The sequence below is a fragment of the Conger conger genome, chromosome 3, assembly GCF_963514075.1.
Source record: "Conger conger chromosome 3, fConCon1.1, whole genome shotgun sequence".
Classification (NCBI taxonomy): Eukaryota; Metazoa; Chordata; class Actinopteri; order Anguilliformes; family Congridae; genus Conger; species Conger conger.
In genome coordinates, this window is record NC_083762.1 from 81,432,388 (window position 1) to 81,502,839 (window position 70,452).

A 70,452-nucleotide genomic window follows, 5' to 3' on the forward strand; every position below is an offset into this window, starting at 1 on the left:
TTGTGGCTGGAAGTGGCATCAGTTGGCCAGCAGAGGGCACTATTCCCTCCCGGCCCACAGCACTGAGGGAATCCCAGCTGTAGGAGACGCCCGCTGAGTTATGTTAAACAGAATCTCTCTCACTGTGACGTAATGCTGAGACCAGGCCTGATGCCACACAGTTCAAACTAGTTCTATCACTCAGGAAGTCTAAGCATCCCGTCTAACCGGTTCACAAATCCCTGCTGCTCCACGTTAAATAAACGTTCTAAAGAGTTCTTCAAAGGGCCACACACTGTTTGGTGTGTTGAAGTCATTAGCATGCCCTCAGGATAAAGATTATCGGAGAGACGTGTTGTTATTGTACAAAAAGACACCGGCAACACCCGTCAAAGTGCTCTTATCTTGATAAACCAAATGTGACCATGCATTAGACCAGGGGCGTTAATCTGAATTCCCAGGGGGCCGCAGTGTCTGCAGGTTTCCTTCCAATCAGCTGTCAATGAAGGCCGTGAGAACAAGGTGTGTGGATTCTTTAGCCAATCAATGACTTGAGTGAACCACAGGTGCCGAGAACACCCCAAAAACCAGCAGACACTGCGGCCCTCCAGGACTGGAGTTTGACACCAGTGCACTACACCGCCAATGGCTGCGACAACTCATATGACCCTCTGACACCCCTAGTGGAGAAAAGGAGAATTACACACTTTAAGGTAACTATCTATCCATCCATCCATCCATCATCTTAACCTGCTTATCCTGAACAGGGTCACAGGGGGGCTGGAGCCTATCCCAGCATACATTGAGCAAAAGGCAGGAATACACCCTGGACAGGTCACCAGTCCATAACTCATACCTACGGGCAATTTAGACTCTCCAATCAGCCTAACCTGCATGTTTTTGGACTGTGGGGGGAAACCGGAGTAAAGGTAACTAACCAAATGTTTTTTTTACTTCAAAAATCTGGGATTGAACACACCCCTATTGGACAGTATTTGTCCCACAGGGACACTTCTAAATACTATAATTAACACCATGGGCTTCTTAGAGTGGTCAAGGGAAGTACGTCACCGTTCATGTCAAACTGAATTTACGCACGTACGGTCATTAAGGGCTCAAAGGCTGAAGGCTAAACTGTGAAAGGCTGCCAATTAAATGAAATAAAACTTCTGAACCGATCCGTTCAGAGGAAACGTAATGTTCTCCGGTTTAAGAAAGAAGTGCCACAACTTTCCACCCAACGTGGAGAGGGAGGGGTGTTCCTGAGTTCCAGCAAAGCAGTATTCTGCATTCTTGGGTTAGGAGTGATGCACATGCATTTAAAAAGGCAAAAGTCACTAGATTACAGCAGTATGTTTTAGTATGCAACTATACATGTTGTGGACTAAAACGACATGTAAAGTTGAGAAAGATACCGAGGGTATGAGCAATGCATGTTCAAAATCAATGCATTATTTCTTCCTATTCCTTCCTCATTGTACATTTTCTTGGTGTATTTCTTAAAGATAAAAAATCTGTAAAAAGAAGAACGCTGCAGTTATCCTCCTGTCCACTAGAGTGCGGTGTCTCTACAGACTTCTCATCCCTCCCCGTCAGGGGGTTTCTGCTAACAAATCCATTTTAGTAAATGTTAGCCTTTATCCAAAGCGCTATACAATTAATGCTTCTCATTCACCCATACATACTCACACTCACACACCAACGGCAATTGGCTGCCATGCAAGGCACCAACCACAAGCATTTGGGGGTTAGGTGTCTTGCTCAGGGACACTTCGACACACCCAGGGCGGGATTGAACCAGCGACCCTCTGACTGCCAGACGACTGCTCTTACCACCTGAGCCAATGTCGCCATTTTGACCAAAATCTATACAATTTGGTTAACAAAAAAAAAAAAAAAAAAAAAAAAAAAAAAAACATGGAACCTTACAGCAGGGTTCATTAAATCTTGATCTCAAATACAAATCCAGCCCTGGTTTTACCAGGTAATCAGCTGAACCATTAGTGCCACTGATCGGCCAGACTGTCTTCACACCTGACTCCCAGGTAAAGGGAGGGTGAACACACCTGACTCCCAGGTAAAGGGAGGGTGAACACACCTGACTCCCAGGTAAAGGGAGGGTGGGACACACCTGACTCCCAGGTAAAGGGAGGGTGAACACACCTGACTCCCAGGTAAAGGGAGGGTGAACACACCTGACTCCCAGGTAAAGGGAGGGTGAGCACACCTGACTCCCAGGTAAAGGGAGGGTGAACACACCTGACTCCCAGGTAAAGGGAGGGAGATCACACCTGACTCCCAGGTAAAGGGAGGGAGATCACACCTGACTCCCAGGTAAAGGGAGGGTGGAACACACCTGACTCCCAGGTAAAGGGAGGGTGGAACACACCTGACTCCCAGGTAAAGGGAGGGAGATCACACCTGACTCCCAGGTATGCCCCTAGAGGACCGTGAGCTGCTGATCTCTGCCTTATGGTAAGGCCCGTGTTGCACTGTCACTCTATAAAAGGTTTCAGATGTCAGATTACTGCTGCTTCACATGGGTCTTGGTTGATGTAGGGGTGCATCCCACCAGCAGGGACACACAAACAGAGTAACAGATACTTGAGCTTTCTGCCATTTTTATTATTTGCTTATTATTTATTGTTTTAGCCAGGGTGAATTAAAAGAAGTCGTATACAAAATATAATCTTTGGATTCACTAAACAAAAGTACTACATTACATTACAGGCATTTATCAGACGCTCTTATCCAGAGCATGTACACACACTCATTGTACAAACACTTAATGAGTTAAAGTCAGGTAGACTCAATAATCGTGTGTGCCACCGCAGGCCGTAACTCTTCATTTCTGAGGGCATATAAGTGTGCAATACAAGTGCCACACTGAAGTGCGTATGCTATGACAAGGTATGACACATAAGTGCGTATCAGTGACTAGCTACATTAAAAAAAGGAAGTGAAATATATTATTCCATATATAAGCATATTTACATACGCTTGCTTATAATTAGTAAGCTATCACTGTTGCTAATTATAAATATCAAATTATATCAAAATACTACTATGATCTGTCGTTTCATATTACATTCTAGTTTACATATTATATTTAACATTACAATTATATTACAAATGTATGATCCATTGTACAGTGCAAACCACAACAGTCTGAAGGCTTTGAGCCTCGCAGCAAAATTACAATTCAACTCAAAATATCACTCTTGACCGTTCAGAAAATTCCCTTGAACAATAAACCGCACAAAGCAGTTACTAACGGTTAAAGAAAGAACACTGCGCTGAAATCTGGTCCCCTGAGCCTCGCACAGCTCCTCTAGTGCGTCGTGAGAAAGTAAACTACACGGAGTCAAACAGACAGAAAAGGCGGCTGGGTTTAGACGGTGTCCTCCTGGTTCTCCCGGGGCAGGAACTGCAGGTGGATGGGCGTGGCTGGGACCAGCAGGGTTCTGGTGATGGGCGTGACGGTGGTTCCGGCCGGGTCGGGCCGAACCTCAAAGTGCTTAATCAGCTGCAGCGGAAAGGAGGAGGGAGTCACATGACCCACATCGCAAGGCACCAGAACCAGAACCAGAACCAGAACCAGGCACTCACACACACACACACACACACACACACACACACACACACACACATTACCCGCAAACACAACCACCAGTCCACATGAACAAACTACACATTACCAAAACCACCATAAACTCACTCAGACACCACACATACACAATACACTCACTCGCACAACACACACCAGTCACTCACCCACTCATACCTATGGCCAATTTACTCTCTAATTAACCCAACCTGCGTGTGTTTGGAAACCAGAGTACCTGGAGGAAACCCTCTCACTCTCACTCTCACTCTCACTCTCACTCTCACTCTCACTCTCACTCTCACTCTCACTCTCACTCTCACTCTCACTCTCACTCTCACTCTCACTCACACTCTCACTCTCACTCTCACTCTCACTCTCACTCTCACTCTCACTCTCACTCTCACTCACACTCACACTCACACTCACACTCACACTCACACTCACACTCTCACTCTCACTCTCACTCTCACTCACACTCACACTCACACTCACACTCACACTCACACTCACACTCACACTCTCTCACTCTCACTCTCACTCTCACTCTCACTCTCACTCTCACACACAGACACAGACACAGACACAGACACATAGACACACACACAGACACACACACTCACACACAGTCGGGATTCGAACCCAGGACCTTTCCCCACTGTGCCCTGTTACATGTTTACGCTGCACTATTTTACACTTATTGTGATATTATTATGATATTACAACATATCCTAATTAGGGTTGCATGATAATATCAGGGTTCTGCCCTTCAGCTTAAAGCACATTTATTGGTATAGTATCCCCTGCCCGGGCTGTGTCGAAGTCTCCCTGAGCAAGACACCTAACCCCTAAATGCTCCTGACGAGCTGGTCGGTGCCTTGCATGTTTGAGTGTGTGTATGAATGGGTGAATGAGAAGCATCAATGATGCAATGCAATGTTAATGAGAAGCATCAATTGTACAGCGCTTTGGATAAAGGCGCTATATAAATGCCAACCATTTACCATTATAAATGCCATCCATAAGCTAATTATGGCAGCACAGATGGTGCAGTGGGTAGCACTGCAGCCTCAAAGCAAGGAGGTCCTGGGTTTGAATCCCGGTCGGCCGGGGCCTCTCTGTGTGGAGTTTGCATGTTCTCCCCGTGTCTGCGTGGGTTTCCTCCGGGTACTCCGGTTTCCTCCCACAGTCCAAAGACATGCAGGTTAGGCTGATTGGAGAGTCTAAATTGCCCATAGGTGTGAGTGAATGGTGTGTGCCCTGTGATGGACTGGCGACCTGTCCAGGGTGTATTCCTGCCTTTTGCCCAATGTATGCTGGGATAGGCTTCAGCCCCCTGTGACCCTGTTCAGGATAAGCAGGTTAAGATAATGAATGGATGGATAAGCTAATTATGTTCAATATGATGAAGGGATATGACTGAACATACATATGGCAGAATGGTGATGCAGTTAATGCACAGCTCATGTTGTGTTAAAGAAAAATCCCAATCCTAGAAATATAATTTCCATATTATTCACTGCTAATCATTTTTTAAATCACAATTGGATCGAATGCTGAACGTGTTTCTTCAGAGTTTGACTCAACGGTCTGTTTAACATGTTCTTCAGAGGAGCCGGTCGAAGACTGAACGTGCTTTTTAAACAGACTGTTGAGGTGAACTCTAAAGCTCATTTTTTTAAACACACCTTCAGACCGTCTGCTCCAGTTAATGATCAGCAGTTCCCCGAGTGTAAACATTCTAATCACGATCATAACCCAATAACCCGTGCACAATCAAAGTTGAAAGTCTAACTTGACTAAGCAAACAAATGCTTAAAAGGCCAGGAACAAATAACAACACTCCTGCTGCCTGTGTGAATAAGCAGAGGGGGCAAGGGATAAAAGCAGCCATGTTTACCTGCCGTTTGAAACAGTCTGGAGATTCATGACCACACGCACTAAACACAGGGACACCGGCCAAATGCTAAAGCACACGGTGGTATGGCTGCTCGGTGTTTCAGGGTGTGTGATGTATGGACATTTCAGGGTGCGTGGTGGTTTGGGTGTTTCAGGGTGTGTGGATGTGTCAGGCTGTGTGAGGTACGGGCGGGTGAGGTGCGGGGGGTTCCGGGGCGGGTGAGGTACGGGCGGGTGGGGTACGGGTGGTTCCGGGCGGGTGAGGTACGGACGGGTGAGGTACGGGTGGTTCCGGGCGGGTGAGGTACGGGCGGGTGATGTGCGGGGGGTTCCGGGCGGGTGGGGTGCGGGTGGTTCAGGCTGTGTGATGTATGGGTGGTTCCGGGCGGGGGCGGGTGGGGTGCGGGGGGTTCCGGGCGGGGGCGGGTGGGGTGCGGGTGGTTCCGGGCGGGCCTACCCGGGACAGCACCAGGTACATCTCCAGCTCGGCGACCCTCTTGCCCAGGCAGGCGCGGATGCCGAAGCCGAAGGGCACGGAGCCGAAGGGGTGCTGCCGCTGGGTCTCCTCCCCGCCCCGCAGCCAGCGCTCCGGCCGGAACCGCAGCGGGTCCGAGAAGGTCCGCGCGTCGCGCGACACAGCGTAGTGGCACAGGTGGAACAGCGTCTGACGGACAGGAAGAGCATCGCCATCACACACGCATCACTTCCTGCCCGGACTGAGTGACGGGGGTGAAGCGCCACCTGGGCCACTCTGGGCCGGTTTCATAGACACTAATTCAAGCTCAGTCCTTACTGACTTAATCTGTCTCTGAAACCAACCCCTTATTTCTCTAAAGGATTACAGTTAGACAATAGTCAGGGCTAGGATTACAGTTAGATTATAGTCAGGGTTAGGGTTAGGATTACAGTTAGACAATAGTCAGGGCTAGGGTTAGGATTACAGTTAGATTATAGTCAGGGTTAGGATTACAGTTAGATTATAGTCAGGGTTAGGGTTAGGGTTACAGTTAGATTATGGTCAGAAGAGTTATCCACCATTTCATCACTCACATTTTTGGGGAAAATGTAATCACCGACCACGATCTCATTTTCTACAGTGACGCGAGCATTTCCTGGCACCACAGGATACAATCTGTGGAGAGAAAACAAACCCGGAATGAAGAGTGATGGTGAAACAGTACGGTAAGACACTCACTAACTAACATGCGAATGTCCATTTTGAAAATAAATAATTACTCCTTGCACTTTATTAATTTCACCAGCCAGGCTGAGGAATGGATCACAGAGCCAGGCAAGGCTGAGCAGTGGACCACAGAGCCAGCCAGGCTGAGCAGTGGATCACAGAGCCAGCCAGGCTGAGCAGTGGATCACAGAGCCAGCCAGGCTGAAGAGACGATGGCAGAGCTGGGCTCACCGCAGGGTTTCCCTGACGACGGCCTTCAGCCAGGGCATGCGGGCGAGGTCGTCGCTGCCGGGGATCCTGTCGCCGGGGCAGACGCTGCTCACCTCCCGGTACAGCCGGTCCTGAATGCCGTGGTTCCGGGCCAGGTGGTACAGAGCCCAGGAGATGGTGTTGGACGTCTGCGGGCGACACGCGCGTTCACACAGCTGCGACTGGTGTAAACAGGCGGCCATTTCGTGCCGCAGTTGCGTCTGTACGGAAGCTACATCGGCAATCTGTGTGACGTGGTCTTTCGGATGAGGTCCTGACTCACTGTGGTCTTTAAAGATGCCATGTCACTCATCGTAAAATCCTGACTGAACTGTATCCACCCCCCACCCATTCCCATGCCCCCTCCCCATTACCCCCCCCCCCGTACCCCCCCCACTGTATCCACCCCCTCCCCGTAACCCCCCCTCACCGTATCCACCCCCTCCTCACCATACCCCCACCCCCAATACCCCCCCACACCCCTCACCATACCCCCCCTCACCATACCCCCTCCCCCATTACCCCCCTCACCGTATCCACCCCCGCCAGCAGCAGCTCGGTGATGCTGCCCAGCACCTCGGTGATGGACATCTGCTCGCTGACCAGCAGGTGTGTGAGATACTCCCCCTCCACCGCCTCGCCCCGGTCCACCTTCTCCTGGACCTGCGCCATCTTCTCCTCCACCAGCGTTTGGGCTGGGGTCAGGGGTCAGGGGTCATGGGTCAGCGGGCACAACACAGACAGCCATTTCATCATCATCTCCATAATTATTGGTTACCATTAGCAGAATAATTGTTGCCGTATTATAGCCATCTCAGGGCTGCTTGTTGTTCTACGTTTCTGTTTTGCACTTCTGGGCGACGAGGTTTTATATGTAGTATTTGCACGCCAGAACTGAAAGAGCCACCATACAAAACACTTCATTACAGCTGCTGGAGATTAAGAGCTCTAAAACCCCTTTAAGAAATCACAGGGTATGGATGAGGAGAGAGGACAGAAGCAGGGGTGATGATGTGGTTAATCAGCACTGTGCAGAAACACGCTCACAGACTCACAGACGTTAAAGAGGTGATGTGGTTAATCAGCACTGTGCAGAAACACGCTCACAGACTCACAGACGTTAAAGAGGTGATGTGGTTAATCAGCACTGTGTGTAAACACGCTCACATTCTCACAGACGTTAAAGAGGCGATGTGGTTAATCAGCACTGTGCAGAAACACGCTCACAGACTCACAGACTCACCCACTTTAAAGAGGTGGTCCCACACGGCCACAAAGTGCTTCCAGGAGGGCAGGTAAGGCCAGAAGGACTTGGGGAAGAGCACGAGGATGGGGGAGAGGCGGAACATCTCCCCCACGGAGTTGATGAACTTCTGCGTGTCCTCCGGGACCTCCTCGTTCAGGCAGCCCATGCGCTTCTCGAACAGAACCATGGAGATTCCTGCAACCCAACCGCAGGGTCAAAGTCTCACACCCCAGAGCACAACAACCCAGCAACAACCCAACGCAGGGCTATAGGAACACCCCCCCGCCCACTGTACCTCACGGTAATATATTAGCCATGTATGCTATATGTATCCTGCATGTGATGATCGTACCTGCTGATATTTGCTCTCCCTGACCTAACCGATGATTATGTATCATGACGAGCCTGCCACATTTCACCTCATCTGCAGCATCGTAATAACACCTTCCCTCTCTTTACAAAGTCAGATGAATTTGGTTTTCCTCCCTGCAACAATAATGCAATTGTAATCCTTTTAGAGTTTGAGGATCCTCACAGTTTGCTGACCCTGAAAATGAAAATCCTCCTTAAAAGGTGGTAACCCCATGTCGTTTGGGAGCGTATGCTGTACGCTATAAGAAAACCCAGGGAGCGTGTTTGATTGGACACGTGGGAAGCGGGAAGCGGCAGAACACGGCGCAGGATTACTGAGCGTTTCTGGCTCTGGTTCATCTGAGGCTGTGAAAGGGGCCTTTGTGCGCTCCAACAATGGCACTGAAAGAGCAGGGAGACACGGCCCAGCCAGAACACACACTCACTGAGCACCTCACCGTGAAACGCCCAGCCAGAACACACACACTGTGCACTTTATAACTTTTTATTATGTCTTTATTAGACTTATGGATCTTCTGCTGCTGTAGCCTATCTACTTGGAGGTTTGACACATTGTGTGCTCAGAGATGCTCTTCTGCATACCACTGTTGTAATGTGTGGTTATTTGCGTTACTGTCACCTTCCTGTCAGCTTTGACCAGTCTGGCCATTCTCCTCTGACCTCTCTCATTAACAAGGCGTTTCTGTCTGCAGAACTGCTGCTCACTGGATTTTTGTTTCTTGCACCTTCCTCTGCAAACTGATTAAATATTTGCATTCACAAATTGGTGTACAGGTGTACCTAATAAAGTGCCCAGTCCACATATCAGTCTTCATTCAAAACTTTGCTTTGTTTGAAGCACATCTTTCATTTCTATGTGATTTATTTTTAACTTCACTTATTTTTTGTTTTTGTATTTGAGGATGTGTGTGTCATAATCAATGTATTTTTACTGACCCCTTCCTTGAAAACAAATGATCAATTCAAAGTTCAAGGACAACAGTCTGACAGTATTACAGAGAATGACCCAGAGTGAACTAAAAAATGGCACCACAAACTGTCAATGTAGCCAGTTGTGGCCCACACTACACCTGCCATTGCCATAACTGACCCTGAAGTTCCTAAACTCAACCATATTTGGTCCGGAATCGACAGTTATCTGGGTATGGACAACGATTCCAGGTTTTCAACTGGATTCTCTCAGAGAAGGTGATGAGCCTGTTGACAACATCCATCATCACACAATCCAAAAAACCATCTTTAAGCCAACAGAGCCCTTAATCTAGACATTCGACCGCCTCCATCATTCACTGGTAATTACCTACAAAATGGAGGACAAGGGATCAGACGCCCAGGGAAAGATAGTGTATCTAATCACTGTCAGGTTCAAGGCCTGGGCTGTTTCTTCAGGCACAGATACCTGAAGGCCGTTTCAATGTTTTACAACCTCCTATCTAGTGCGGCGTCATTTCCTGTGCAGGTTCCAGTTCTCTCTGCCACATTGAGGTGTTGGAGACATATAATTTAATAACAACATTGTGTTATTCAGCTGACACTTTTATCCGAAGCAATTCAGTTTATCAGACCGGGGCTAATGCCATCCCTGGAGCAATGTGGGGTTAAGGCTCACGGATCTTATCATGGACTGTCTGGAGTTGAAGGATATATATTATATAAGTTGGCACCAATGTGACCAGGGAACTGGTCTTTATAAAGTTTCAAACTTGGAACCAGCGAGACGTGCTTCTGTTGTACCTTTGCACCCTGAATTGGTTCCATGAACCATTGTCGGTATGAAGAAGCCAGAGCATCAGGTATTTGCTGCGTTTGACCGTCACCCTTGATAAGGCAGCACTCCTCAGGGTGCCGTTGGTCTCTGAGACTTCAAACTTGCACAACTTTGAGTCAATAAAAACTCCTAAACCAGACCTTGGGCTGTGTTCAGGAGGACAGTTCCAAGGTCACGCAGATCACGGTGTCATAGGCCTGGAAACACACCCATACACTGGAGAACAGCTATGGGCCAAGTGCCTTTGACGTCACCCACTGACTATCTATGGGTTGTGGAAAGCGTAGTGGAACCGCCGTGGAAGCATTGTGGAAACGATGTGGATAGCGTTGTGGAAAGCGTTGTGGAAAGCGTTGTGGAAACGATGTGAAAAGCGCTGTGGAAACGTTGTGGACACGTTGTGGATAGCGTTGTGGAAAGCATAGCGAGATCACACCAGCGGGCCAGGGATCAACAACCCCAGTGGTGAGCAGAGGTATTGCAGCCCTGGTGCCAAAAAGGACATTTCCCCATTGAAGTCCATGCAAAACTAGGACTCTGCCCTGCGGTTCCACGCACCAATGAGCAGCTCCCACAGGAACCCATGGAAACGGCACGGAGAAGCGGCCTCCAGTGCTGATACCCCACAAACCCAGCCAGTGCCCACAGCAGTGGACCCCATCCCCGTTCCTGGAGCTCTGCCGTCCTGTAGGTTTTCACTGCAACCCAAGTTTGGCACGCCTGATTCCACCGACTCGCAGCTCAGAAGGATCTCTAGCTGTTGAATGAGGTGTGGCTTTGTCAGGGTTGGAGTGAAAACCTGCAGGACGGTAGATCTCCAGGAACAGGGTTGGGCAGCCCTGCTCTAGCTGTTGAATGAGGTGTGGCTTTGTTAGGGTTGGAGTGAAAACCTACAGGATGGTAGATGTCCAGGAACAGGGTTGGGCAGCCCTGCTCTAGCTGTTGAGTGAAGTGTGCTTTGTGAGGGTCGGAGTGAAAACCTGGGTTTGTTACCAGAATATCACGTTTCAAAACCTTAAAAAAGATTTACTGTAAAAACGTATACCTTTACTAGTCACCTTGCAGGCATCCATACATTGACATTGAATTGCCTACTTACCTTCAAAGGCGAATTTGTAGAGTTCTCCCGCCAAGTCGTGAACCATGACCCCGCCCCCCTTCGTCTTCCTCAGCCAATCCAGTCTGTGGATGAAGTCGGTCACCACCAGATTGAGCGAGCCGGTGTAGGTGGACACGTGCTTTGGTTTCAGCATCCGGGGGTTCAGGATGCTCCTGATTCGCTGCCACTCCGCGCCCATCCTGGAGAGATCGACCAATCAGCAATCAGCACATGCAACCAACGTGCGTGTCTACAACCACGGACATGCAAGTGAATAAAATGCGTAGATAAACTACGGTCTGCACGTCACATACGGTCTGCTCGCAAGACATGTGTCTATTAACACCCCAAACTTGAAGTTTCTTGATCGGGTTTTGAAATAAACAAAAAACAATAAATAATTATCTTGGGAAGAGTATGCATTGCGTGGACTCAGTCTTTTGCCAACATCCAGATGCCACATTCCTATTCAAAGAAACATAAACATAAAGTATTTTCATTTCTCTCCACTGATACATATTCCTATCCAATGTGCAGTTCAGACTCTCTCTGTAAGGTGTCTGGGGATCCCCCAAACCTGCTGAAGAATGCCCATGCCTGGACTAATTAGCTAATTAGACTACGTTTGTTTTACTCACTCCGTGAGCGGCCCATAGGCTTGTTTGCGGAGCTCCCGGTAGCCCCTCCAGTGGGGCATGTCGGTGCGGATGGGGTGACGTCCTTCTTGCCGCAGGACCTGCTCGATTAGCTCCGCGGAGGCCACGTTCACGATCACCATTGGGCCGTATTTTGACATCCACAACGGCCCGTAGATGTTGCTGTGTTCAATCTGGGACACACGGAGAGTCCGGGAAACGGTTTACGAACACAGATACGGGCGGCTCGAACCGTCACACGCAGGGGGTCCATCAGCAACGGAATATATTGACAATGTATTGAAAAAAAAAAAAAAAAAGACAGATACACAAACTGCAGATACTGCAGTAACGTTAGTTTATTACATTGCTGCAACCAATCGCCTACATTTTGCAGAACAATAATGAAATGTAAACGGGGAACGCTAATTGCCCATCTGATAAATAATAATGATTTGGACAGTGTGCTGTAGGCTACTGTATTAAACGGGACCATAGTTGTTCTGTTGAACAAACGATGTATTTATAGCCTGCAAAAAAAATTAAAAATAAAAGCACAGTACGTTATTTACCATGACATGTGATTAGAATGTGGACGTATGACTGTAAATCATAGCCAGGACATAAAAACCATCACTGCGTGCTCACATTCATCAAACTGTATAATATAGTCCTCATAGTTGCCAATGGACTAAGCAATAGTTAAAATAACCGGAGACCCTCTTGAGTTTCTGACTCAACTTCACGCTTTAACTGCGCAGTAGGTCAGATAACAAGCCGCTAAGACGTACAACAGTAGCTAAATGAAGCAAAAGCCCAAAGGAAGAAAGACACACCTGCATTTGGTGGGTTATTTGGAAGTATCCTTTGCCGAAAAGCCAGTACAAAGACGTCAAAAAAGTAGGTCCATGTAGCTCGTCCATTGTTTTTAGTTTGCTAGCACCATTTAACATCGTCGTCGAAGAGGAATGCCGCCGGATATCCACACTGGGGAACGACGATATCCCTCTCTTTGCTCCCCTGTGCATTTCCAGTCGACCGCTTCCAACGACCAGTGTGGTCCTCAAAAGAGATTTGCTGAACATTTTTGAAAACCGTTAATTATTTCTGCGCGGGTTTGACTGTGGGCCGTCTGCCCGTTTTAATATGGCTGTTGTGCCTTGTAATACACTCGCCACTACGTGTTAAGCACGAATGTGGGACAGCACGGTGAGGTGAACCTGCTCTTATTGGTGCGATTGCTGTCCCTTGAACTCTAATGCCCTGTAGAAGCGGACGCGGTAGAGCTATAGCAGACAATTACCGCATTTGTTCGATAATTTAGCCCTCTGTATGATGTACGATCAATCATTCTAAAAACAGCAACAAAAAAAATTCAGAATATTTTTCACAATAGTGAAATGGTACTTAGCTGATTTGGATCAATTCTTATCCATGTGGCTTGTGTAGTGCCATAAGAAGTTCTCTAATATTGTGTAGGCTATTTGTTGCACTATGGTTTGAGATCTTTAGACAAAATTAATATTACACAGAGATCCAGAGTAAACACAAAATGTCTTTTTAATTATTTAATTGTAATAAAGAAGTTATGAAACTCCCAAGTCATCCCTGTGAATAATGAATTGCCTTGCGGGCAGACCTCCTGGTTCCACCCCATTTAGCAGCAATAACTGCGTCTAAGCATTTCTTATCATTTAATATCAGTTTTTCACATCGTCGTGGAGGAAATTTCCTCAATATCCCTCTTGTTCACCCTAATAAAAAAACATGCACTTATGACTATTGTTTTTGGTCATTACTGCTCTATATGTGTGGTTTGCGGTTTATGGATTTGATGCTTTTCAGTTGTTGGGGAACTTATGCACTAAAGCGGCCCAGGCACGTGACGGCGGACTGCCCGCAGGCAGGGCGTTTACGTGCTACCTATCAGACCGACAGAGAGGGCCTGGAGCTGGCCTCCCCGTTCAGTAAAAAATAAAAAAAATAAAAGAGAAAATAATGTGGGCTTTGAGACGGTTAAGATGGTATCAAGCATGGTCTTGAAAACGCCCAGTGTTTCTGCCTCCACTACATGTCCTGGCAGGCTATTCCACACAGCGATCACACTCTGTACTTTGAATCAAACACAAATCAGTAACCATGAACACAAAAAAACAGAAAAAAAAGAAAGAATTTGGAGCCAGATTGCTGGCAATCCCAGAATGCAGTGCTCCGTTGTGTTTACAAAGACTTCAGGATTTTAAAATGCAAACAGAATTGTCTGCCATTTTCCTTCTAAAACCAATCATGTCATGCAATCCTGTGAATCTCTGCTGCAAAAAAAAACGAGAAGACACTTGGTTGACAAATCTTTTAAAATCTTTATTACTCCATATACGTTCATTCACCAACAAGTCACTAAGGGTCAGGACCAGTGATTCCGCTGATCGAGCAGAGCCAACACCGCTGTGCGGCCCAGTGTTCAGGGACCCAGTGTTCAGGGACCTGTCCTCTGGGCTCCTGCAGTCATCCGTACATACACGTGGTCTCAATGCTGCCGGGACGGCCACAGACTAAACTACCACCTGATCAAACCCATACAGGAGCACTTCCTATTTTAAACTGAGAAAGCATGTTACTAGTACCACAGCGCACGGGGCAATGCAGCTGCAGCCCTCTGCATTGCGCAAGGAAATGCAATTAAAATGAGATCTCTGCAAAAGCCTTCAGTTCAGCACTAACACAAACCTGTGTGCGTGATCATTTTAACCAGGCCTGCATGGAGTTCATATTCCCATTCCCACGGCCATACACCACAAACACCAGGCCTGCCGCGTTCCCACGTTTAAATAAGAAGTGCGTTGGTCTTATCTGCAAATATAAGAAAAATAAATTATTATACCTAGACAGATTCAAGTATTGCAGGTTTCAAGCGCAAAAAAAGCTAAGAAGCATGATATTAAAGGTACATAATGTCTTCCTATAGGCTTGTGACCTTAATTTAATTATTTTAAGTTTAAGTAGTGCAGCAATTTATGGAGACAAAGATCCTTCATATGCCATGAGAAGAAGGATCTGTTAAAGCAGAATACAAGTGAAAATAACAAAAGCAGTTGTTCTCCTCTTCTTTTGAACTGAAAGCCACGGGTACTTTCTTGTACAACATAATTACTGTAAGGCAAAAGGCTTAATGCTCAATCCGTTTGCTACTGAACACTGAGGACTGAAATGATCTGTTTTGTCCAAGTCCAGCACAGAAAAGTCTACTGGTCGTGATTGGTCAAAGTAAATTGAATGACCTTGATGGCATAATGGCACTTAAAAAGTACACAACCCAAATTTCCAGTTCTGAACTGAGACTCTGAACATCTCCATAAGTACACACCAAAAAAATAAAAAAATAAACACTGAAAAGATTTGAGTCACTCTTAAAGGAATCGCATCTTTCACTCCTGGTCTCTCCCGAGGCAGAACTGAGATGATAAACTGATGTAGTGATTGAAATAAAATATAATCGAGATGCTTCAAGGACTCCAGCTAATACAGTGGCCTTCATGTCAGCAGAAATGTTTAACTATTCCACCATTTTGGTACATTTTTGCCTGAAAAGCCACTTTCCTGATGGTGATCAGGGCAGCAGACACCTCTCCTCTCCTCTCTCCTCTCCTCTCCCCTCTCTCTCGCTCTCCTTCGCTCACGCTCTCTCTCTTTCCATCTCTTTCTCTCTCACTCCTCCGGTGTCTCAAGTCAGTCATCATCACTTTCGCTTCCAGACTCACTCAGCTGGAGGTCATTTTCTGCATTAAAACACAGAGGAAGAGAGAGACATCCATCAATCACTCCAACGGGTTGCACCAAAAACGTTACATTTACGTACAAAATTTAAGCCAAGCAGTCCAGATTTAATGTGTGTTTTAGGCCCAGTTTAGAAATGAACAGAGGTTTAAGATGGCTGCTATTGGGCATTTGTGGGACGGTCTCAGTCAAGACAATCAGGCTACGACAGAGTCTGATTCTGAACTAATTCTGGGCTGTGCGAGATGCCTTAATGTAACATTTGAAGCGAACCTGGGTCAAATGTGCAATTGTTTTTTCATTCAAATACTTTCTACGCTTTACTTGTCTGGTGTAATGGAACCAATGAAATACTCAAAGTGCAAACCCCGCCTTCTCCTCTTGGTTGGCTCAATTGCACCAGGCAAGATCAGTCGAGCACAGAAAATTATTTGTAGGCAAAAAAAAAAAAGAAAGAAAGAAGTACTTACTGAGCGTGCTCATGAAGTGCCCGGCCGCCTCCTCGCCGCGGCTGTGGGAGGCGGTGACCACGGGCATGCTGTGGGCGGGGCCGGGGAAGGAGGGCGGGGGGCGGGGCTTAGCCTCGTCCTCCGATTCGCTGCTGGAGCTGTCGCTGGACGAGGAGGAGCTGCGGGATCCAGAGGAGCTGTCGCCGCTGCTCATCTGATCCATCTCCCGCGCCTCCGCCATCAGCTCTGCAGGGGGGACGCCACCGTTACCACGGCGACGCCGCGGGAGCCCGGCTACCACGGCGACGCCGCGGGTGCCCGGTTACCACGCCGACACTGCGTGACCCCAGTTACCACATCCTGGGCTCGGCCCCAAAGGAGGCACATATCAATGGAACTTTGCTTTATGTTTTTCTCTACTCCATTAAATCTGTTTTTGAATACCGTTTTGTGTTTTTCGCAAGTGAAGGATGATGACGTTTCAACAGGTAATGCGGTCATGGCGGTACCTCTTTCGATGTCGTCCATGGGGGAGGCGGGGGACGTCCTGTCTTTGGGGGGGGAGCTCCTGGAGCCGGAGGCGGCCTTGGCCCCGCCCCCGTTCCCACCCTTCATCTGCTGGCTGAGCCGGCTGGTCTGCTGCTCCAGACGGGACTGCACCTTACTGCTGCCCTCCGCCCTGAGAGAGGCCAATCACAGACAAAACCACACCATCTAAACCAATCACAGCAGCTCCGAGACAAAACCACACCCTCTAAACCAATCACGGCAGCCCGGAGACACAACCACACCATCTAAACCAATCACAGCAGCCCGGAGACACAACCACACCATCTAAACCAATCACAGCAGCCCGGAGACACAACCACACCATCTAAACCAATCACGGCAGCCCGGAGACACAACCACACCATCTAAACCAATCACAGCAGCCCGGAGACACAACCACACCATCTAAACCAATCACAGCAGCCCGGAGACACAACCACACCATCTAAACCAATCACAGCAGCCCGGAGACACAACCACACCATCTAAACCAATCACAGCAGCTATGCTGCAATGCTTCTGATGTCTGCTCATTTTGTCAATGAGGTCGTACACTCACTGAACATTTTTAGGTACACCTGTACACCAGCTTGCTAATGCAAATATTTAATCAGCCAATCATGTGGCAGCAACTAAATTCATTGAGGCATGCAGACGTGGTCAAGAGGTTCAGCTGTTTTTCAGACCAAATGTCAGAATGGGGAAGAAATGCGATCTAAGTGACTTTGACCATGGAATGATCGTTGGTGCCAGACAGGGTGGTTTTAAACTGCTAATCTCCTGGGATTTTCACACACAACAGTCTCTAGAGTTTACAGAGAATGGTGCGAAAAACTAAAAACATCCAGTGAGCAGCAGTTCTGTGGACAGAAATGCGTTGTTAATGAGAGAGGTCAGAGGAGAAGGGCCAGACTGGTCAAAGCTGACAGGAAGGTGACAGTAATGCAAATAACCACACATTACAACAGTGATATGCAGAAGGGCATCTCTGATCATACATCGTGTCAAACCTCTAAGTGGATAGGCTACAGCAGCAGAAGACTTAAGTATAAAAAATAAGTCTAATAAATACCTAATAAAGTCCTCACTAAGTGTATCTGGCCCCACTAAAATAAACCATAATAATAATAGCGTGTGGCCGTCAATGTCCAGAGTTATGGAACCCTGGTGGAAGCTAATGCTTCTCAACTCTAAATAAAAAGTCCTGAGCACAAGGGAAGGAAGGTCAAATTGGCGCAACCAAAATATGTACCTGATGCAGGATGGCAAGCAGAGGCCACAGACCCCACAGCAGCCCAGCGTGAGAGCACCACAGGCACTCACAGGCACTCACAGGCACTCACAGGCACTCACAGGCACTCACAGGCACTCACAGGCACTCACAGGCACTCACAGCAGTGAGAGCAGACAAGCCCCAGCTTAGTGTCCGGAAAGGAGGAGGCCGGCTCACTCACCTGGTCTTCTTCACCGCGATGTTGCTGTTCAGTTTCTCCAGGCGGTATTCCCCCGTGTCGTGGTTTACGATTAGGATGCATTCTTTCATATAGGGCCTCTTGGAACCTTTGAAAACGGTTACCGGGGCAGTTGATCCCTTCATTGGGCACAGAAGAAGCAGATGTCAGTTAATCTCCCACATTAATATGCATTATGATTAGCATAGCCTTGTAGACGTCGAAGGGAAATGTAAATGGCGCACCTCGAGATTGGGCAGAGTAATGGTCACCTGTTCTCCCTTGCCCACCTCAAGCTCCCCCTCGCACGCAGTGTCAATCGAAGCGGGTTTGAAGTCATCTGCGTGAAAAGAATAACATCATTATACAAAAACCGTGTGGAAAGGAACTAACGTGACTGCGTCAGCAACGTAAATCAAAAACGAAATGCTTCGTAAAAGTGCAATACTCTATCGCGTCGTAGGCCCCTGACGGAAACTACTAAGAATGTCAAATTTATTCAGCTGAACGATGCGTTTAATTCATTTCCACTAGAGGGCACTGTAACTCCATGATTTTTCTCTCATATGCCGGAGACAATTAAAACTCAAGACTCTCGATAAGCGAATCTGTTAAACACAATCCACTAATTTAAGAAACAAACACGTAATATCGTCAAGACATTTAAACTAACCAGATTAATCTCGCCACAAACTATATACTGCGTATGAGAGACTATTAATCCACAAGCACACATCATTTCGGCACAATTTTAGGCTGGTAAACTAGCTAGCAAGGATCTTATAGCTATCTTGCCTGCTGCCCAGCTGGCTTTTCAAAAGCCTGAAAACAGGCAAGGATCTCGGCACTTTAGTATTACAGTTAACAGAAGCTGTCTACAAATGATGAACTTAACACAATCCACTGACAGGCCAAATTTGTCGAGGTATTTTAACTCGATAAGCAAGTTGATGCGAAATATACTTTTTTTTTTTTTTGTACTTACACCGTACTGTGTGGAATGCGCTTTTGGGCTGCTTCTCAAACGTTTCGCCTAATTTGAGAACGTGTTCTTGGTTGTCAAAGTTTGAGTAAGCTGCTCCATTCATTCTAACAAAAGTTTGCTACCATATGTTACCAACATGTAACTTTTCACTTCCATTCGATACCATCTAAGGCAGTGGAGGCCAGCTCACTTCTCCGGCTGCGGTTTGTTTCTTTCCGCCTTGCGATTGGTTGGACTTTCCCCAAACGCCATCATTCGGCTTTTTCCCCGCTGTATGATTCATTTAGAGGCCAGTCAATCAAACGCAGCGGTTACAGCGGAAGTGACTTGCCCCCACGGATTCCCCCACTTCGGCCTCACTGATCCCTGTCACGTGATATGAGTGTCACTCGAGTCGAGCCGTGATTTCTTTCAACGTTCCTACTTTGCGAAAAGAAAAATATATATTTCAGATCACATTTTGGTCATTTTCTTTGTGATACAGTGTTCATTAATGTTGATATTACATTAGTGACAAATACGACATTATTATATTATTATTTCGCCAATTGCTTATTCGCTATACAGGAATCTGCTATTTGCTCTGGTTGGTGATTCATCACAAGTGTGTAGCAGCAATTATTTACTACTTATTCAGCCAGAAGAATATATAGTCTAAACAATCAAACTTAAATTAACCAATGTCCTCACAATGTAATATACATATAAAAGTAACACACAAAAAGATGTGAATTCTAAAATCTGAGAGTTCAAACGAGTGACAGTTCAAAAACGTATCTACCCCTACTGTAAATCCAAATGTAGGAGGTGCGTAAAGCACTTAAAAAATATTCGGGAGACAATTAAACATCATTGATCGCATGCAGTACGCTATTAGACATTATGGACAGGCAAAACGAATTATTTGCTACTACTCTTTCTCTGACCCCACTAGATGCACACACAAATCATCTGATTGCATCTGTGGAGCAAATCAGATCGAGTTTGCTGTACGCAGCTATGCATACTGAATAGGAACTTATGGAATGGATAAATACAACGATCTATCTGTCTTTTTGACCTGTTTTATATAGTAGCACATTCATATTTGATTGCAGTTCATGCACTTGGACGTCAAAATAAATAATTTACTTCAACATAATGAAAATCTGTAATTGCTACTGCATTGCCAACTTCTAGCGAATCTGCGTCCGCGGATTCGTTCGCCCCGCAGACGGATGGTGACTGTTTACTATCACCATAGCAACCCCCATGTCAGAACCGCAAAAGGGCTAGCAGCTGTGAAGTTGCCAGTGATTACCGGTTATTTTCAAACATAATATCAATAAATACTAATCTTTTTTTAATCAACTATCAACATGAGTATGGGAGTCACTCGCACAATTAATCGGCAAAATGAGGGTACTTTTAGAGGGTATAAACAGCAACGGGCACACGACTATCTGTACGGTGAGTTAATTTCAAGCACTAACGTTAGCTCGCTAGGCTAGTTAACTAACTTTATAACGTCGTTAGCTAACTTACTAGTTGGTCAGCGCATCTAGAACAGGTAGGCTAATTTAGTTGCGTCCAATTTGACAACGTTAGCTACCTGAAGTTAAATTTTATTCTTTGCAAGAATATATAAACGTTCTAGTACTGTTTGACGTTACATGATAAACAAATAAATACGCTCCTCGACTAAGTTGGTTGTTGTGCAGCTTAAATAACTTAGTTCAAAAGCCAAATATTTAAACGGTAAAGTTTTGATCATGACGTTTGAATATCTTTGCGCACATTCAGACCCAAATTGCACCTTCGGCAGTGAAACTGATCACACGCGGGCACGTTTCCAAGCATTGGCGTCTGTAGAAAGGGTGGTAAGTATTTGTCTGTCAGCCGGCCTACCTGCATGTCTGTCTAAAATAATAACGTGATTTAGCTAGGCACGTTAATTAGCTATAGTGATACGTTTAACATTTTGAATACAAAATATATCAGTCCAATCTAAATTTAGACACATATGGCCAGATTATCCATACAAAAGTCTATTTAGTCCAGGACTAAGATTATTTTCTGTGAAAACGATTTATAATTTAGATTTATAAATGTAGAAAATCAAAGTATAATCCTGCACGCCAAGACAGTCTAAAATATGCCAATGATTTGCGAATTCTTGCATGTATATTTGGCCACACCCACTGTTTTATATCCAACCTTTCAGAAAAAGGTTCCCGAATTTAAGACGATGTTCAGCGACCTCCCTCACCACCCGCGCTACGCTCTGCGCCTGGACGCGGCTGATCCTGTACCCGCCTTCATCGACCGGCGCTGGAGAGGTCCCGCGGAGGCGATGCAGCACACGGGGTAACGTCACTATCGCTCCGCGTGCCGGAGTACCGAGTTTACGCTCTTAGAAAAAAAGTGCTCTATGGATTGTCTCCACAGAGGGACCCTTTTCAGTTCTTTATGGAATCCTCTATCATTGGTGTGAAGCGTGAAATAAACATTAGAACCCTTGAACTAGATAGGGTTCTTCTCTGGAATCACAGGGTCCCTTTAATTCCACCAATATTTCTGACTGTGCAAGTGAAAACAGTCCCCGCTATGTGCTATGATATTGTTGTACATTTATCGCGCGATAATGGACTTTCGTCATGTGTCAGTACTGATTGTTGTGTCTTAGATTCAGCCCAGCAGTCCGTGGCGATGCGGGTGGCTGTGATGTCTCAGGTAGCGAGCGCTGGAAGTATTTCACGCGGTAAGCTGGGTCTCACTTTTCAAACACAGCGAACTGAAGCAGTAGCTCAGTATCTGGATTGCCGTTTTTCCTGCAACTGACTTGTGAGGGATATTTCCTTTGTTGCAATAGGTTGACGTTTGTGTGCGTTTAATAATATCCTTTTTGCATCCAGTGCATGTCCACCGCAAAAGGCTGAATATTTGGAACTAATGTTACTGACTTCTGTAAGATTTGTTTCTGTCACAAAGAAACGGGTGCGTGGTTGGTTGGACCCAAAATGCACGTCAGGGCTTTATTCAGGGGGTGTCCAGTAAGCGTAGTCAAAAAAACAAGCAATGTTCATACATGTGAAATCCAGCCAAAACCAAAGTACAGTACCAAGGGAGAAGGCGGTCTCGTAATCAGTACACCATGCGACATGGCTCAGGCAGTAAGAGCAGTCGTCTGGCAGTCAGAGGGTTGCCGGTTCGATCCACCGCCCGGGCGGTGTCAAAGTGTCCCTGAGCAAGACACCCAATCCCCAAATGCTCCCGACGAGCTGGTTGGGGCCTTGCATGGCAGCCAATCGCCGTCGGTGTGTGAGTGTGTGTATGAATGGGTGAATGGAGAAGCATCAATTGTACAGAGCTTTGGATAAAGGCGCTATATAAATGCCTGCCATTTACCATTTACCATGCAAAAAATCCGGTAGCCAGGAAATCTGTCAGCGGGGCAGAAGTACAGGCGGGCGTTAGGCAGGCTCAGGGTCGATGATGGCGCAAGAGTCAAGACCGAAGTCTGCTCCACGGGGCAAAAGCACAAAAACAGCAGGCAAAGTCGTACAGGCAGGCAATGGTCAACAAAACAGTCAATAATCTTAATAATAATCAATAATCATTGGTCAATAAACAGGCTTGGCTTGGCTTGTAACAGGTGGCCAGTGGCTTGCCAAAACCACTAAAGCGATGCACTGACAAACAGGAGGCAACAATTCTGCAAAGACAAGACATGGAACTGAGCTTATATGCAGGTGTAGACAGGTGCAGACAATTAGCTTGAGAGCAGCATGAGAATGGAAATCAGGTGTGGGGAATTGACAAGTTAACGAGGTAATTAGTAATGGTTAGTAATAAACCTATCCTGCTCTAGCGTTAGTAAATGACATGCACAAGAAATGTAAGGTAACATGAACACATGGTTAGAATGTTAGTATTACCCAATCCTGAAGTGGGGGAAGTTAGTAGATTAGTAAGAAGACAAGGGAAATTGAAACAATTATGGTGTGAGTGACAGAAAGGGAGAGGGAGAAAGCAGGAATGCAAGATTTGCAGAAAGACACAAAAAAGTGTATGCTAATCAATGAACAGTACAACATAATATGAAACATGAATTGTGACATAACAAGTTTGCAAAACTATGACAATAAACTATATTACGTGGCATGACAAGACTAACATAATATGTGACATGACAAAAACATAACCAAGACAGTAACTAAACATAAAACATGACAAGCATGAAACATGAGTTTGTGTATGAAACAGTACAGCATGTATAAGTGTGTATAAAACAGTATAGTGTGTATATATCAGTATAGTGTGTTTACATCGATATAGTGTGTATAAATTGGTATAGTGTGTATACATCAGTATAGTGTGTATAAAACAGTATAGTGTGTATACATCAGTATAGTGTGTATAAAACAGTATAGTGTGTATACATCAGTATAGTGTGAATAAAACAGTATAGTGTGTATACATCAGTATAGTGTGCATAAAACAGTATAGTGTGTATAAAACAGTATAGTTGTTGGGGATTGGACCCCTGAAACTGGTTGTGGGATAATTGACCACTACAGGGCTCCGGTCAGAGAGCATCAGTTAGGTTTGAACTCTTTACCTGCAGAATGTCAGCAGAGCCAGTAGAACAAATGGCACAGCGTAATGGTGCATACTGTTATATATATATATAAATAATATATATATTTCTTCAACTTCAACTACTGCAGTAACCACTATCGATATAAAGGAACCAGAACGGAAAACAGGCGTGAACGTGCAGCTCGACCCCCAGGTGCACGTAGAGAGGGAAATGCTCTAAGGAATCAATGCTCTAATGAAATAATTCACTAAATGTAGGCTACTGTAAACCTTTTCACTGTTAGCTTACTCTCAGTATCAAATAAGCTACCCACAGACAGGCAAATATCCAAGAGAAGTTTAAACTATTTACTTGAAAAATATGTTATATACAAATATACACATATAAATATAACAGATAAACACAAATGAATGGCTTGCTTTTCAGTTCTTTAACTGCTATGCATTCACTCAAAACACAGTTCAGTCAACATATTTAAACCACACTTTTAGCTTCAAACCTAAAACTACGCCGGCAAATATATAACCTAAATTCAGTAACATTGGGTACGCAGCCAGTTGTCAGCAGAGAGATGCAGGCCTGTATCGATGCTAGCGTTCGGTGAAGCCTCAAACAAAATGGCTGCTTCGCGCCCAAAGCGCCGCGAGAGAAACCAAAACAAACTTGCGCTGGTTGTCCGCGATAGCAACGCAATGTCGGGGGCGCTGTGTGTGGAGACGTCGTCACTGCGGTCCTCCTCAATTGTGTTCGGTCCACGGAGATCTTGGAGACGATGTGTGAAGGAGTGACCGGGCTGGCTACTCTTATACAAAGTCCTTGGATCCTCCAACGGCAAGCTACGTCGAGCTAACTAGCATGTATCCTCGTCGTAAACTCTGTCCGAGTTTTCGATATCAAACACGTTATGTATCACTGTAGAATGTTGTTAAAAGACTCACTGTCCGTTCGTCTAAACTACAATATCACTATACATCGGTGTTATACGAACTATAAACTTATCAATAGCAGTGCACCAGTGCTAGCTCTCCGGTCTTGTCTCTTCTCGCTCTACTCCCGTTTTTTCTCTCTCTCGCGTCTTCCTGCTTCCCCCCTGAACTCTCACCCTCACTGCAGTATTTAAACATTTTTTAGATTATTAAAAACACGTTTTAAAAGAAAATAAACAAAATAATAATAAAATGAGTTTAGGAAATACCCAAAATTCCCATAGGGCTACATCAGTATAGTGTGTATAAAACAGTATAGTGTGTAGACATCAGTATAGTGTGCATAAAACAGTATAGTGTGTATACATCAGTCTAGTGTGTATAAAACAGTTTAATCTTGACTGAAATAATGCTGTCGTATCCCCCACCCCCTCTCTTGTCCAGGCCGCTGATCCCGTTCACCCAGATGGTGCCTCCAGAGGTCGTGTTCGGTGCGCCCAGGTCAGTGTGGCACTGCCTGTGTCCCTGAATAAACTCTACAGTAGTACTTATCCTTGTGTGTAGCACTGCTACTGTAATTTGATCTTACCTGAGTGCATGCACACACATACAATGCAGTCTGTAAGTATTTGTACAGTGCCACAATTTCTGTTTCTCAGTGCAAAAACAACAGAAATTGTGTCACTGTCCAAATACTTACGGACTGCACTATAAGTAGACGTGGCCTGCTGAATGACTGCACTGTGATGTCATTTCCTTTGGGAGGAGCCCGCGGTTCAGCCTGGACACGCCGCAGGAGCACGTGATGTTCGCGTCGCACCGCACCGTGCACACGCAGACAGACTACCGCGACAGCGAGGCGCAGACCGACCCCTACACCCCCAAACACGCCGTCCGGCCCGGGTCCAGCCCGGAGTTGCTTACCCTGCTCACGCTTACCTGGAGTACGTACACCCCCCCTTTCACCTGGAGTACCTACACTCCCTCTCCCCTTCACCTGGAGTACGTACACCCCCCCTTTCACCTGGAGTACCTACACCCCCTCTCCCCTTCACCTGGAGTACGTACACCCCCCCTTTCACCTGGAGTACCTACACCCCCTCTCCCCTTCACCTGGAGTACATACACCCCCCCTTTCATCTGGAGTACCTACACTCCCTCTCCCCTTCACCTGGAGTACATACACCCCCCCTTTCACCTGAAGTACCTACACCCCCTCTCCCCTTCACCTGGAGTACCTACACCCCCTCCCCTTTCACCTGGAGAATGTACACCCCCCGTCTACCTGGAGTATGTACACCCCCTCCTTACTCCCGTCTTTCACCCTGATAACGGTGCCCCCCCCCCCCTCCAGATCACGGGCTCCCCGCGGGACAGCCGGAGGTGGAGATGATTGAGCGCATGAGGCTGAAGAGGGCCTGGGAGGCCACCCTGCCCCCCCTCAATGACCTAGCCCAGCTGAGCAGGAGGAGGAGGATGATGGACGAAATGGAGAGGAAGGAGTGGGCCTTCAGAGAGGGAGAGATACAGAAGTGAGTGATGAGAGAGAGAAAGGGAGAGAGAGGTTAGGGTTACAGAAGTTTGGGTTGTGGAGGTTTGGGGTTTGGGAAGTTAATGGAGGTTGGGTTATGGAGGTAATGGAGGTTGGGTTATGGAGGTAATGGAGGTTGGGTTATGGAGGTTATGGAGGTTGGGTTTTGGAGGTAATGGAGGTTGGGTTATGGAGGTAATGGAGGTTGGGTTATGGATGTAATGGAGGTTGGGTTATGGAGGTTGGGTTTTGGAGGTAATGGAGGTTGGGTTTTGGAGGTAATGGAGGTTGGGTTATGGAGGTTATGGAGGTTGGGTTCTGGAGGTAATGTGCCTGCAGGCTGCAGGAGAAGCGACTGGCCCTGCTGACTCAGGTGATCACCCAGAGGGAGGAGCGACAGCAGCAGCTGCTCGTCAAACACCTGGACTCGCACTTCGCCCGGCGACAACACCAAAAAGAAGCCAAGATCAAGAGGATCCGCCAAGACTACATCCTGTGTGAGTATTGCTGCCCTTCATCCCTGGTCCTGCATCCTCCTCCTCACCCCCCTCTTCTTCCTCAGCATGCAACTAGAGTCAAAAAGTATGATGAGAAAGTTTGTACCTTTCAGGCACCTGTCAAATGCACATACCGGCATGGCCTAGTGGACTACAGAGTCATTCCTGGACCCTCCTCTTACACTCCAACCTAGGTCTAGACCAGCGCTACTCAACTCCGCATCCTGCAGGACTTTGCTTCAACCGTGCGCTACACCACCTGATTTCAGTAATCAGCGTATTACCCAAACCAGGCAAGAAAAATAACTAGTGAAGGTTGGAGCAAATACCTGCAGACACTTCGGCCCACAGGACGTGGAGTTGAGTAGCGCTGGTCTAGACCAATCTGGTCTTCTTTAGGCAGTGCTGCTGAAACAATCATCATCGTTATTGTCTCTCCACATACACTGCCAACTGCGCATTGGTATTACACAAATCAATCAAGATATAGCATCTATTGGACTCATATGTATTCTGTCAGAGTTGACTTAACTCTGGAAATTTGACTGTGCAACTGCTAGCTGAATATTAAAGGGTGATATGATATTAGAGGATATATATTAAAGCTCCTCTGGCCCTCAGCGATCAGGCGGCTGATGGAGAAGAGGAGGAACGTGGAGGGAAAGCTTCGGAGGAGCGGGGTGGTGGAGCGGTACTGCAGCCGCGGCCGGCGGGTCCACTACCCCGGCTCCGCGATGGGCCGCCTCCCCCACGGCGACTCCGACCGCGACAGCGTCACCAGCTGGCTCCAGAACACCTACGAAGGTTTGGGCTTACCGTACCAAGATTTGGGTATCGGAAAGTTTGGGTTTGTCGAACGAAGCTTTGGGTTCAGGGAGGTTTGGGTATACGAAGGTTTGGGTTTATGGTACTAAGGTTTGTGTGTACAGAAGTTTGGGTATATGAAGGTTTGGGTTTATGGTACTAAGGTTTGTGTGTACAGAAGTTTGGGTATACGAAGGTTTGGGTTTATGGGATATAGGTCTGTGTGCACAGAGGTTTGGGTTCAGGAAGGTTTGGGAATATGAACGTTTGGGTTTACGGTACAATGGTTTGTGTGTACAGAAGTTTGGGTTTAGGAAGCTTTGGGCGTACATAGGTTTGGGTTTAGGAAGGTTTGGGTTTACGGTGGTTTTGGTTTTCCGTACAAAGTTTCTGGTTTACGAAGGCTTGGCTTTAAATAGGTTTTGATTTATGAAGATTTGGATTTGCAGAGATTTGGGTTTTGAAAGGTTTGGCTTGACGAACGCAGCATTATTAACTGTGGTTCTGGCCCTCGTGGGGCAGGTCTGCTGCTGCTGGAGTCCACCCTGCCACCGTCCGTCACAGAGCCCTGTATCCGGGCTCCCAAACCCCGCAGCGGGAAAGGGTTCGTGAAGCGGGCGGATCGCAGGGAGATGGAGCTGATCAGGACACACGAGGTACTGTTACCCCCAGTGAGCTCATCCAGGTGCCTGAGACAGGCTTACAGACAGGTGTGTCAGAATTAGGTTTACTCACAGGGAGGAAAACATAACTGACTCCAGATCTGTGGGACTGTGGGTTTGCGTATGTGGGCATTGGCTGGAGTGTGCTGAGACTAGGGGAGGTAGACTCAGTACCCTAGAGAATGACATCTACTCAGTGTCAAGAGAACACGTGACGAATGGATGCCTGAGACATGATATCCTAGGAGGTAAATGCGTTGCTCATCTGGAAATCCTGTAAATAAGCAAATAATGTTTCTGCACCATGAAGGGGCGACTTTAAACTGAAAATGAAGTTTCTCCGGGGACCAAGTCTGGACCCGTGAGCCCTCGCCTCAGGTGTCTGAAACAGACAGGTGTGTCGAGGCTCTGTTGCCGGGGGTGACACAGGTGTGTTCCTCTCAGGAGCTGAAGGAGAGGAAGACGAAGGTGGAGGAGAAGAAGCCGCTTCGCTTTCTGTATAAGATCGAGAAGCCCGCACCTCGACCTCCGACCCCCGCCATCACACCCCCTCCCGCAGTAAACCGCTTTATTTTTATTTCTGTCTGCATGTCCAAACTCAGTGTGCTCCTGCACCATTAGCCTTTGTGAGTAATGAGTGTACTATTATTACAGTTATTTACCTGACGCTTTTATTCAAAGCGACTTACAGTTCATTCGACGAAGCAGGGGCCAATCCCCCCAAGAGCAATGTCGAGGTTAAGGGCCTTATTCAACAGCCGCACTGATCTTATTGTGGCTACACTGGGGCTGGACCAACCTTCCAGGTCGCAGTGAAGCACCTTAGGCACTAGAGTACTACTGCATACAATCAGCTCAGCAATGGAGTAAGAAGGCAGTCATTTAACGGTTGTAACCAGCCACATGGGATGTGATATATCCACTGGAGGTTGACATTACTTTCTGTACTTTAACACATTACCTGCTCCAGGGGTTGGAGGAGAGGGACCTAGCTCTATTTTAACACATTACCTGCTCCAGGGGTTGGAGGAGAGGGACCTAGCTCTATTTTAACACATTACCTGCTCCAGGGGTTGGAGGAGAGGGACCTAGCTCTATTTTAACACATTACCTGCTCCAGGGGTTGGAGGAGAGGGACCTAGCTCTATTTTAACACATTACCTGCTCCAGGGGTTGGAGGAGAGGGACCTGGCTGTGATCTGCCTGCAGAAACTCTTGAGAGGAGCGGCCAGCAAGGAGACGGTGAGTCTGCTGCTGCTCCACTCCTGACATGGGCTTCCATTACACCACATTACAGGCATTTGGCAGACGCTCTTATCCAGAGTGACGTACAACAAAGTACGTCGGAAAGACCGCAGACATGCTGATAGTGATTCTGGTTTTGTATGTGTGGCCACGTGTATAGATACTTGTGAACAACTTATTTTTGTCATGTACATTTTTGGTAGCTATTTTTGGTTAACATACTATTCAATTATGGTTTATTTATATTTATATAATCAGACCTTAAAATAAAGCATTACCAGAATTGAGCTGCTGCAGTAGCTGCATCAAGTACATTGTTTTAACTCTTATTTTGTCTGGGTGTGTATGTATGAGACTTGAGGGTGTGGCTGTGTCTATTTATTTCTCCACTTGTCTCCACTCCAGATGTCCGAGGAGAAGGAGAGGCGCATGGACCTGATCCAGGAGCTGCGCAGTACTCACGCTCTCCAGCAGGAGGAGCAGGAGCTGCAGCAGGCTGAGAAACAGAACATACTGGCCCTGCAGAGACAGAGAGAGCTACACAGACACAAGGTCAGAGAAAGAAGTTCTGATGAACTGAATTACCCACGTGCCCCTGCTCCCGGCATTAGAGAAACTCAGTTACCCACATGCCCCCATCCCAGGTGTTGAAGAAACTCAGTTACCCACGTGCCCCTGTCCCAGGCGTTAGAGAAACTCAGTTACCCACGTGCCCCTGCTCCCGGCATTAGAGAAACTCAGTTACCCACGTCCCCTTGTCCCAGGCATTAGAGAAACTCAGTTACCCACGTGCCCCTGTCCCAGGCATTAGAGAAACTCAGTTACCCACGTGCCCCTGCTCCCGGCATTAGAGAAACTCAGTTACCCACGTGCCCCTGCTCCAGGCATTAGAGAAACTCAGTTACCCACGTGCCCCTGCTCCAGGCATTAGAGAAACTCAGTTACCCACGTCCCCTTGTCCCAGGCATTAGAGAAACTCAGTTACCCACGTGCCCCTGTCCCAGGCATTAGAGAAACTCAGTTACCCACGTGCCCCTGTCCCAGGCATTAGAGAAACTCAGTTACCCACGTGCCCCTGCTCCCGGCATTAGAGAAACTCAGTTACCCACGTGCCCCTGCTCCAGGCATTAGAGAAACTCAGTTACCCACGTGCCCCTGCTCCAGGCATTAGAGAAACTCAGTTACCCACGTCCCCTTGTCCCAGGCATTAGAGAAACTCAGTTACCCACGTGCCCCTGTCCCAGGCATTAGAGAAACTCAGTTACCCACGTGCCCCTGCTCCCGGCATTAGAGAAACTCAGTTACCCACGTGCCCCTGCTCCCGGCATTAGAGAAACTCAGTTACCCACGTGCCCCTGCTCCAGGCGCTGGCGGCGGGGGCCCTGCAGGCGGGCGTGGCCGGGGGCGTCATGGCCGACATGCTGGACTTCCTGTCCAAGGAGCTCCAGCGGCTGCAGGAGGAGCGGCGGATCCACGCCTTCACGCTATTGGCCGAGAGGCACCGGCGCATGCGCGAGGCCGAGGAGAGCGGCAGGAGACAGGCGGAGGAGAGACGCCGGCGGGAGGAAGACGAGATCTTCAGACAGGTGCGCCAGCCTTCCCTCCCTCCCTCTCTCCCTCCCTCCCTCCCTCTGTTTCTCCCTCCCTCCCTCTGTTTTTCCCTCTCTCCCTCCCTCCCTCCCTCTGTTTCCCCCTCTCTCCCTCCCTCCCTCCCTCCAGTTCCCCCTCTCTCTGTCCCTCTTCCCCCTTTTTCTTTCTCTCCCCGGGGGAATGGAGAAAAGTGAATAAGGCAAATGGAATACTAAAAGATGGCTCTTTTTCAATCGGGTCAGGCAAGGAACAAGGAGAAAAGATCACACCCTCCTCCCTCCGATTGGTCAGTGTGTTCATAAGATCACACCCTCCTCCCTCCAATTGGTCAGTGTGTTCATAAGATCATGCCCTCCTCCCTGCTGATGAGCCTCCCCTGTCTCCCAGGTGGTCCTGGTGCACCAGGCCACAGTAGACCTGTACCTGGAGGACGTCATTCTGTCCTCCATCGAGAAGACCGCAGATGAACAGGCCAGAGAGGAGATACACAAGATGGCTGAAGAGATCAATGACATCGCCTACGCCATGGAGGAGAGGTACGCTCCGTTACAGATGATACAAGATGATACAAAATTACCTTGTGGAAAGAAAGCCTGCTGGCTTATGTGCTGATTCTCACTGACTGCGTTTGGTCCTGCAGTCTGACGAACGTGAGGTCTGAGGAGATTGTGGCAGAGCTGGTGTACAGCTTCCTGATCCCTGAGGTGCAGAAGACCACCGTCAGGAACAGGGGTGAGTGTGTCCCCATAAACGCAGTAAAACCACACAGTCCCCACAAACATACTAAAACCACACAGACCCCACAAACATACTAAAACCACACAGTCCCCACAAACATACTAAAACCACACAGTCCCCACAAACATACTAAAACCACACAGTCCCCACAAACATACTAAAACCACACAGTCCCCACAAACATACTAAAACCACACAGTCCCCACAAACATACTAAAACCACACAGACCCCACAAACATACTAAAACCACACAGACCCCACAAACATACTAAAACCACACAGTCCCCACAAACATACTAAAACCACACAGTCCCCACAAACATACTAAAACCACACAGTCCCCACAAACATACTGAAACCACACAGACCCCACAAACATACTAAAACCACACAAACAGGTCTAGACAGAATGTATAGATATAGCTGAACATCTGAGCCGAGTCAACGTCTGAGCCAACAAGAGTAAATACACAGTTTCTATTATTATTATTATTATGATTGTAACATTAAACATTAATTCTGCCCCCCCCCCCCCCCCCACCAGTGAAGGCCACCCAGCAGCAGCACATCCAGGCCGCCCGCCACGTCGTCCATGGGGCTGTGGAGGAGGCTACAGCTGCTACAGCCCCCCCTCCCACAGAGCCAGCTATGACCCCCCCTCCCACAGAGCCAGCTATGACCCCCCGTCCCACAGAGCCAGCTTTGACCCCCCCTCCCACAGAGCCAGCTTTGACCCCCCCTCCCACAGAGCCAGCTATGACCCCCCGTCCCACAGAGCCAGCTATGACCCCCCGTCCCACAGAGCCAGCTATGACCCCCCCTCCCACAGAGCCAGCTATGACCCCCCGTCCCACAGAGCCAGCTATGACCCCCCCTCCCACAGAGCCAGCTTTGACCCCCCGTCCCACAGAGCCAGCTATGACCCCCCGTCCCACAGAGCCAGCTATGACCCCCCGTCCCACAGAGCCAGCTATGACCCCCCGTCCCACAGAGCCAGCTATGACCCCCCGTCCCACAGAGCCAGCTATGACCCCCCGTCCCACAGAGCCAGCTATGACCCCCCGTCCCACAGAGCCAGCTATGACCCCCCGTCCCACAGAGCCAGCTATGACCCCCCCTCCCACAGAGCCAGCTATGACCCCCCGTCCCACAGAGCCAGCTATGACCCCCCCTCCCACAGAGCCAGCTATGACCCCCCGTCCCACAGAGCCAGCTATGACCCCCCCTCCCACAGAGCCAGCTTTGACCCCCCCTCCCACAGAGCCACCTACAGCCCCCCCTGCGATGGAGGAAGCTACAGCACCCCCTACTGGATCCTCAGAGGCCCACACACCCCCACAGTGCTCCCCAACACCCCCAGCGCACGGGACCCTGAGCCAGGGCCAGGGAGAGGGGGACGGGGTGGGGGAGGGGGGAGACTCTGCCTCCGCTCCTGAACTGGCAGATACGGAGGAGGAGGAGTGGAGCAAGGGAGGAGTAAGAGAGGAATGAGAGAGAGAGGAGAGAGAGGACAAGAAGAAGAAAGCAATGGAAGAGGGGGAGGACAAGAGGAGGAAGGAGAGAGAGGAGAGGGGGAACCAAAGATGGAAAACAGGGAGAGAGAGGCCAGAGAGGGAGGACAAGAGGAAGAAAGGGAGGGAAGAGAGGGAGGAGAGGAGGAAGAGGCAAAGGAAGGAGGGGAATGAGCGGTGAAGGAGGATGGAGAGAGGAGGGAAGAGAGGAGGGAAGAGCCAGCCCCAATTATGAGCCCCAATAATGAATAAAGGCCCATTGTGGAGTGAATGATTATTATTATATTTATTATTATTCATCTTTATGTACACAGGGTGGGTTGGCTGAGCATGTGTGCTCTTCTGCAGCAGTGCCCTGTCAATGGCCAGTCAGTCAGCTAACTTCTGCACTTTCCTTGTGTGATAAAAATAATAAAACTGCTGCATTTTCCACATCAGTGGAAGAGTTGACCTCTTTGTGGTGACTACTTTATTGTCATATTTCTTCTTCTTCAAAAAAGTTACAAAAGAACCACTGGATTGTCATATTTGTATAAAGTATTATCGTGTTGAATAAAAATTTAAAACTGCTGCATTTTCCACATCAGTGGAAGAGTTGACCTCTTTGTGGTGACTACTTTATTGTCATATTTCTTCTTCTTCAAAAAAGTTACAAAAGAACCACTGGATTGTCATATTTGTATAAAGTATTATCTTGTTGAATAAAAATTTGGTAATCTTTATAATGTCACAGTGTAACACTGTTAGAGAGAGAGAGAGAGTGAGAGAGAGAACGGGAGTGAGTGAGAGAGGGAGAGTGTGTGTATGTGTGTGAGAGCGAGAGCTTTAAGTGTTTTGTAAATTCGTGGTATTGTAATTAGTCCCTATCATAATACCATGCTAAATCGAAATCATGCGGGACGCATTAATTTTTTTATTTTAATTTGTAATTTTTGCCATGTAGCTCTACATTTTTTTTTACATTTTTCCACAATGTAATTATTGAACTGAGAATGAACAGCTACGCTTGTAGCTGAAGACATGTTCTGGAACGTACGGTAAGTGGGTACGACAAGAAAGCTAACAACTCAGCAATGGACACGTATTTATTCCCGTATCCAGAAAAAAAAAACATACATTGTAAACAATAAATAAATAAATAACCAAAAAACGCTTGGAAAACGTCCAAAACCAAATAAAAAAACGGTTATGGCTCAAAAAGGCATGCCAATCGTCGGCGAGGCCGCCGCTGTCCACAGTTCTGACTGCTTCACGGAGAACAGGACCTGGCGACGGCCAGCGACGGGAAGTAATAACGAAACTAATCTAATAACGACACTCTACAAGCAACTGAATGAATAGGCTACTACAAAAAAGTTAAAGAAAAATGATTATCGTCGTACACTAGTGTGACAACTTTAAGATTAATACATTATTTTGCGCAGAAATTGCGCTATGACGTCACAGCATAGGTCAAACAATGGCTTAACTTCCAAGACCGCTGACCAAAAATCATTATATGAAATTGCAGCATAGTGTTTACTTACTTGCTAAAGAAGACTAAGATTAATTATCTGAAGGAAGACTCCTCTGTCCACCCTAAAGTGAAAATGTGAGTTTTGAAAGTATTACCATTGGCTATAATGATCAATGGCTCGTACCTAGCTACTTTAAAAGCTAATTCGCTTGCATAGTAGCTTGGAAACGTACAAAATTGTTAAAGTAACGATACTGACGTGATATCATTAACCGTGTAAGCTAATGAGGCATGCGTTACGTCTTAGTACGGGGGGGGCAGATAGCTAAGGGCAACTAATAAGTAATGCCAAAAAGGTAGGCTTCAAGATGTGATTTAAAAATTGACACTGTCGCTCAGAGAGCAGAGAGCAACACGATGGCGCATAGAAAGAACTATCTTCTGGCTTCCCCCTTCGCCTTGGACGGGAGCGAGACGGCCAAAGCGGACCAGGAACGGCCGGGAACCTCCTCTCAGAACAAAGGTGTGTCTGTGTGTGCTAGCATGTTAGCACTAGAGCGCTGCACCTACGAAGGCGTGTGCGCGTGTTAGCACGTTAGCGATAGAGCGCTGCACCTATGAAGGTGTGTGTGTGTGTGCTAGCATGTTAGCGATAGAGCACTGCACCTACGAAGGTGTGTGTGCGTGTGTGTGTGTGTGTGTGTGTGCTAGCACGTTAGCGATAGAGCACTGCACCTACGAAGGTGTGTGTGTGTGTGTGTGTGTGTGTGTGTGTGTGCGCTAGCACGTTAGCGATAGAGCGCTGCACCTACAAAGGACTGTGTGTGCACTAGCATGACGTAGATAAACATGACAGATGCAGGGTTCATCCATGATTAACGCAGGGCGTTTATTTCCGCAGGGCTGCTGGCCCCCACACGCAAATCCTTCAAACGGTCCGTCAAGCGCAGCGACCGCCAGGAGCTGCGCCTCATGAGGATCCATGAGGTACTGCACACTCAGGGAGCATCAGCCAGCGTGCCTCGTTCTGAACCGGGCCCTGCGTCACGGAGCAGTTAGGGTTTGGGTTGAGGTCCGGGTTGAGGTCAGGGTCAGCATTAGGGTTGAGGTTGAGGTCAGGGTCAGCATTAGGGTTGAGGTTGAGGTTGAGGTCAGGGTCAGGATTAGGGTTGTATGCCGGGTTCTTCCCCATTGCAGTCCCGTGCACCGGGAGAAAATGTCTGGAGCCGAACTCAAAATCATTTCGTGTCAGACCGAGCTCCAGAAGGGAAAGAAGGGCCTCGTCCGGTCTAGTGGGATCAGGGTATTTAACAAAGATCTGTCTCACTGCCTTTAGACCCAATTGAGTATGTATGTTGGTATACAACAAATCTATATCAATGGAGAAGAGCATCACTCCAGGTGGGACATCTATTGTTTTGATCTTGTTTACAAATTCATATGTGTCCTTCACATAGCTAGGGTGTTTCTGGGTTAAGGGATGTAAGAAAGAGTAAATGTACTTTGCTGCTCGATACGATTCGCTTCCACCATCGGAAACGATCGGTCGACCAGGGGGTATCTCTTGAGGAACAGTCTAGGATCCTTATGGATCTTCGGAAGGAGATAGAATTTCCGTGGGCGTGGAGGGTCCGAGCCATACAAATAGTATTTTTGTTTAGGGGAGATATATTTATTCTCATACAGCTCTCTCACAATTTCACGAACCCTACTCTGCGTCTCCAGTTGTAAAGAGCGAGCCAGAGGTACATAATGTCTAGCATTATGCAGTTGTCTATTTGCCTCTGTAAGGTATTGGGTTTTATCCATAATGACTATCTTTGATCCCTTATCTGCAGGTTTTATTACTATGTCCTGGTTTATTGGCTCAGGAACTGAGTTCCACTTAGGTTCCCACTTAGAGGGTTCAATGAACAATTTTGGGACAGGATCTGTGGTGTATGCAAACTGATCTAATAATTTTAGACGTCTGTGATACTTGTAAAGGTCTCTAGGAAGACAGTCTTTGTCCACTCCTAACGGCGTTGGAATAAAAAAGGGGCCCTTCTTCGGATTCATGCAAAGTACAAGCAAGGCATAATGTTCAATATATTCGATTGTGTCGGGGTGAGTGATCTCGGTCCCCCAACCAAGGTTGAGGTTATGGTTAGGGTTAGGGTTAGGGTTAAGGTTAGGGTTAGACAGCTCAGTGGGATCTCCAGAGGCGAGCTTTTCTGCCTGGAGGCAGGCAGTTCCGGGGTCTGACCCCAGGGAGCACTCTCTTCCCTCAGACTCTGAAGGTGGAGAAGCTGAATGTGGAGAAGCCGTCCCGTTTCCTCCGCCCCCTGCAGAAGCCGCGCCTGGTCCCTGAGCACCTGCCCGAGGTTCGGCTCTTTGCATCCAAAGCCACTTACAGTTGATTAGACCGAGCAGGGGACAATGCCCAAACTAAATTGTTCAAGTAACGATACTGACGTGATATCATTAACCGTGTAAGCTAATGAGGCTTGCGTTATAGAACGGGGGGGGGGGGGGGGGGGCAGATAGCTAAGGGCAACTAATAAGTAATGCCAAAAAGGTAGGCTTCAAGATGTGATTTAAAAATTGACACTGTCGCTCAGAGAGCAGAGAGCAACACGATGGCGCATAGAAAGAACTGTCTTCTGGCTTCCCTCTTCGCCTTGCAGGGGAGCGAGATGGCCAAAGCGGACCAGGAACGGCCGGGAACCTCCTCTCAGAACACCGTGCACTGTCAGACAGAGTACCGCGAGAGTGAGACCCAAACGGACCCCTACACGCCCAAATATGTCCCACGACCTGGGACCCCTCCGGAAGTCCTGAGCCTCGCCTCTTTGAAGACGGGTAACGCACCGCCCCCACATGTACACAGAGGAATACTCACTTTAAAAATAATCAGTATGAAATTTAAACAATAATCGACTCGTACAATTGATCCAATTTCAGGTGAATTCACACTGAACCCGACCTGGGTGCAAATAATACTAGTTTTGGATTCAAATACATTTCTGTGCTGTATTGATCTTGCCTGGTGCATTTTGAGCCTGCAAGGAGTAGCAGTTACACTTTTGGGATAATTTAATTTGTTCCAATACATCAGGCAACCTTAGTCGGGTATCCAAACAAATACTATTTGAACCCAGGTCTGCACTGAACATATGAAAGGACCCACTGAACTCTCTTACTCTCTCTTCCCCCTCTCTCTCCCCTCTCTATCTCCCGCCTCTCTCCCCTCTCCCCCCTCTATACCTCCTTGTCTCTCTCCCCTCCTTTCCCCTTTCCCCCACTCTCCTTCCCTCTCCGCTCTCTTTCCTCTCTCCCCCTGACTCTCCCTCTCTCTCCCCTCTCCTTCCCTCCCCCGACTCTCCCTCTCTCTCCCCTCTCCTTCCCTCCCCCCTCTCTCCCCATCCTTTTCCCTCTCTCTCTCCTCTCTCCCCCGACTCTCTCTCCTCCCTCCCCCCTCTCTCTCCCCCTCCTTTCCCTCCCTCTCTCCTCTCTCTCCCCCTGACTCTCTCTTCTCTCTCTCTCTCTCTCTCGCTCTCTCTCTCTCTCTCTCCCCCCCCCCCCAATAGGGCGTGGTCTCCCCGCGGGTCTGAAGGAGGTGCAGAACCTGGAGTTTGCGCGGAGGAGGCGGGACCTGGAGGCCCGGCTCCCGCCCTTAGATGACATCACACAGCGGGCCAAGAGGGTGAGGATGATGATGGAGATCGAGCGGGAGAGGTGGAGCCACCGGGAGAGAGCGATCCAGAAGTGAGTCAGACACCACACCTGGGATCCTGCATGAACAGCACATTACAGCTCTGTATTTTGTAACATTTTTCAGCTAAATGTATTTGTTCTCTGGATCGTGAGGCCTGGTGACGCGGAATCGTAGAGGTGGTGTAGTCGTGCTTCATGTCCTCACCAATTTGCGCATTCCCAAAATACTAGAAATGCATTTGTGCAAGTTCATTGGAAAGAACCCAAACCCCCCCCCTACTCACCACCCGCCACCCCCACCAAATTTGCAAAAGCACGGGGAACCAGATCACCAGAAAACTAGAAAAGCAGTCACACACCACCCACCATTCTCCAGTCGTGTCCCCAGCCCCGTTAGCCACAGCGCCCCCCCACCCTGCCCTGCCCCGCCCGCAGGGAGCACGATGCCCGGCTGCAGCAGCTGACCCAGCAGCTGTTGGAGAGAGAGACACAGTGGCAGCACAACAACCTGAAGCGGCTGGAGAGCCACTTCGCTCCACGCTACCAAGAGATGGCCGCCAGGATCGAGAAACTGCAAAAGAACTACTGCTCCTGTGAGTGTCTAACACAGTACACCCCACTAACATCCTCTACACAAGGTCTACTGCTCCTGTGAGTGTCTAACACAGTACACCCCACTAACATCCTCTACACAAGGTCTACTGCTCCTGTGAGTGTCTAACACAGTACACCCCACTAACATCCTCTACACAAGGTCTACTGCTCCTGTGAGTGTCTAACACAGTACACCCCACTAACATCCTCTACACAAGGTCTACTGCTCCTGTGAGTGTCTAACACAGTACACCCCACTAACATCCTCTACACAAGGTCTACTGCTCCTGTGAGTGTCTAACACAGTACACCCCACTAACATCCTCTACACAAGGTCTACTGCTCCTGTGAGTGTCTAACACAGTACACCCCACTAACATCCTCTACACAAGGTCTACTGCTCCTGTGAGTGTCTAACACAGTACACCCCACTAACATCCTCTACACAAGGTCTACTGCTCCTGTGAGTGTCTAACACAGTACACCCCACTAACATCCTCTACACAAGGTCTACTGCTCCTGTGAGTGTCTAACAGTACACCCCACTAACATCCTCTACACAAGGTCTACTGCTCCTGTGAGTGTCTAACACAGTACACCCCACTAACACAAGGCCTACTGCTCCAGAGTGCCTGACACAGTACACCCTACTAACAAACTACCCCTACAGTCACGCAACTAACAAACATCCTATACACAAGGTCTACTGATCCTGTGAGTGTCTAACACGGTACACCCCACTAACATCCTCTACACAAGGTCTACTGCTCCTGTGAGTGTCTAACACAGTACACCCCACTAACACAAGGCCTACTGCTCCAGAGTGCCTGACACAGTACACCCTACTAACAAACTACCCCTACAGTCACGCAACTAACAAACATCCTATACACAAGGTCTACTGATCCTGTGAGTGTCTAACACGGTACACCCCACTAACATCCTCTACACAAGGTCTACTGCTCCTGTGAGTGTCTTACACAGTACACCCCACTAACACAAGGCCTACTGCTCCAGAGTGCCTGACACAGTACACCCTACTAACAAACTACCCCTACAGTCACGCAACTAACAAACATCCTATACACAAGGTCTACTGATCCTGTGAGTGTCTAACACGGTACACCCCACTAACATCCTCTACACAAGGTCTACTGCTCCTGTGAGTGTCTAACACAGTACACCCCACTAACACAAGGCCTACTGCTCCAGAGTGCCTGACACAGTACACCCTACTAACAAACTACCCCTACAGTCACGCAACTAACAAACATCCTCTACACAAGGTCTCCTTCTCCTGTGAGTGTCTAACACAGTACACCCCACTAACATCCTCTACACAAGGTCTACTGCTCCTGTGAGTGCCGTCTGTCACATTCCTAACAAATTCCTCCTCCGTCTGTTTCTTGGTGACGGAAGTTTTGACATTTTCTCTCCCTCATCATGACAGAAGTGTTCCCCCTGTGACGTGGGCACCGACATTCACTTAATTAAGATTTGCGAAGATGAATCCAGTTATACAGTCACAGGTTTGGATGGAGTAAAAAGGTGTAGGAGGTTGGGTGGAGGGTATGCGGGCAGGCTTAGGCCTCTGTGGGGTATGTGTATGCGACACAGCCCTGTGACACGGTGTCCCTCTCTGGTTCCAGCTCTCAGGCGGCTGGAGAACAGCAGGCGCGGTGTGGGGGGCATGCCGGACAAGCGTGCGACCATGAAGGAGTACTCGGCCCAAGTCCAGCGCATGTGCGGCCCACGCCCGCACAAGAGCCAGACCCCGGAGCTAAACGCCCTGCTGCAGGCCGTCAAGGCCAAGTACCTGGGCAGCTACGAAGGTGTGTGTGTGTTAGCACGTTAGCGATAGAGCACTGCACCTACAAAGGTGTGTGTGTCTGTGTGTGCTAGCACGTTAGCAATAGAGCACTGCACCTACGAAGCTGTGTGTGTGTGTGTGTGCTAGCACGTTAACGATAGAGCACTGCACCTACGAAGGTGTGTGTGTGTGCTAGCACGTTAGCGATAGAGCGCTGCACCTACAAAGGACTGTGTGCACTAGCATGACATAGATAAACATGACAGATGCAGGGTTCATCCATGATTAACGCAGGGTGTTTATTTCTGCAGGGCTGCTGGACCTGGAGGCGAACATCCCATCCTCAGTGACAGAGCTGTGCATCAAAGCCCCCACACCCAAAACCTTCAAAGGGTTCCTCAACCGCAGCGACCGCCAGGAGCTGAGCCTCATTACGATCCATGAGGTACTGCACACTCAGGGAGCATCAGCCAGCGTGCCTCGTTCTGAACCGGCTCTGCGTCACGGAGCAGTTAGGGTTGGGTCCAGGTTTGGGTTGAGGTTAGGGTTGAGGTTAGGGTTGAGGTTTGGGTCGAGGTTAGGGTCGAGGTTAGGGTCGAGGTTAGGGTCGAGGTTAGGGTCGAGGTTAGGGTCGAGGTTAGGGTCGGGGTTTGGGTCGAGGTTAGGGTTGAGGTTAGGGTTGAGGTTTGGGTTGAGGTTAGGGTTGAGGTTAGGGTTGAGGTTAGGGTTGGGGTTTGGGTTGAGGTTAGGGTTGAGGTTTGGGTTGAGGTTAGGGTTGAGGTTAGGGTTGAGGTTTGGGTTGAGGTTAGGGTCGAGGTTAGGGTCGAGGTTAGGGTCGAGGTTAGGGTCGAGGTTAGGGTCGGGGTTAGGGTCGAGGTTTGGGTTGAGGTTAGGGTTGAGGTTAGGGGTCGGGCTTATTTTAATACCAATTATCTAGAGACATCGGGCATCTTTTCCTTTTGTATTTAGGTTAATGGGATTTCTTTTTCAAAGAAAAGGAATGGACAATAAGCCAAATGAATGAAGTGCTTGATAAGTGCTCGTTGACAGGGGCATAAATTCATGATATGGCAATAAATTTAATATATATTTATACACACACAGTCCAGCCCTGAGATTTCATTCCACTTCATTTAGACCATTGGGCAAAATAGTTTTTAATTTTTGAATTCAATATCTTTCAGTGGCTGATCTCTGGGCTCTAGACCACCCTACCCCAGACTCAAGTCCTGTAATCATTACATTTTCCTTTCCAAGTCTTCGAAAATGCACATAGTTCTGTCATTTTATCCGATCGATCTATGCAGTATATGTGTTTTAACCGTGGTAGTAATTTGTTTTTTGTCTGTCCAATGTACAGTTTGTAACAAATTCTACATTCTATTATAAACTAGATTTTAAGATTCAAGCTGATTGCCAGACTGGAGCGCTGAAATCCTTCTGTTTAGTAATAATATACTTTATAGATCTAAAATGTGTATAATTTTTTTGCAGTTTCCTACTATCTAATGAAGCATGAACCAACAAATCCTTTAAATTGTTATTCCTTTTAAAAGCTGTTATAAATCTGAACTCTGACAAAGGGTCAGTAGCGTCCTGTAGTTCTTTAAAATGAGTTCTCACGTAGGAATTCAATTTTAGTGAGACCGAGGAGAAAGTGGTCAGACCTCGTACATATTCTACTAAACCTTATTAGTTGGGATTTTATGATCCCCCTATAAGTATGTTTAGGATGGTAACTCATTTTATGCAACAAGGCGTGAGTATCGGTTGGTTTGGTTACTCTCATCCCCAGACGATCCTCCCCATTGTCCCCCCTCATCATAAAAATGTCCGTATCGTGGAATTCAATCTTTTCCCTTTTCAAATTATACTTTACCGTAATTTAGTTATGATGTCCATTCAAAACGCAAATAAAGTCTTCAAAGTCAGACTGCGAATAGCACCAAACCCCAAAAATGTCATCCAGGTACCGAATGTACAATGAGGGGATCTTAGAGATAGTTTGCTCCAAATCCGCCGTATAAATGTTGGCATATGCCGGAGCAAACTTCTTCCCCATTGCAGTCCCGTGCACCTGGAGAAAATGTCTAGTGGGATCAGGGTATTTGACAAAGATCTGTCACTGCCTTTAGACCCAATTGAGTATATATGTTGGTATACAACAAATCTATATCAATGGAGAAGAGCATCACTCCAGGTGGGACATCTATTGTTTTGATCTTGTTTACAAATTCATATGTGTCCTTCACATAGCTAGGGTGTTTCTGGGTTAAGGGATGTAAGAAAGAGTAAATGTACTTTGCTGCTCGATACGATTCGCTTCCACCATCGGAAACGATCGGTCGACCAGGGGGTATCTCTTGAGGAACCGTCCACATCCTAGGATCCTTATGGATCTTCGGAAGGAGATAGAATTTCCGTGGGCGTGGAGGGTCCGAGCCATACAAATAGTATTTTTGTTTAGAGGAGATATATTTATTCTCATACAGCTCTCTCACAATTTCCCTACCCTACTCTGCGTCTCCAGTTGTTTATTTAATGCTTGTCGTTCTTCCCTTGATAAATGATCCTCTCCCACAGTCCTATAAGAAACTCCCTTGAGTCCTTGAGTGTCACACCAAATTAGATTTTTTATTGGCTCAGGAGTCCCACTTAGGTTCCCACTTAGAGGGTTCAATGAACAATTTCGGGACAGGATCTGTGGTGTATGCAAAATTATCTAATAATTGAAGACGTCTGTCATACTTGTAAAGGTCTCTACGAAGACAGTCTTTGTCCGCTCCTAATGGCGTTGGAATAATAATAATTCTTCGGATTCATGCAAAGTACAAGTAAAGGATAAGTTCAATATATTAGATTGTGTAGGGGTGAGTGATCTCGGTCCCCAACCAAGGTTGAGGTTAGGATTGAGGTTTGGGTTAGGGTTAGGGTTAGGGTTAGGGTTGAGGTTAGGGACAGGGTTAGTGCTAGACAGCTCAGTGGGATCTCCAGAGGCGAGCTTTTCTGCCTGGTCTGACCCCAGGGAGCGCTCTCTTCCCTCAGAAGCTGAAGGCGGAGAGGCTGAATTTGGAGAAGCCGAAGGTGGAGAAGAAGCCGTACCGTTTCCTCCAACCCCTGCAGACGCCGCGCTTCCCTGTCCTGGTCCCTGAGCACATGCCCGAGGTTCGGCTCTTTGCACCCAAAGCCACTGACAGTTGATTAGACCGAGCAGGGGACAATGCCCCCTGGAGCAATGTGGGGTTAAGGGCCTTGCTCCAGCTTATCATGGCTACACTGGGGCTTGAACCACCAACTTCTGGGTCCCAGTCAAGCACCTTAGCCTGAGGCTGTACCCCCACTTTAATCCCCCTCACGCTTTAAAAATGTAAGTGTTGCTTATGAAGGCTCTATGAAGCATATGAAAAGCCTCCATGAACACATAATGGCTTCATAAACCATACATAAGCAAATGTCATACTTCATAAAGGGAGACACAACACCTTCTTATGCAACACATTATACCAAATGTGACATAACCAAGGTCATCTGGCTAAAGGCTAAATGTTACAAAGGGTGATTTAGGCTGCTAGGCTAACGCATGCTAAAATTAACACATTTACATATGCTTCATAAAGCTGTCATAAGCAACACTTTTTTTTGTGTTTTTTAAGTGTGACCTAGACTTTTATTTTGAATGGTCTGGACGTAGAATCACAGAACCTCCTGTGCTAGCTCGTATCAGTGATGTATGCTAGCGCTGTTGTTGTTGTCTGATACTTGATATAATTGACTGTTTTATTGCAGGATGATGAGGAAGATGATCTGCCCGTCATCTTCCTACAGAAGGCCCTGAAAGGAATGTCTAATATGATCATGGTGAGTTGTGCATAAACATGGAGGAGAAAGACTCAGCGCACGAGCAACAACCACAGGCATTTCAGTGACCTTGATGTTAATACAGTACCTTTCATACATAATCTAGCAGGGTGTGTGTGTGTGTGTGTGTGTGTGTGTGTGTGATTGGATTGTGTGCAGTGTGTGAGAATGTTCAGAACTTTTATAACTCCACTTTTGCGTGAGGCTTACTGTGTGTGTGTTTATATCTCTGGACACGCTGGGGCTTGGGTGTGTATGTGTAAAGACTTGAGGGCATATCTGTGTGTGTGTGTGTGCGTGTGTGTGTATTTGAATGGATTTATTTCTCCACTTTACTCAGATGTACGACGGGAAGGAGAGGCGCAAGGACCTGATCAAGGAGCTGCGCAGTACTCACGCTCTCCAGCAGGAGGACCAGGAGCTGCAGCAGGCTGAGAAACAGAACATACTGGCCCTGCAGAGACAGAGAGAGCTACACAGACACAAGGTCAGAGAAAGAAGTTCTGATGAACTGAGTTACCCACGTGCCCCTGTCCCAGGTGTTAGAGAAACTCAGTTACCCACGTGCCCCTGTCCCAGGTGTTAGAGAAACTCAGTTACCCATGTGCCCCTGTCCCGGGCATTAGAGAAACTCAGTTACCCACGTGCCCCTGTCCCAGGCGTTAGAGAAACTCAGTTACCCACGTGCCCCTGCTCCCGGCATTAGAGAAACTCAGTTACCCACGTGCCCCTGTCCCAGGCATTAGAGAAACTCAGTTACCCATGTGCCCCTGTCCCAGGCATTAGAGAAACTCAGTTACCCACGTGCCCCTGTCCCAGGCGTTAGAGAAACTCAGTTACCCACGTGCCCCTGCTCCCGGCATTAGAGAAACTCAGTTACCCACGTGCCCCTTCTCCAGGCGCTGGCGGCGAAGGCCCTGCTGGCAGGCCTGGCCGGGGGCGTCATCGCCGACATGCTGGACTTCCTGTCCAAGGAGCCCCAGCGGCAGCAGGAACAACAAGGGCACTGACTGGACTGACTGACTGACTGACTGACTGACTGACTGACTGACTGAATAGGTAGGTAGGTAGGTAGGTAGGTGGCTGACGGACTGACTGACTGACTGAATGACTAGGTAGGTAGGTAGGTAGGTTGCTGACTGACTGACTGACTGACTAGGTAGGAAGTTAGGTAGGTAGGTCGGTGGCTGACTGACTGACTGACTAGGTAGGTAGGTAGGTAGGAAGGTGGCTGACTTACTGACTGACTGACTGACTAGGTAGGTAGCTGGGTAGGTAGGTGGCTGACTTACTGACTGACTGACTGACTAGGTAGGGAGGTAGGTAGGTTGCTGGCTGATTGACTGACTGGCTGACTAGGTAGGTAGGTAGGGAGGTAGGTAGGTCTCTGGCTGACTGACTGATTCGTAATAGTCAGTCAGCCACCTACCTACCTACCTACCAACCTACCTAGTCAGTCATTCAATCAGTCAGCCAGCGACCTACCTACCTCCCTACCTAGTCAGTCAGTCAGTCAGTCAGCCACCTACCTACCTGACTGACTGACTAGGTAAGTAGGTAGGTAAGTAGGTGGCTGACGGACTGACTGACTGACTGACTGACTGACTAGGTGGGGAGGTAGGGAGGTAGGTAGGTAGGTGGCTGACTGACTGACTAGGTAGGTAGGTAGTTAGGTTGCTGGTTGACTGACTGACTGACTAGGTAGGTAGGTAGGTAGGTAGTTGGCTGACTGACTGACTGACTGACTAGGTAGGTAGGTAGGGAGGTAGGTAGGTAGGTAGGTAGGTGGCTGACTGACTATCACAAATCAGTCAGTCAGCCAGAGACCTACCTACCTACCTAGTCAGTCAGTCAGTCAGTCAGCCACCTACCTACCTACCTTGTTGGTCAGTCCGTCAGCCACCTACCTACCTGACTGACTAGGTAGGTCAGTAGGTAGGTAGGTACGTAGGTGGCTGACTGACTGACTGACTCGGTAGGTAGGTAGGTAGGTAGGTGGTTGACTGGTTTGGGGTTATGGAGGTTGAGTTATGGAGGTTTGGGGTGATGAGGGGTTGGGTTACAGAGATTGGGTTATGGAGGTTTGGGGTTATGAGGGTTTGGGTTATAGAGGTAATGGAGGTTGGGTTATGGAGGTTATGGAGGTTGAGTTATGGAGGTTATGGAGGTTGGGCTATGGAGGTAATGGAGGTTGGGTTATGGAGGTAATGGAGGTTGGGTTATGGAGGTAATGGAGGTTTGGTTATTGAGGTAATGGAGGTTGGGTTATGGAGGTAATGGAGGTTGGGTTTTGGAGGTAATGGAGGTTGGGTTTTGGAGGTAATGGAGGTTGGGTTATGGAGGTAATGGAGGTTGGGTTATTGAGGTAATGGAGGTTGGGTTATTGAGGTAATGGAGGTTGGGTTATGGAGGTAATGGAGGTTGGGTTTTGGAGGTAATGGAGGTTGGGTTTTGGAGGTAATGGAGGTTGGGTTATGGATGTAATGGAGGTTGGGTTATGGAGGTTGGGTTTTGGAGGTTATGGAGGTTGGGCTATGGAGGTAATGGAGGTCTGGTTTTGGAGGTAATGGAGGTTGGGTTATGGAGGTTATGGAGGTTGGGTTCTGGAGGTAATGTGCCTGCAGGCTGCAGGAGAAGCGACTGGCCCTGCTGACTCAGGTGATCACCCAGAGGGAGGAGCGACAGCAGCAGCTGCTCGTCAAACACCTGGACTCGCACTTCGCCCGGCGACAACACCAAAAAGAAGCCAAGATCAAGAGGATCCGCCAGGACTACGTCCTGTGTGAGTCTCGCTGCCCTTCATCCCTGGTCCTGCATCCTCCTCCTCACCCCCCTCTTCTTCCTCAGCATGCAACTAGAGTCAAAAAGTATGATGAGAAAGTTTGTACCTTTCAGGCACCTGTCAAATGCACATACCGGCATTGCCTAGTGGACTACAGAGTCATTCCTGGATCCTCCTCTTACACTCCAACCTAGGTCTAGACCAGCGCTCAACTCCGCATCCTGCAGGACTTTGCTTAAACCGTGCGCTACACCACCTGATTTCAGTAATCAGCGTATTACCCGAACCAGGCAAGAAAAATAATGAATGAACTCAGACGGTGTAGCGCAAGGTAGGAGCAAATACCTGCAGACACTTCGGCCCGCAGGACGTGGAGTTGAGTAGCGCTGGTCTAGACCAATCTGCTGCTGAAACAAGCAGTATCATTGTCTCTCCACATACACTGCCAGCTGCGCATTGGTAACTCTGGAAATTTGACTGTGCAACTGCTAGCTGAATATTAAAGGGTGATATGATATTAGAGGATATATATTAAAGCTCCTCTGGCCCTCAGCGATCAGGCGGCTGATGGAGAAGAGGAGGAACGTGGAGGGAAAGCTTCGGAGGAGCGGGGTGGTGGAGCGGTACTGCAGCCGCGGCTCGCGGGTCCACTACCCCGGCTCCGCGATGGGCCGCCTCCCCCACGGCGACTCCGACCGCGACAGCGTCACCAGCTGGCTCCAGAACACCTACGAAGGTTTGGGCTTACCGTACCAAGATTTGGGTATCGGAGAGGTTGGGTTTGCCGAACGAAGCTTTGGGTTCAGGGAGGTTTGTGTATACGAAGGTTTGGGTTTATGGTACTAAGGTTTGTGTGTACAGAAGTTTGGGTATATGAAGGTTTGGGTTTATGGTACTAAGGTTTGTGTGTACAGAAGTTTGGGTATATGAAGGTTTGGGTTTATGGGATATAGGTTTGTGTGCACAGAGGTTTGGGTTCAGGAAGGTTTGGGAATATGAACGTTTGGGTTTACGGTACAATGGTTTGTGTGTACAGAAGTTTGGGTTTAGGAAGCTTTGGGCGTACAGAGGTTTGGGTTTAGGAAGGTTTGGGTTTACGGTGGTTTTGGTTTTCCGTGCAAAGTTTCTGGTTTACGAAGGCTTGGCTTTAAATAGGTTTTGATTTATGAAGATTTGGATTTGCTGAGATTTGGGTTTTGAAAGGTTTGGCTTGACGAACGCAGCATTATTAACTGTGGTTCTGGCCCTCGTGGGGCAGGTCTGCTGCTGCTGGAGTCCACCCTGCCACCGTCCGTCACAGAGCCCTGTATCCGGGCTCCCAAACCCCGCAGCGGGAAAGGGTTCGTGAAGCGGGCGGATCGCAGGGAGATGGAGCTGATCAGGACACACGAGGTACTGTTACCCCCAGTGAGCTCATCCAGGTGCCTGAGACAGGCTTACAGACAGGTGTGTCAGAATTAGGTTTACTCACAGGGAGGAAAACATAACTGACTCCAGATCTGTGGGACTGTGGGTTTGCGTATGTAGGCATTGGCTGGAGTGTGCTGAGACTAGGGGAGGTAGACTCAGTACCCTAGAGAATGACATCTACTCAGTGTCAAGAGAACACGTGACGAATGAATGCCTGAGACATGATATCCTAGGAGGTAAATGCGTTGCTCATCTGGGAATCCTGTAAATAAGCAAATAATGTTTCTGCACCATGAAGGGGCGACTTTAAACTGAAAATGAAGTTTCTCCGGGGACCAAGTCTGGACCCGTGAGCCCTCGCCTCAGGTGTCTGAAACAGACAGGTGTGTCGAGGCTCTGTTGCCGGGGGTGACACAGGTGTGTTCCTCTCAGGAGCTGAAGGAGAGGAAGACGAAGGTGGAGGAGAAGAAGCCGCTTCGCTTTCTGTATAAGATCGAGAAGCCCGCACCTCGACCTCCGACCCCCGCCATCACACCCCCTCCCGCAGTAAACCGCTTTATTTTTATTTCTGTCTGCATGTTCAAACTCAGTGCGCTCCTGCACCATTAGCCTTTGTGAGAAATGAGTGTACTATTATTACAGTTATTTACCTGACGCTTTTATTCAAAGCGACTTACAGTTCATTCGACGAAGCAGGGGCCAATCCCCCCAAGAGCAATGTCGAGGTTAAGGGCCTTATTCAACAGCCGCACTGATCTTATTGTGGCTACACTGGGGCTTGAACAACCAACCTTCCAGGTCGCAGTGAAGCACCTTAGGCACTAGAGTACTACTGCATACAATCAGCTCAGCAATGGAGTAAGAAGGCAGTCATTTAACGGTTGTAACCAGCCACATGGGATGTGATATATCCACTGGAGGTTGACATTACTTTCTGTACTTTAACACATTAACTGTATTGGGGGTTGGAGGAGAGGGACCTGGCTTTAACACATTACCTGCATTGGGGGCTGGAGGAGAGGGACCTGGCTTTAACACATTACCTGCTCCAGGGGTTGGAGGAGAGGGACCTAGCTCTATTTTAACACATTACCTGCTCCAGGGGTTGGAGGAGAGGGACCTGGCTTTAACACATTACCTGCTCCAGGGGCTGGAGGAGAGGGACCTGGCTTTAACACATTACCTGCTCCAGGGGTTGGAGGAGAGGGACCTAGCTCTATTTTAACACATTACCTGCTCCAGGGGTTGGAGGAGAGGGACCTGGCTGTGATCTGCCTGCAGAAACTCTTGAGAGGAGCGGCCAGCAAGGAGACGGTGAGTCTGCTGCTGCTCCACTCCTGACATGGGCTTCCATTACACCACATTACAGGCATTTGGCAGACGCTCTTATCCAGAGTGACGTACAACAAAGTACGTCGGAAAGACCGCAGACATGCTGATAGTGATTCTGGTTTTGTATGTGTGGCCACGTGTATAGATACTTGTGAACAACTTAGTTTTGTCATGTACATTTTTGGTAGCTATTTTTGGTTAACATACTATTCAATTATGGTTTATTTATATTTATATAATCAGACCTTAAAATAAAGCATTACCAGAATTGAGCTGCTGCAGTAGCTGCATCAAGTACATTGTTTTAACTCTTATTTTGTCTGGGTGTGTATGTATGAGACTTGAGGGTGTGGCTGTGTCTATTTATTTCTCCGCTTGTCTCCACTCCAGATGTCCGAGGAGAAGGAGAGGCGCATGGACCTGATCCAGGAGCTGCGCAGTACTCACGCTCTCCAGCAGGAGGAGCAGGAGCTGCAGCAGGCTGAGAAACAGAACATACTGGCCCTGCAGAGACAGAGAGAGCTACACAGAGACAAGGTCAGAGAAAGAAGTTCTGATGAACTGAATTACCCACGTGCCCCTGCTCCCGGCATTAGAGAAACTCAGTTACCCACGTGCCCCTGTCCCAGGCATTAGAGAAACTCAGTTACCCACGTGCCCCTGCTCCCGGCATTAGAGAAACTCAGTTACCCACGTGCCCTTGTCCCAGGCATTAGAGAAACTCAGTTACCCACGTGCCCCTGTCCCAGGCATTAGAGAAACTCAGTTACCCACATGCCCCTGTCCCAGGCATTAGAGAAACTCAGTTACCCACGTGCCCCTGTCCCAGGCATTAGAGAAACTCAGTTACCCACGTGCCCCTGTCCCAGGCATTAGAGAAACTCCGTTACCCACGTGCCCCTGTCCCAGGCATTAGAGAAACTCAGTTACCCACGTGCCCCTGTCCCAGGCATTAGAGAAACTCCGTTACCCACGTGCCCCTGTCCCAGGCATTAGAGAAACTCAGTTACCCATGTGCCCCTGCTCCTGGCATTAGAGAAACTCAGTTACCCACGTGCCCCTGTCCCAGGCATTAGAGAAACTCAGTTACCCACGTGCCCCTGTCCCAGGCATTAGAGAAACTCAGTTACCCACGTGCCCCTGTCCCAGGTGTTAGAGAAACTCAGTTACCCACGTGCCCCTGTCCCAGGCATTAGAGAAACTCAGTTACCCACGTGCCCCTTCTCCAGGCGCTGGCGGCGGGGGCCCTGCAGGCGGGCGTGGCCGGGGGCGTCATGGCCGACATGCTGGACTTCCTGTCCAAGGAGCTCCAGCGGCTGCAGGAGGAGCGGCGGATCCACGCCTTCACGCTATTGGCCGAGAGGCACCGGCGCATGCGCGAGGCCGAGGAGAGCGGCAGGAGACAGGCGGAGGAGAGACGCCGGCGGGAGGAAGACGAGATCTTCAGACAGGTCCGCCAGCCTTCCCTCCCTCCCTCCCCCTCTCCCTCTGTTTCTCCCTTTCTCCCTCCCTCCCTCCCTCCCTCTGTTTCCCCCTCTCTCCCTCCCTCCCTCCCTCTGTTTCCCCCTCTCTCCCTCCCTCCCTCCCTCCCTCCCTCCCTCTGTTTCCCCCTCTCTCCCTCCCTCCCTCCCTCTCTCTCTCCCTCTCTCCCTCCCTCCCTCCCTCACTCATTCCGTTTCCGCCTCTCTCTGTCCCTCTTCCCCCTTTTTCTTTCTCTCCCCGGGGGAATGGAGAAAAGTGAATAAGGCAAATGGAATGTCCTTGCTCTTTACTAAAAGATGGCTCTTTTTCAATCGGGTAAGGCAAGGAACAAGGAGAAAAGATCACACCCTCCTCCCTCCGATTGGTCAGTGTGTTCATAAGATCACACCCTCCTCCCTCCGATTGGTCAGTGTGTTCATAAGATCATGCCCTCCTCCCTGCTGATGAGCCTCCCCTGTCTCCCAGGTGGTCCTGGTGCACCAGGCCACAGTAGACCTGTACCTGGAGGACGTCATTCTGTCCTCCATCGAGAAGACCGCAGATGAACAGGCCAGAGAGGAGATACACAAGATGGCTGAAGAGATCAATGACATCGCCTACGCCATGGAGGAGAGGTACGCTCCGTTACAGATGATACACGATGATACGAAATTACCTTGTGGAAAGAAAGCCTGCTGGCTTATGTGCTGATTCTCACTGACTGCGTTTGGTCCTGCAGTCTGACGAACGTGAGGTCTGAGGAGATTGTGGCAGAGCTGGTGTACAGCTTCCTGATCCCTGAGGTGCAGAAGACCACCGTCAGGAACAGGGGTGAGTGTGTCCCCATAAACGCAGTAAAACCACACAGTCCCCACAAACATACTAAAACTACACAGACCCCACAAACATACTAAAACTACACAGTCCCCACAAACATACTAAAACCACACAAACCCCACAAACATACTAAAACCACACAGACCCCACAAACATACTAAAACCACACAGTCCCCACAAACATACTAAAACCACACAGTCCCCACAAACATACTAAAACCACACAGTCCCCACAAACATACTAAAACCACACAAACAGGTCTAGACAGAATGTATAGATATAGCTGAACATCTGAGCCGAGTCAACGTCTGAGCCAACAAGAGTAAATACACAGTTTCTATTATTATTATTATTATGATTGTAACATTAAACATTAATTCTCCCCCCCCCCCCCACCAGTGAAGGCCACCCAGCAGCAGCACATCCAGGCCGCCCGCCACGTCGTCCATGGGGCTGTGGAGGAGGCTACAGCTGCTACAGCCCCCCCTCCCACAGAGCCAGCTATGACCCCCCGTCCCACAGAGCCAGCTTTGACCCCCCCTCCCACAGAGCCAGCTATGACCCCCCGTCCCACAGAGCCAGCTATGACCCCCCGTCCCACAGAGCCAGCTTTGACCCCCCCTCCCACAGAGCCAGCTATGACCCCCCGTCCCACAGAGCCAGCTACAGCCCCCCCTCCCACAGAGCCAGCTATGACCCCCCCTCCCACAGAGCCAGCTATGACCCCCCGTCCCACAGAGCCAGCTACAGCCCCCCCTCCCACAGAGCCAGCTATGACCCCCCGTCCCACAGAGCCAGCTATGACACCCCGTCCCACAGAGCCAGCTATGACCCCTCCTCCCACAGAGCCAGCTATGCCCCCCCCTCCCACAGAGCCAGCTTTGACCCCCCCTCCCACAGAGCCAGCTATGACCCCCCGTCCCACAGAGCCAGCTATGACCCCCCCTCCCACAGAGCCAGCTATGCCCCCCCCTCCCACAGAGCCAGCTTTGACCCCCCCTCCCACAGAGCCAGCTTTGACCCCCCCTCCCACAGAGCCAGCTATGACCCCCCCTCCCACAGAGCCAGCTATGACCCCCCGTCCCACAGAGCCAGCTTTGACCCCCCCTCCCACAGAGCCACCTACAGCCCCCCCTGCGATGGAGGAAGCTACAGCACCCCCTACTGGATCCTCAGAGGCCCACACACCCCCACAGTGCTCCCCAACACCCCCAGTGCACGGGACCCTGAGCCAGGGCCAGGGAGAGGGGGACGGGGTGGGGGAGGGGGGAGACTCTGCCTCCGCTCCTGAACTGGCAGATACGGAGGAGGAGTGGAGCGAGGGAGGAGTAAGAGAGGAATGAGAGAGAGAGGACAAGAAGAAGAAAGCAATGGAAGAGGGGGAGGACAAGAGGAGGAAGGAGAGAGAGGAGAGGGGGGAACCAAAGATGGAAAACAGGGAGAGAGAGGCCAGAGAGGGAGGACAAGAGGAAGAAAGGGAGGGAAGAGAGGGAGGAGAGGAGGAAGAGGCAAAGGAAGGAGGGGAATGAGCGGTGAAGGAGGATGGAGAGAGGAGGGAAGAGCCATCCCCAATTATGAGCCCCAATAATGAATAAAGGCCCATTGTGGAGTGAATGGTTATTATTATATTTATTATTATTCATCTTTATGTACACAGGGTGGGTTGGCTGAGCATGTGTGCTCTTCTGCAGCAGTGCCCTGTCAATGGCCAGTCAGTCAACTTCTGCACTTTCCTTGTGTGGTAAAAATAATAAAACTGCTGCATTTTCCACATCAGTGGAAGAGTTGACCTCTTTGTGGTGACTACTTTATTGTCATATTTCTTCTTCAAAAAAGTTACAAAAGAACCACTGGATTGTCATATTTGTATAAAGTATTATCTTGTTGAATAAAAATTTGGTAATCTTTATAATGTCACAGTGTAACACTGTTAGAGAGAGAGAGAGAGAGAGAGAGAGAGAGAGAGAGAGAGAGAGCGGGAGTGAGAGAGAGCGGGAGTGAGTGAGAGAGGGAGAGTGTGTGTATGTGTGTGTGAGAGCGAGAGCTTTAAGTGTTTTGTAAATTCGTGGTATTGTAATTAGTCCCTATCATAATACCATGCTAAATCGAAATCATGCGGGACGCATTAATTTTTTTATTTTAATTTGTAATTTTTGCCATGTAGCTCTACATTTTTTTTTACATTTTTCCACAATGTAATTATTGAACTGAGAATGAACAGCTACGCTTGTAGCTGAAGACATGTTCTGGAACGTACGGTAAGTGGGTACGACAAGAAAGCTAACAACTCAGCAATGGACACGTATTTATTCCCGTATCCAGAAAAAAAAAACATACATTGTAAACAATAAATAAATAAATAACCAAAAAACGCTTGGAAAACGTCCAAAACCAAATAAAAAAACGGTTATGGCTCAAAAAGGCATGCCAATCGTCGGCGAGGCCGCCGCTGTCCACAGTTCTGACTGCTTCACGGAGAACAGGACCTGGCGACGGCCAGCGACGGGAAGTAATAACGAAACTAATCTAATAACGACACTCTACAAGCAACTGAATGAATAGGCTACTACAAAAAAGTTAAAGAAAAATGATTATCGTCGTGCTTTTCCCGACGAGGATCAAAGAACACTAGTGTGACAACTTTAAGATGAATACATTATTTTGCGCAGAAATTGCGCTATGACGTCACAGCATAGGTCAAACAATGGCTTAACTTCCAAGACCGCTGACCAAAAATCATTATATGAAATTGCAGCCTAGTGTTTACTTGCTTGCTAAAGAAGACTAAGATTAATTATCTGAAGGAAGACTCCTCTGTCCACCCTAAAGTGAAAATGTGAGTTTTGAAAGTATTACATTGGCTATAATGATCAATGGCTCGTACCTAGCTACTTTAAAAGCTAATTCGCTTGCATAGTAGCTTGGAAACGTACAAAATTGTTAAAGTAACGATACTGACGTGATATCATTAACCGTGTAAGCTAATGAGGCATGCGTTACGTCTTAGTACGGGGGGGCAGATAGCTAAGGGCAACTAATAAGTAATGCCAAAAAGGTAGGCTTCAAGATGTGATTTAAAAATTGACACTGTCGCTCAGAGAGCAGAGAGCAACACGATGGCGCATAGAAAGAACTATCTTCTGGCTTCCCCCTTCGCCTTGGACGGGAGCGAGACGGCCAAAGCGGACCAGGAACGGCCGGGAACCTCCTCTCGGAACAAAGGTGTGTCTGTGTGTGCTAGCATGTTAGCACTAGAGCGCTGCACCTACGAAGGTGTGTGTGCGTGTTAGCACGTTAGCGATAGAGCGCTGCACCTACGAAGGTGTGTGCACGCTAGCACATTAGCGATAGAGCGCTGCACCTACGAAGGTGTGTGTGCGTGTGTGTGTGTGCTAGCACGTTAGCGATAGAGCGCTGCACCTACAAAGGACTGTGTGCACTAGCATGACATAGATAAACATGACAGATGCAGGGTTCATCCATGATTAACGCAGGGTGTTTATTTCCGCAGGGCTGCTGGCCCCCACACGCAAATCCTTCAAACGGTCCGTCAAGCGCAGCGACCGCCAGGAGCTGAGCCTCATGGGGATCCATGAGGTACTGCACACTCAGGGAGCATCAGCCAGCGTGCCTCGTTCTGAACCGGGCCCTGTGTCACGGAGCAGTTAGGGTTTGGGTTGAGGTTCGGGTTCGGGTTGAGGTCAGGGTCAGCATTAGGGTTGAGGTTGAGGTCAGGGTCAGGATTAGGGTTGTATGCCGGGTTCTTCCCCATTGCAGTCCCGTGCACCTGGAGAAAATGTCTGGAGCCGAACTCAAAATCATTTCGTGTCAGACCGAGCTCCAGAAGGGAAAGAAGGGCCTCGTCCGGTCTAGTGGGATCAGGGTATTTGACAAAGATCTGTCTCACTGCCTTTAGACCCAATTGAGTATCTATGTTGGTATACAACAAATCTATATCAATGGAGAAGAGCATCACTCCAGGTGGGACATCTATTGTTTTGATCTTGATTACAAATTCATATGTGTCCTTCACATAGCTAGGGTGTTTCTGGGTTAAGGGATGTAAGAAAGAGTAAATGTACTTTGCTGGTCGATACGATTAGCTTCCACCATCGGAAACGATCGGTCGACCAGGGGGTATCTCTTGAGGAACCGTCCACATCCTAGGATCCTTATGGATCTTCGGAAGGAGATAGAATTTCCGTGGGCGTGGAGGGTCCGAGCCATACAAATAGTATTTTTGTTTAGGGGAGATATATTTATTCTCATACAGCTCTCTCACAATTTCACGAACCCTACTCTGCGTCTCCAGTTGTAAAGAGCGAGCCAGAGGTACATAATGTCTAGCATTATGCAGTTGTCTATTTGCCTCTGTAAGGTATTGGGTTTTATCCATAATGACTATCTTTGATCCCTTATCTGCAGGTTTTATTACTATGTCCTGGTTTTGTCTTAATTTATTTAATGCTTGTCGTTCTTCCCTTGATAAATGATCCTCTCCCACAGTCCTATAAGTAACTCCCTTGAGTCCTTGAGTGTCACACCTAATTTGATTTTTTTATTGGCTCAGGAACTGAGTTCCACTTAGGTTCCCACTTAGAGGGTTCAATGAACAATTTCGGGACAGGATCTGTGGTGTATGCAAACTGATCTAATAATTTTAGACGTCTGTGATACTTGTAAAGGTCTCTAGGAAGACAGTCTTTGTCCACTCCTAACGGCGTTGGAATAAAAAAGAGGCCCTTCTTCGGATTCATGCAAAGTGCAAGCAAGGGATAATGTTCAATATATTCGATTGTGTCGGGGTGAGTGATCTCGGTCCCCCAACCAAGGTTGAGGTTATGGTTAGGGTTAGGGTTAGGGTTAAGGTTAGGGTTAGACAGCTCAGTGGGATCTCCAGAGGCGAGCTTTTCTGCCTGGAGGCAGGCAGTTCCGGGGTCTGACCCCAGGGAGCACTCTCTTCCCTCAGACTCTGAAGGTGGAGAAGCTGAATGTGGAGAAGCCGTCCCGTTTCCTCCGCCCCCTGCAGAAGCCGCGCCTGGTCCCTGAGCACCTGCCCGAGGTTCGGCTCTTTGCATCCAAAGCCACTTACAGTTGATTAGACCGAGCAGGGGACAATGCCCAAACTAAATTGTTCAAGTAACGATACTGACGTGATATCATTAACCGTGTAAGCTAATGAGGCATGCGTTATAGTACGGGGGGGGGGGGAGGGCAGATAGCTAAGGGCAACTAATAAGTAATGCCAAAAAGGTAGGCTTCAAGATGTGATTTAAAAATTGACACTCACTCAGAGAGCAGAGAGCAACACGATGGCGCATAAGAAGGACTGTCTTCTGGCTTCCCTCTTCACCTTGCAGGGGAGCGAGATGGCCAAAGCGGACCAGGAACGGCCGGGAACCTCCTCTCAGAACACCGTGCACTGTCAGACAGAGTACCGCGAGAGTGAGACCCAAACGGACCCCTACACGCCCAAATATATCCCACGACCTGGGACCCCTCCGGAAGTCCTGAGCCTCGCCTCTTTGAAGACGGGTAACGCACCGCCCCCACATGTACACAGAGGAATACTCACTTTAAAAATAATCAGTATAAAATTTAAACAATAATCGACTCGTACAATTGATCCAATTTCAGGTGAATTCTGATTTTAATTAACACTGAACCCGACCTGGGTGCAAATAATACTAGTTTTGGATTCAAATACATTTCTGTGCTGTATTGATCTTGCCTGGTGCATTTGAGCCTGCAAGGAGTAGCAGTTACACTTTTGGGATAATTTAATTTGTTCCAATACATCAGGCAACCTTAGTCGGGTATCCAAACAAATACTATTTGAACCCAGGTCTGCACTGAACATATGAAAGGACCCACTGAACTCTCTTACTCTCTCTTCCCCCTCTCTCTCCCCTCTCCATCTCCCACCTCTCTCCCCTCTCCCCCCTCTATACCTCCTTGTCTCTCTCCCCTCCTTTCCCCTTTCCCCCACTCTCCTTCCCTCTCCGCTCTCTTTCCTCTCTCCCCCTGACTCTCCCTCTCTCTCCCCTCTCCTTCCCTCCCCCCTCTCTCCCCATCCTTTTCCCTCTCTCTCTCCTCTCTCCCCCGACTCTCTCTCCTCCCTCCCCCCTCTCTCTCCCCCTCCTTTCCCTCCCTCTCTCCTCTCTCTCCCCCTGACTCTCTCTTCTCTCTCTCTCTCTCGCTCTCTCGCTCTCTCTCTCTCTCTCTCCCCCCCCCCCAATAGGGCGTGGTCTCCCCGCGGGTCTGAAGGAGGTGCAGAACCTGGAGTTTGCGCGGAGGAGGCGGGACCTGGAGGCCCGGCTCCCGCCCTTAGATGACATCACACAGCGGGCCAAGAGGGTGAGGATGATGATGGAGATCGAGCGGGAGAGGTGGAGCCACCGGGAGAGAGCGATCCAGAAGTGAGTCAGACACCACACCTGGGATCCTGCATGAACAGCACATTACAGCTCTGTATTTTGTAACATTTTTCAGCTAAATGTATTTGTTCTCTGGATCGTGAGGCCTGGTGACGCGGAATCGTAGAGGTGGTGTAGTCGTGCTTCATGTCCTCACCAATTTGCGCATTCCCAAAATACTAGAAATGCATTTGTGCAAGTTGATTGGAAAGAACCCAAACCCCCCCCCCCCCTACTCACCACCCGCCACCCCCACCAAATTTGCAAAAGCACGGGGAACCAGATCACCAGAAAACTAGAAAAGCAGTCACACACCACCCACCATTCTCCAGTCGTGTCCCCAGCCCCGTTAGCCACAGCGCCCCCCCACCCTGCCCTGCCCCGCCCGCAGGGAGCATGATGCCCGGCTGCAGCAGCTGACCCAGCAGCTGTTGGAGAGAGAGACACAGTGGCAGCACAACAACCTGAAGCGGCTGGAGAGCCACTTCGCTCCACGCTACCAAGAGATGGCCGCCAGGATCGAGAAACTGCAAAAGAACTACTGCTCCTGTGAGTGTCTAACACAGTACACCCCACTAACATCCTCTACACAAGGTCTACTGCTCCTGTGAGTGTCTAACACAGTACACCCCACTAACATCCTCTACACAAGGTCTACTGCTCCTGTGAGTGTCTAACACAGTACACCCCACTAACATCCTCTACACAAGGTCTACTGCTCCTGTGAGTGTCTAACACAGTACACCCCACTAACATCCTCTACACAAGGTCTACTGCTCCTGTGAGTGTCTAACACAGTACACCCCACTAACATCCTCTACACAAGGTCTACTGCTCCTGTGAGTGTCTAACACAGTACACCCCACTAACACAAGGCCTACTGCTCCAGAGTGCCTGACACAGTACACCCTACTAACAAACTACCCCTACAGTCACGCAACTAACAAACATCCTATACACAAGGTCTACTGATCCTGTGAGTGTCTAACACGGTACACCCCACTAACATCCTCTACACAAGGTCTACTGCTCCTGTGAGTGTCTAACACAGTACACCCCACTAACACAAGGCCTACTGCTCCAGAGTGCCTGACACAGTACACCCTACTAACAAACTACCCCTACAGTCACGCAACTAACAAACATCCTCTACACAAGGTCTCCTTCTCCCATGAGTGCCGTCTGTCACATTCCTAACAAATTCCTCCTCCGTCTGTTTCTTGGTGACGGAAGTTTTGACATTTTCTCTCCCTCATCATGACAGAAGTGTTCCCCTTGTGACGTGGGCACCGACATTCACTTAATTAAGATTTGCGAAGATGAATCCAGTTATACAGTCACAGGTTTGGATGGAGTAAAAAGGTGTAGGAGGTTGGGTGGAGGGTATGCGGGCAGGCTTAGGCCTCTGTGGGGTATGTGTATGCGACACAGCCCTGTGACACGGTGTCCCTCTCTGGTTCCAGCTCTCAGGCGGCTGGAGAACAGCAGGCGCGGTGTGGGGGGCATGCCGGACAAGCGTGCGACCATGAAGGAGTACTCGGCCCAAGTCCAGCGCATGTGCGGCCCACGCCCGCACAAGAGCCAGACCCCGGAGCTAAACGCCCTGCTGCAGGCCGTCAAGGCCAAGTACCTGGGCAGCTACGAAGGTGTGTGTGTGTTAGCACGTTAGCGATAGAGCACTGCACCTACAAAGGTGTGTGTGTCTGTGTGTGCTAGCACGTTAGCAATAGAGCACTGCACCTACGAAGCTGTGTGTGTGTGTGTGCTAGCACGTTAGCGATAGAGCGCTGCACCTACAAAGGACTGTGTGTGCACTAGCATGACATAGATAAACATGACAGATGCAGGGTTCATCCATGATTAACGCAGGGTGTTTATTTCTGCAGGGCTGCTGGACCTGGAGGCGAACATCCCATCCTCAGTGACAGAGCTGTGCATCAAAGCCCCCACACCCAAAACCTTCAAAGGGTTCCTCAACCGCAGCGACCGCCAGGAGCTGAGCCTCATTACGATCCATGAGGTACTGCACACTCAGGGAGCATCAGCCAGCGTTCGCCTCGTTTAATACCAATTATCTAGAGACATCGGGCATCTTTTCCTTTTGTATTTAGGTTAATGGGATTTCTTTTTCAAAGAAAAGGAATGGACAATAAGCCAAATGAATGAAATGCTTGATAAGTGCTCGTTGACAGGGGCATAAATTCATGATATGCCAATAAATTTAATATATATTTATACACACACAGTCCAGCCCTGAGATTTCATTCCACTTCATTTAGACCATTGGGCAAAATAGTTTTTAATTTTTGAATTCAATATCTTTCAGTGGCTGATCTCTGGGCTCTAGACCACCCTACCCCAGACTCAAGTCCTGTAATCATTACATTTTCCTTTCCAAGTCTTCGAAAATGCACATAGTTCTGTCATTTTATCCGATCGATCTATGCAGTATATGTGTTGTTTTAACCGTGGTAGTAATTTGTTTTTTGTCTGTCCAATGTACAGTTTGTAACAAATTCTACATTCTATTATATAAACTAGATTTTAAGATTCAAGCTGATTGCCAGACTGGAGCGCTGAAATCCTTCTGTTTAGTAATAATATACTTTATAGATCTAAAATGTGTATAATTTTTTTGCAGTTTCCTACTATCTAATGAAGCATGAACCAACAAATCCTTTAAATTGTTATTCCTTTTAAAAGCTGTTATAAATCTGAACTCTGACAAAGGGTCAGTAGCGTCCTGTAGTTCTTTAAAATGAGTTCTCACGTAGGAATTCAATTTTAGTGAGACCGAGAAAGTGGTCAGACCTCGTACATATTCTACTAAACCTTATTAGTTGGGATTTTATGATCCCCCTATAAGTATGTTTAGGATGGTAACTCATTTTATGCAACAAGGCGTGAGTATCGGTTGGTTTGGTTACTCTCATCCCCAGACGATCCTCCCCATTGTCCCCCCTCATCATAAAAACGTCCGTATCGTGGAATTCAATCTTTTCCCTTTTCAAATTATACTTTACCGTAATTTAGTTATGATGTCCATTCAAAACGCAAATAAAGTCTTCAAAGTCAGACTGCGAGTAGCACCAAACCCCAAAAATGTCATCCAGGTACCGAATGTACAATGAGGGGATCTTAGAGATAGTTTGCTCCCAATCCGCCGTATAAATGTTGGCATATGCCGGAGCAAACTTCTTCCCCATTGCAGTCCCGTGCACCTGGAGAAAATGTCTAGTGGGATCAGGGTATTTGACAAAGATCTGTCACTGCCTTTAGACCCAATTGAGTATATATGTTGGTATACAACAAATCTATATCAATGGAGAAGAGCATCACTCCAGGTGGGACATCTATTGTTTTGATCTTGTTTACAAATTCATATGTGTCCTTCACATAGCTAGGGTGTTTCTGGGTTAAGGGATGTAAGAAAGAGTAAATGTACTTTGCTGCTCGATACGATTAGCTTCCACCATCGGAAACGATCGGTCGACCAGGGGGTATCTCTTGAGGAACCGTCCACATCCTAGGATCCTTATGGATCTTCGGAAGGAGATAGAATTTCCGTGGGCGTGGAGGGTCCGAGCCATACAAATAGTATTTTTGTTTAGAGGAGATATATTTATTCTCATACAGCTCTCTCACAATTTCCCTACCCTACTCTGCGTCTCCAGTTGTTTATTTAATGCTTGTCGTTCTTCCCTTGATAAATGATCCTCTCCCACAGTCCTATAAGAAACTCCCTTGAGTCCTTGAGTGTCACACCAAATTAGATTTTTTATTGGCTCAGGAGTCCCACTTAGGTTCCCACTTAGAGGGTTCAATGAACAATTTCGGGACAGGATCTGTGGTGTATGCAAAATTATCTAATAATTGAAGACGTCTGTCATACTTGTAAAGGTCTCTACGAAGACAGTCTTTGTCCGCTCCTAATGGCGTTGGAATAATAATAATTCTTCGGATTCATGCAAAGTACAAGTAAAGGATAAGTTCAATATATTAGATTGTGTAGGGGTGAGTGATCTCGGTCCCCAACCAAGGTTGAGGTTAGGATTGAGGTTTGGGTTAGGGTTAGGGTTAGGGTTAGGGACAGGGTTAGTGCTAGACAGCTCAGTGGGATGTCCAGAGGCGAGCTTTTCTGCCTGGAGGCAGGCAGTTCCGGGGTCTGACCCCAGGGAGCGCTCTCTTCCCTCAGAAGCTGAAGGCGGAGAGGCTGAATTTGGAGAAGCCGAAGGTGGAGAAGAAGCCGTACCGTTTCCTCCAACCCCTGCAGACGCCGCGCTTCCCTGTCCTGGTCCCTGAGCACATGCCCGAGGTTCGGCTCTTTGCATCCAAAGCCACTGACAGTTTATTAGACCGAGCAGGGGACAATGTCCCCTGGAGCAATGTGGGGTTAAGGGCCTTGCTCCAGCTTATCATGGCTACACTGGGGCTTGAACCACCAACTTCTGGGTCCCAGTCAAGCACCTTAGCCTGAGGCTGTACCCCCACTTTAATCCCCCTCACGCTTTAAAAATGTAAGTGTTGCTTATGAAGGCTCTATGAAGCATATGAAAAGCCTCCATGAACACATAATGGCTTCATAAACCATACATAAGCAAATGTCATACTTCATAAAGGGAGACACAACACCTTCTTATGCAACACATTATACCAAATGTGACATAACCAAGGTCATCTGGCTAAAGGCTAAATGTTACAAAGGGTGATTTAGGCTGCTAGGCTAACGCATACTAAAATTAACACATTTACATATGCTTCATAAAGCTGTCATAAGCAACACTTTTTTTTGTGTTTTTTAAGTGTGACCTAGACTTTTATTTTGAATGGTCTGGACGTAGAATCACAGAACCTCCTCTGCTAGCTTGTATCAGTGATGTATGCTAGCGCTGTTGTTGTTGTCTGATACTTGATATAATTGACTGTTTTATTGCAGGATGATGAGGAAGATGATCTGCCCGTCATCTTCCTACAGAAGGCCCTGAAAGGAATGTCTAATATGATCATGGTGAGTTGTGCATAAACATGGAGGAGAAAGACTCAGCGCACGAGCAACAACCACAGGCCCTTCAGTGACCTTGATGTTAATACAGTACCTTTCATACATAATCTAGCAGGGTGTGTGTGTGTGTGTGTGTGTGTGTGTGTGTGTGTGTGTGTGTGTGTGATTGGATTGGGTGCAGTGTGTGAGAATGTTCAGAACTTTTATAACTCCACTTTTGCGTGAGGCTTACTGTGTGTGTGTTTATATCTCTGGGGTTGGGTGTGTATCTGTAAAGACTTGAGGGCATATCTGTGTGTGTGTGTGTGTGTGTGTGTGTGTGTGTGTGTATTTGAATGGATTTATTTCTCCACTTTACTCAGATGTACGACGAGAAGGAGAGGCGCAAGGACCTGATCAAGGAGCTGCGCAGTACTCACGCTCTCCAGCAGGAGGACCAGGAGCTGCAGCAGGCTGAGAAACAGAACATACTGGCCCTGCAGAGACAGAGAGAGCTACACAGACACAAGGTCAGAGAAAGAAGTTCTGATGAACTGAGTTACCCACGTGCCCCTGTCCCAGGTGTTAGAGAAACTCAGTTACCCACGTGCCCCTGTCCCAGGTGTTAGAGAAACTCAGTTACCCATGTGCCCCTGTCCCGGGCATTAGAGAAACTCAGTTACCCACGTGCCCCTGTCCCAGGCGTTAGAGAAACTCAGTTACCCACGTGCCCCTGCTCCCGGCATTAGAGAAACTCAGTTACCCACGTGCCCCTGTCCCGGGCATGAGAAACTCAGTTACCCACATGCCCCTGTCCCAGGCATTAGAGAAACTCAGTTACCCACGTGCCCCTGCTCCCGGCATTAGAGAAACTCAGTTACCCACGTGCCCCTTCTCCAGGCGCTGGCGGCGAGGGCCCTGCTGGCAGGCCTGGCCGGGGGCGTCATCGCCGACATGCTGGACTTCCTGTCCAAGGAGCCCCAGCAGCAGCAGGAACAACAAGGGCACTGACTGGACTGAGTGACTGACTGAGTGACTGACTGAGTGACTGACTGACTGACTGAGTGACTGACTGACTGACTGACTGACTGACTGACTGACTGACTGACTGACTGACTGACTGACTGACTGAATAGGTAGGTAGGTAGGTAGGTGGCTGACGGACTGACTGACTGACTGAATGACTAGGTAGGTAGGTAGGTAGGTTGCTGACTGACTGACTGACTGACTGACTGACTAGGTAGGAAGTTAGGTAGGTAGGTCGGTGGCTGACTGACTGACTGACTAGGTAGGTAGGTAGGTAGGAAGGTGGCTGACTTACTGACTGACTGACTGACTAGGTAGGTAGCTGGGTAGGTAGGTGGCTGACTTACTGACTGATTGACTGACTAGGTAGGGAGGTAGGTAGGTTGCTGGCTGATTGACTGACTGGCTGACTAGGTAGGTAGGTAGGGAGGTAGGTAGGTCTCTGGCTGACTGACTGATTCGTAATAGTCAGTCAGCCACCTACCTACCTACCTACCAACCTACCTAGTCATTCATTCAATCAGTCAGCCAGCGACCTACCTACCTACCTACCTAGTCTGTCAGTCAGTCCGTCAGCCACCTACCTACCTACCTACCTACCTAGTCTGTCAGTCAGTCAGTCAGCCACCTACCTACCTGACTGACTGACTAGGTAAGTAGGTAGGTAGGAAGGTGGCTGACTGACTGAATGACTGACTGACTTACTGACTAGGTAGGTAGGTAGGTAGGTAGGTGGCTGACGGACTGACTGACTGACTGACTGACTGACTAGGTGGGGAGGTAGGGAGGTAGGTAGGTAGGTGGCTGACTGACTGACTAGGTAGGTAGGTAGTTAGGTTGCTGGTTGACTGACTGACTGACTAGGTAGGTAGGTAGGTAGGTAGTTGGCTGACTGACTGACTAGGTAGGTAGGTAGGTAGGGAGGTAGGTAGGTAGGTAGGTGGCTGACTGACTATCACAAATCAGAGACCTACCTACCTACCTACCTAGTCAGTCAGTCATTCAGTCAGTCAGTCAGCCACCTACCTACCTACCTTGTTGGTCAGTCCGTCAGCCACCTACCTACCTGACTGACTAGGTAGGTCAGTAGGTAGGTAGGTACGTAGGTGGCTGACTGACTGACTGACTCGGTAGGTAGGTAGGTAGGTAGGTGGTTGACTGGTTTGGGGTTATGGAGGTTGAGTTATGGAGGTTTGGGGTGATGAGGGGTTGGGTTACAGAGATTGGGTTATGGAGGTTTGGGGTTATGAGGGTTTGGGTTATAGAGGTAATGGAGGTTGGGTTATGGAGGTTATGGAGGTTGAGTTATGGAGGTTATGGAGGTTGGGCTATGGAGGTAATGGAGGTTGGGTTATGGAGGTAATGGAGGTTGGGTTATTGAGGTAATGGAGGTTGGGTTATGGAGGTAATGGAGGTTGGGTTATGGAGGTAATGGAGGTTGGGTTATTGAGGTAATGGAGGTTGGGTTATGGAGGTAATGGAGGTTGGGTTCTGGAGGTAATGTGCCTGCAGGCTGCAGGAGAAGCGACTGGCCCTGCTGACTCAGGTGATCACCCAGAGGGAGGAGCGACAGCAGCAGCTGCTCGTCAAACACCTGGACTCGCACTTCGCCCGGCGACAACGCCAAAAAGAAGCCAAGATCAAGAGGATCCGCCAGGACTACATCCTGTGTGAGTATTGCTGCCCTTCATCCCTGGTCCTGCATCCTCCTCCTCAACCCCCTCGTCTTCCTCAGCATGCAACTAGAGTCAAAAAGTATGATGAGAAAGTTTGTACCTTTCAGGCACCTGTCAAATGCACATACCGGCATGGCCTAGTGGACTACAGAGTCATTCCTGGACCCTCCTCTTACACTCCAACCTAGGTCTAGACCAGCGCTCAACTCCGCATCCTGCAGGACTTTGCTTAAACCGTGCGCTACACCACCTGATTTCAGTAATCAGCGTATTACCCGAACCAGGCAAGAAAAATAATGAACTCAGACGGTGTAGCGCAAGGTAGGAGCAAATACCTGCAGACACTTCGGCCCGCAGGACGTGGAGTTGAGTAGCGCTGGTCTAGACCAATCTGCTGCTGAAACAAGCAGTATCATTGTCTCTCCACATACACTGCCAGCTGCGCATTGGTAACTCTGGAAATTTGACTGTGCAACTGCTAGCTGAATATTAAAGGGTGATATGATATTAGAGGATATATATTAAAGCTCCTCTGGCCCTCAGCGATCAGGCGGCTGATGGAGAAGAGGAGGAACGTGGAGGGAAAGCTTCGGAGGAGCGGGGTGGTGGAGCGGTACTGCAGCTGTGGCCCGCAGGTCCACTACCCCGGCTCCGCGATGGGCCGCCTCCCCCACGGCGACTCCGACCGCGACAGCGTCACCAGCTGGCTCCAGAACACCTACGAAGGTTTGGGCTTACCGTACCAAGATTTGGGTATCGGAAAGTTTGGGTTTGCCGTACGAAGCTTTGGGTTCAGGGAGGTTTGTGTATATGAAGGTTTGGGTTTATGGGATATATGTTTGTGTGCACAGAGGTTTGGGTTCAGGAAGGTTTGGGAATACAAACGTTTGGGTTTACGGTACAATGGTTTGTGTGTACAGAAGTTTGGGTTTAGGAAGCTTTGGGCGTACAGAGGTTTGGGTTTAGGAAGGTTTGGGTTTACGGTGGTTTTGGTTTTCCGTTCCGTTTACGAGGGTTTGGTTTTATGAGGGTCTGGATTTGACAAAGTTTTTGGTTTACAAAGGTTTGGCTTGACGAACGCAGCATTATTAACTGTGGTTCTGCTGCTGCTGGAGTCCACCCTGCCACCGTCCGTCACAGAGCCCTGTATCCGGGCTCCCAAACCCCGCAGCGGGAAAGGGTTCGTGAAGCGGGCGGATCGCAGGGAGATGGAGCTGATCAGGACACACGAGGTACTGTTACCCCCAGTGAACTCATCCAGGTGCCTGAGACAGGCCTACAGACAGGTGTGTCAGAATTAGGTTTACTCACAGGGAGGAAAACATAACTGACTCCAGATCTGTGCGACTGCGGGTTTGCGTATGTGGGCATTGGCTGGAGTGTGCTGAGACTAGGGGAGGTAGACTCTGTACCCTAGAGAATGACATCTACTCAGTGTCAAGAGAACACGTGACGAATGAATGCCTGAGACATGATATCCTAGGAGGTAAATGCGCTGCTCATCTGGGAATCCTGTAAATAAGCAAATAATGTTTCTGCACCATGAAGGGGCGACTTTAAACTGAAAATGAAGTTTCTCCGGGGACCAAGTCTGGACCCGTGAGCCCTCGCCTCAGGTGTCTGAAACAGACAGGTGTGTCGAGGCTCTGTTGCCAGGGGTGACACAGGTGTGTTCCTCTCAGGAGCTGAAGGAGAGGAAGACGAAGGTGGAGGAGAAGAAGCCGCTTCGCTTTCTGTATAAGATCGAGAAGCCTGCACCTCGACCTCCGACCCCCGCCATCACACCCCCTCCCGCAGTAAACCGCTTTATTTTTATTTCTGTCTGCATGTCCAAACTCAGTGTGCTCCTGCACCATTAGCTTTTGTGAGTAATGGCTTTAACACATTACCGGCTCCAGGGGTTGGAGGAGGAGCTTCCATTACACAACATTACAGGCATTTAGCAGACTGATTTATCCAGATTGACGTACAACAAAGTATGTCGGAAAGACCGCAGACATGCTGATAGTGATTCTGGTTTTGTATGTTATTTCTCCACTTTACTCAGATGTACGACAGGAAGGAGAGGCGCATGGACCTGATCCAGGAGCTGCGCAGTACTCACGCTCTCCAGCAGGAGGAGCAGGAGCTGCAGCAGGCTGAGAAACAGAACATACTGGCCCTGCAGAGACAGAGAGAGCTACACAGACACAAGGTCAGAGAAAGAAGTTCTGATGAACTGAGTTACCCACGTGCCCCTGCTCCCAGCATTAGAGAAACTCAGTTACCCACGTGCCCCTGTCCCAGGCATTAGAGAAACTCAGTTACCCACGTGCCCCTGTCCCAGGCATTAGAGAAACTCAGTTACCCATGTGCCCCTGTCCCAGGCATTAGAGAAACTCAGTTACCCACGTGCCCCTGTCCCAGGCATTAGAGAAACTCAGTTACCCACGTGCCCCTGTCCCAGGCATTAGAGAAACTCAGTTACCCACGTGCCCCTGCTCCAGGCATTAGAGAAACTCAGTTACCCACGTGCCACGTGGCCGACATGCTGGACTTCCTGTCCAAGGAGCTCCAGCGGCTGCAGGAGGAGCGGCGGATCCACGCCTTCACGCTATTGGCCGAGAGGCACCGGCGCATGCGCGAGGCCGAGGAGAGCGGCAGGAGACAGGCGGAGGAGACGCCGGCGGGAGGAAGACGAGATCTTCAGACAGGTGCGCCAGCCTTCCCTCCCTCCCTCCCTCTCTCCCTCCCTCCCTCCAGTTCCCCCTCTCTCTGTCCCTCTTCCCCCTTTTTCTTTCTCTCCCCGGGGGAATGGAGAAAAGTGAATAAGGCAAATGGAATGTCCTTGCTCTTTACTAAAAGATGGCTCTTTTTCAATCGGGTCAGGCAAGGAACAAGGAGAAAAGATCACACCCTCCTCCCTCCGATTGGTCAGTGTGTTCATAAGATCACACCCTCCTCCCTCCGATTGGTCAGTGTGTTCATAAGATCATGCCCTCCTCCCTGCTGATGAGCCTCCCCTGTCTCCCAGGTGGTCCTGGTGCACCAGGCCACAGTAGACCTGTACCTGGAGGACGTCATTCTGTCCTCCATCGAGAAGACCGCAGATGAACAGGCCAGAGAGGAGATACACAAGATGGCTGAAGAGATCAATGACATTGCCTACGCCATGGAGGAGAGGTACGCTCCGTTACAGATGATACAAGATGATACGAAATTACCTTGTGGAAAGAAAGCCTGCTGGCTTATGTGCTGATTCTCACTGACTGCGTTTGGTCCTGCAGTCTGACGAATGTGAGGTCTGAGGAGATTGTGGCGGAGCTGGTGTACAGCTTCCTGATCCCTGAAGTGCAGAAGACCACCGTCAGGAACAGGGGTGAGTGTGTCCCCATGAACGCAGTAAAACCACACAGTCCCCACAAACATACTAAAACCACACAGTCCCCACAAACATACTAAAACCACACAGACCCCACAAACATACTAAAACCACACAGTCCCCACAAACATACTAAAACCACACAGTCCCCACAAACATACTAAAACCACACAGTCCCCACAAACATACTAAAACCACACAAACAGGTCTAGACAGAATGTATAGATATAGCTGAACATCTGAGCCGAGTCAACGTCTGAGCCAACAAGAGTAAATATTTACAGTTTCTATTATTATTATTATTATGGTTGTAACATTAAACATTAATTCTCCCCCCCCCCCCCCACCAGTGAAGGCCACCCCACCGACGGGGTGGGGGAGGGGGAGGGGGGAGACTCTGCCTCCGCTCCTGAACTGCCAGATACG

The 70,452-nt window shown here is 48.6% G+C and overlaps 4 protein-coding genes and 1 pseudogene across 4 annotated transcripts; 3 read left to right on the forward strand and 2 right to left on the reverse strand.

The window, feature by feature from the left end:
• Positions 1 to 2,583: 2,583 nt before the first annotated feature.
• LOC133124168 (sterol 26-hydroxylase, mitochondrial) lies at positions 2,584 to 13,253 on the reverse strand. Its single transcript, XM_061235122.1, has 9 exons — positions 12,871 to 13,253; positions 12,038 to 12,228; positions 11,400 to 11,599; positions 8,158 to 8,355; positions 7,446 to 7,609; positions 6,897 to 7,063; positions 6,533 to 6,614; positions 5,940 to 6,146; positions 2,584 to 3,505 (listed from the first exon to the last, which is right to left on the reverse strand). The coding sequence occupies exons 1-9, from the start codon at positions 13,117 to 13,119 to the stop codon at positions 3,371 to 3,373; spliced, it is 1,593 nt and encodes a 530-aa protein (XP_061091106.1). The 5' UTR covers positions 13,120 to 13,253; the 3' UTR covers positions 2,584 to 3,370.
• A 1,121-nt stretch (positions 13,254 to 14,374) lies between these two features.
• Positions 14,375 to 19,521, reverse strand: eaf2 (ELL associated factor 2). Its single transcript, XM_061235198.1, has 6 exons — positions 19,243 to 19,521; positions 18,503 to 18,597; positions 18,261 to 18,397; positions 16,767 to 16,936; positions 16,279 to 16,503; positions 14,375 to 15,810 (listed from the first exon to the last, which is right to left on the reverse strand). The coding sequence occupies exons 1-6, from the start codon at positions 19,343 to 19,345 to the stop codon at positions 15,761 to 15,763; spliced, it is 780 nt and encodes a 259-aa protein (XP_061091182.1). The 5' UTR covers positions 19,346 to 19,521; the 3' UTR covers positions 14,375 to 15,760.
• Positions 19,522 to 20,511: 990 nt separating this feature from the next.
• On the forward strand, positions 20,512 to 35,305 carry cfap91 (cilia and flagella associated protein 91). The gene is made up of 17 exons (XM_061236405.1): positions 20,512 to 20,691; positions 21,025 to 21,101; positions 21,446 to 21,588; positions 21,908 to 21,982; positions 25,195 to 25,251; positions 25,516 to 25,694; positions 26,105 to 26,282; positions 26,621 to 26,778; positions 27,400 to 27,582; positions 28,105 to 28,238; positions 28,689 to 28,802; positions 29,415 to 29,486; positions 29,895 to 30,041; positions 30,854 to 31,075; positions 31,467 to 31,615; positions 31,720 to 31,811; positions 35,185 to 35,305. The coding sequence occupies exons 1-17, from the start codon at positions 20,601 to 20,603 to the stop codon at positions 35,211 to 35,213; spliced, it is 2,100 nt and encodes a 699-aa protein (XP_061092389.1). The 5' UTR covers positions 20,512 to 20,600; the 3' UTR covers positions 35,214 to 35,305.
• A 385-nt stretch (positions 35,306 to 35,690) lies between these two features.
• Positions 35,691 to 53,909, forward strand: LOC133123678 (cilia- and flagella-associated protein 91-like). The gene is made up of 15 exons (XM_061234156.1): positions 35,691 to 35,772; positions 37,056 to 37,148; positions 37,452 to 37,626; positions 38,355 to 38,532; positions 47,368 to 47,525; positions 48,079 to 48,261; positions 48,784 to 48,917; positions 49,368 to 49,481; positions 50,178 to 50,249; positions 50,658 to 50,804; positions 51,497 to 51,718; positions 52,215 to 52,363; positions 52,468 to 52,559; positions 52,966 to 53,079; positions 53,683 to 53,909. The coding sequence occupies exons 1-15, from the start codon at positions 35,758 to 35,760 to the stop codon at positions 53,907 to 53,909; spliced, it is 2,073 nt and encodes a 690-aa protein (XP_061090140.1). The 5' UTR covers positions 35,691 to 35,757.
• A 1,773-nt stretch (positions 53,910 to 55,682) lies between these two features.
• Positions 55,683 to 70,452, forward strand: part of LOC133123679 (uncharacterized) — a 24,788-nt pseudogene continuing 10,018 nt past the window's right edge.

Bases quoted from the DNA above. Each gene is read 5' to 3' on its own strand.
- LOC133124168 (XM_061235122.1), bottom strand. From the start codon at position 13,119: ATGTTCAGCAAATCTCTTTTGAGGACCACACTGGTCGTTGGAAGCGGT. The intron at 8,356-11,399 runs GTAAGTAGGCAA...GTTGGGTTGCAG, and splicing joins CTACAAATTCGCCTTTGAAG to GAATCTCCATGGTTCTGTTC. The intron at 6,615-6,896 runs GTGAGCCCAGCT...TTCTCTCCACAG, and splicing joins GTCGTCAGGGAAACCCTGCG to ATTGTATCCTGTGGTGCCAG.
- eaf2 (XM_061235198.1), bottom strand. From the start codon at position 19,345: ATGAATGGAGCAGCTTACTCAAACTTTGACAACCAAGAACACGTTCTC. The intron at 18,598-19,242 runs GTAAGTACAAAA...CTTTTCACGCAG, and splicing joins CGCATTCCACACAGTACGGT to ATGACTTCAAACCCGCTTCG. The intron at 18,398-18,502 runs GTGCGCCATTTA...TGCCCAATGAAG, and splicing joins TTACTCTGCCCAATCTCGAG to GGATCAACTGCCCCGGTAAC.
- cfap91 (XM_061236405.1), top strand. From the start codon at position 20,601: ATGAGTATGGGAGTCACTCGCACAATTAATCGGCAAAATGAGGGTACT. The intron at 30,042-30,853 runs GTCAGAGAAAGA...CCCCTGCTCCAG, and splicing joins GAGAGCTACACAGACACAAG to GCGCTGGCGGCGGGGGCCCT. The intron at 31,616-31,719 runs GTACGCTCCGTT...TTGGTCCTGCAG, and splicing joins GCCTACGCCATGGAGGAGAG to TCTGACGAACGTGAGGTCTG.
- LOC133123678 (XM_061234156.1), top strand. The intron at 37,627-38,354 runs GTAACGCACCGC...CCCCCCCAATAG, and splicing joins CCTCGCCTCTTTGAAGACGG to GGCGTGGTCTCCCCGCGGGT. The intron at 50,805-51,496 runs GTCAGAGAAAGA...CCCCTTCTCCAG, and splicing joins GAGAGCTACACAGAGACAAG to GCGCTGGCGGCGGGGGCCCT.